The sequence below is a fragment of the Populus nigra genome, chromosome 2 (assembly GCF_951802175.1).
Source record: "Populus nigra chromosome 2, ddPopNigr1.1, whole genome shotgun sequence".
Classification (NCBI taxonomy): domain Eukaryota; kingdom Viridiplantae; phylum Streptophyta; class Magnoliopsida; order Malpighiales; family Salicaceae; genus Populus; species Populus nigra.
In genome coordinates, this window is record NC_084853.1 from 25,035 (window position 1) to 97,123 (window position 72,089).

The following is a 72,089-nucleotide window of genomic DNA, read 5'->3' on the forward strand; positions in this document are numbered from 1 at the left end:
ACCTATAAAAAAAACTTGTAATTCAACATTATAAATAAACACAAAAAAAAGAGAATATATAAGAGAACGTAGAGAGAAACATTTAATAAAAGTATGCCTTCCTATCAATTTTTTTCTTCTTGATTTTTTGACTTTGCATTACTGTTTTTGATCTTCTATAACACTCATCCTTCTTCCAACAAGAGGTATCGGAGCTTAGGTTTGATTATTTGATATGACTAATCCAAACTTTCCACTTTAATGTCCTAGGTTGACAAAGGATAAATATAAAACTTAATGTATTTGAGTAAAGGTTTGGTGAAGTTCCCAAGATGTATGGAAGATGGTTTAAAAAGGCTTTGAGAAACTTATAGATGGAGCAACATTGATTTCAACCCAAATGAAGGCCATGTAAAAGGCACAAAGAAAGGATCAACAAGCACTAACAATCATCCACCAATATCTGGATGATACCATTTTTAAGATAGTGGCCAATGCAACCACTGCCAAGCAACTATGAGAAGTTTTGCAAGAATCAAATCAAGAAGCTAACAATGTGAGAAAGGTATAATGTTTATAAAAGCTATGTGGTCACTTTGAAAAGTTTTACATGCTTAAATCAGAGAATATGTCAAAATATTTTGCAAGGGTATTGGCCATATATGATCAAATGAAAAGATATGGGGAGAAGATGAAAGATACATATATGGTAGAAAAGATCTTATGCTCACTGCAAAAGAAGTTCCATTATGTGGTGGTTGCGATAGAAGAGTTGCAAAATATAGATGCTCTTTAATCCAAGGTCTCATGGAAAAATTACAAGCCGAGTCAATAAGATTCAAGAGGATATGAATGCACAAACACTTTTTACAAATCAAGATGGTTCTGGATATTCTTAAAGGAGTAGAGGACATAGACTAAATAAAGAAAGAGGAGGTCGTGATAGCCTCAATAGGTCAATCGATCGACCGCATAAAGTAAACTAGTCGCCTGGTTACAATGACAGTTGCAATCTGAAATCCAGGTCTGACAAATCCAAAATTAAATACTATAATTGTCAATAGGTAGGTCATTATGCTAGGGATTGTTGGAGTCCAACCAAAAAGGTTGAAGAGAATACAAATCTAGTGATATAAGAGGAGAAGGAAGCCACCTTATTACTAGTGCATGATAAGAGAATGCAAGATAAAGAGAACATGTGGTATCTAGACAATGAAGCAAGCAACCACATGTGTGAAGACAAAGACAAATTCATGGAGTTTGATGAAGCAATTAGAGGTAATGCCACATTTACGGATCATTCAAAAGTTGTCATCAAAGGAAAATGTACGATTTTGATTAAATTAAAAGATAGAAGTCATCAATTTATTGGTGATGTCTATGATATACCAACGAAGAAAAGCAACATATTAAGCTTAGGATAACTATTGAAGAAAGGATATGAGATTAAAATAAAAAATCATATTGTGACATTACTTAACATTAAAGGAGTTATAATTGCGAAGGTAGTCATGACAAAGAATAAAATGTTCTTGCTAAACATAGAGACAAATGTGCCTAAATGCCTAAATGCATGTGTGAAGGATGAGACTTGGCTTTGACATATGAGACTTGGGCATGTAAATTTTGATAGCTTGAAGATAATGGCACAAAAGAAGATGTTGAATGGTTTACCATCCATTATACATCCAAATCAGTTGTGTGAAGGATGTTTAGCAGACAAGCAATTTTGTAAGAGCTTTTTGAAAGAGTCTACATCAAGAGCAAGTTAACCCCTACAAGAAATACATGTTAATATTTGTGGTCCTATCAAACCATGTTTGTTTGGTAAAAAATTGTAATTTGTACTTTTATTCATGATTATAGTAGAAAAACTTGGGTATACTTATTAACAAAAAAGTCTAATGTGTTTAGTTGTTTTAAGAAGTTTAAGGCATTAGTTGGAAAAAAAAGTTATTCTATAAAATCATTTAGGGCGAATAAGGGGGTGAATTTTATTCTAATGATTTTAATGAGTTTTGTGAAGATAATGAGACTTCTAATGGTGCCTAGATCCCTAAAACAAAATAGTATGGTGAAGAGAAAAAATAGAAGCAAGAAGATGCCTAAAGAGTTTTGAGTCAAAGTTGTAGATTGTGCTATCTACTTGTCAAATAGGTGTCCTACTAAAGGTTTGAATGACATGACTCCATAAGAAGCATGGAGTGGAAGAAAGTCAAATGTCTCTCACTTGAAAAGTTTAAGGATCATTGGCTATGTGCATGTAGATTATCAAATAAGGACCAAGTTAGATGATAAGAGCAAACAGATGATCTTTATGGGCTATGATCAAAAGTCCAAAAGATACAATATAAAACCTGACAAAAATTTAGTCCTTGGCCAACCAATTTTAGGTAGAATTGAGAGATATAAAACAATCAACCTTAGAGAAAAAATATGAAAGAGGAAGGCTGACCTATCCTAGGGGAGAATGGGAATAGAAACCAGCCTAAAAGAACCCTAAAAAAGAGATAGGAATAACCTTGTCTAACACCCAACCTCATTTAAAAGGGAGTATAAATACAAGGAGGAGAGAGGGAATGTGACCCTTCCTCTTCCCAAAGACCGGTTACAACAGTTGCATGTGTCCAGCTGCATGCTCTTGCTCCTCTCCCTCTTCTCCAAAGAAAACCAAACCTAATATAGCTGCATGTTGCCTTCATTGATTATGTGAGTAAAAGGAGAGCTAGAGAGTAAGGTTAATGGCTAAAACCATGGAAGAGAGGGGGTGTAACTGGTCGGTTGAACAACATAAGAAAAGAAGAAGATACCATCGAAATCTGCACTAGGAGCCTATTAAAAATATGAGGTGAGAAAGGGGGGAAACCTAGATTTGGGAGAGAAATGTTCTTGCACCTTAGCTCAAGAACTTGTAACCAAGGAGAAATAAAAGAGACCAGGATAGAACATTAAGGAAGAAAAGACTCATTTATAGATCATTTTTCAAAAAAAAACATGGTTGAAATTGAATGTGGAAACATGTGGAAAGGCCGGCCAAGATGAAGGAATGATTAAATTCTGTATGAGATGAAGTAATGCATGAATGATGACGATTTTGTTGGATTCCTAGGCACAAATTGAAGCTAAAACATAATTTAAATTAATGGCTATGTCTAAATTCTCATAAATAATTGATGTAACTGTATGATATATGAAATAAAATGATGAAAATGATTGGTTGATGATCTTGTAAGACGTTTAGGAATATATTTGAACCAAAAATAGAATTATACAAGTGACAATGATGAAAGTTTTGCATACTTGGTTGATGAAGTGATATGGAAATGTGTTGGAATGATGTGAGTGCAAATTTATGTTGTTATTAAACTTTGAGAAACAAGTTGCAGCATGAACAAGAATTTCACTAGATAATATTTATGTTTTGTTGAGATGGTGAATGGACATGAATGGATGCGAATCAAGAGAATAGATATGTGTTTATGAATTATGGTTGTGAGTGTACTTATGATAAAACATGAGGAATTACATGTACTAATTTGGGAATAATAGGTAGCAATGTTTTCGGTCAAGGGGGAGGAAGTAAACCATATGTGCTGACAATTTCAGCATCAGCTATGAAACTGTGTTGCGTTGATGATTTTTTCATCAGGAGCGACTTAGTTTTCGTCAACGATTTCTGAGTTAACTGTAAATCATATGCGCTGACGATTTCAACGTCAACTGTGAAATTGTGTTGCATTGATGATTTCTAAGTCGGCAGCGACTCAGTTTTCATCAACGATTTCTAAAGTTTGTAGTAGCCTATATGCACTGGCAATTGCTTCTGAATTATGTGTTAACAGCAAACTAGTTTTTGCTGCCAAATTTTGTGTCACCAGCGAACCGGTTTTCGCTGCCAAATTGTGTGTCGGTAGCGAACCACCTTTCGCTGCCGATGTTCTGCAATATACCTCTATAAAAAAATTGACTTAAATGCTTGTAATGATTTTATGGTATGATTGTGTAATATGTGAAACACTTGAATATGAACGTGTGTATTCTTGAAATATATATGGTGATGAGTTATGTGATTATCGAATACAAATATGCTAATTTGTGATCAGTAATATGTTAGGTGGTGCAACTAGGATTTGATTTCCAACCAGGCAAGGACACCCCACGAGAACAACAGGTAGGTGGTCTTCACCTTCCTCTTACATAATGTTAATCTATAAAAAAAATTTATTATGAATGACATAATATTGCGTTAGTATGAAAACCAAGTCGTCAAGGAATTACTTGTCTTGTGATTGATGATTTGCTTCGGCTAATGGCATCCTAAATGGATAGCCGGGATGAATACTTGAATAGATTTGGCTAATGTCGTCCTAAGTGGATGATCGAGATGAATAAATGATCAGCTTTGGCTAATGGCATCCAAAACAGATGATTGGGTTGTGATTGATGATTAGCTTTGGCTAATAGTGTCCTAAGTGGATGACCGAGATGAACAGATGATTAGTTTTGGCTAATGACATCCGAAGTGGATGGCCGGGTTGTAATTGATAATTAGCTTCAACTAAAGTTGTCCTAAGAGGATGTCCGGAGTTGAAAGTTATAAGTTAGTTCCAAGAATTGATGCGTTTAAATGTACTACATTTTGTATGTACCAGGTATATGAAAGAACTATGATTATGATGCTTTAAATTGAAAGTAAGGATAATGTTTTCCTTTAATTACTTATTTGCTTATCATTAATTATTTATAATTCTTGTAAATATTTGTACTGCAACAGGGACGTCACAACAATGAGGTGCCTAGAAACCCACTTCACGGGACTTTACTTTTGCAAAGAACATGTAGTCGTATTTTAGATTATGATGTATTTTGTATAAACATGTAATAATTGTATAACTATTATTCGATACTTGCATTTAAACTCGTAATTACTATTTTTAGTATAGGAATGCAAACTTGTAACTATGTACATATATTATAATATAAACTTGTAATTATGCAAATGTGATGTTATGTACCTGTGAGAACTACTTTTTATGAAATATTGTTCAATGTTATTGCATATAGATTGTGCCTCGATAATGAGTGGAAATTGGTTTATTAATTTCCGGAATGATATGGTGATGAACAAAAAAAATTATTATTGTTTTAGCTTTGAAAAAACTTGGTTGTTACATACAAGCTTTACAACCCTAATGAAAAAAAGATGGTGAGTAGTAGAGATGTTGAGTTCGATAAAAAAGAAGCATAGGATTGGAAGGTAGATGATGGTGAGAAACATAACTTCCTACCAATTATTGATGAAGAGGATGAAAGATATGAAGATCATCAAGATGTTATAGTTACACCTCTACAAACACCAAGATCTTAAATTTCTTCTTTTTCTTCTTCTTATTCTTCTAATGGAAGCTCATGTAGTGGGACTCCACCATGTCCACTAAGAAAAATGAAAAGCCTTGATGACTTGTATGAGGTAACTAATTCTATTGATGATAATGTAACACTATATTGTCATCTTGCTACATGTGATCCTATAATGTTTGAAGAAGTAATAAAGGATGCAAAATGAAGAACTATTATGGATGAGGAGATTGTATCAATTGAGAAGAATGACACATGGAGATTGGTTCCTAAACCAAATGAAAAGAAGCCAATAGGTTTCAAGTAGATCTATATAGAGAAGAAAAATGTCAAATGAGAGGTGGAGAGATACAAGACAAAGTTAGTGGAAAAAGGATATAGCCAAAAGTATGAGATTAACTATGATGAGGTTTTTACTAACATTGCTAGATTAGAGACCATATAATTAATTATTTCCACCACTACCTAACATAGATGGAGAATCTATCAAATGGATGTCAAATCAGCCTTTATTAATAGTTTACTTGAAGAGGAGGTATACATTGAGCAACCTATGAGATATAAGATAAAGGGACATAAAGACTAAATATTAAAGTTGAACAAAAAACCTTGTATGGATTGAAGCAATCCCTAAGAGCTTGGTATATTCTCATTGATGACTATTTCTTAAAAAATAGATTTGTTAAATGCCCTATAAATATGATATGTATATAAAGATCAAAGAAAGTTGTGATGCTCTTATTATATGTTTGTATGTGGATGATTTGATCTTTATAGGAAATAATTCAAAGATGTTTGAAGACTTCAAGTAAGCAATGATCAAGGAGTTTGAGATGATGAATATTTATGTTATGCTCTACTACTTAGGGAGTGAGATCAAACAAGAAGAAGATGGAATCTTTGTGAGTCAAGAGAAGTTTGCAAGGGATGTTCTCATGAAGTTCAAAATGGAGGATTATACAAAGAGTAAAGACTCCAGTTGAGTGTGGAGTAAAGATGTCAAAGAATGATGAAGGAGAGAAGATAAACTCTATAACATTCAAGAACTTAGTTGGGAGTTTGAGATATTTGGCATGCATTCGTGTGGATATTCTTTTTGGAGTAGGACTTATGAGTAGATTTATGAAGACACCAGTTATAACACACTTCAAAGCATTAAAGCGAATTCTTCAATATATCAAAGGTACTGTTGATTTTGGCTTTTTCTATGGTTATTCTTATAGCTTTGAACTTGTGAATTATAGTGATAGTGATTGAACTAAAGATATGGATGATAGAAAGAGCACTAAATAATTGTTTTTCTATATGGAAGACACGACATTAATATGGAGTTTAAAAAAGCAGTCCATAGTCACTTTGTCAACATGAGAAGCTAAATATGTAGTTACTACATTATGTGTTTGTCATTCGGCTAATGAGATTATTTAATGAATTATGAATGTCACAAAAGAAGCCTATTGAAATATATGTGGACAACTCATCAACCATTGCATTAACAAGGAATCCAATATTTCATGATAGAAGTAAGCATATTGACACAGAATTTTATTAATTACGTGATTGCATTGCAAACTAGAAAGTTGAAGTCAAGTATGTAAAGATACAAGATCAAGTTGTGGATATATTCACAAAGTTATTCAAATATGATGTTTTTATCAAGATGAGTTTAAGTTCAAAACCCATTTTACTTAGTCCTCTTCTCTCTAAGAAATGATAATCAATTTTGATCAATACACAAATTCCCTTCATAATCAATTGATTACCTATCATAATATTATAATTAATCTTGATAGTTTTGATTTTAAAGAGCTCCATAAATTATCCAAAACTATCAGGTTTATGTAGAATCGATTCTAAAAAAATAAAACTAAAGAAACTGATCAGACTTAATTCATGGGTTAGACAAGATAGTCTTTTATGGACTAGACCCGAGACTAAAATTAAGTTAGTAAAAAATAATTTTTTATAGTTCAAAAAATTATTTTACTTAAACCTAGACATCATTTATGAATTTTACCCAAGCCTAAAATTAAGTTAGCAAAAAAAATCTTTTATAGCCCAAAGAGTTATTTTACTTAGACTTCAACTCAAGTCTGGTTGTGCATGTGTGGATTTAAGTTCAAAGCCATAAATAATTAATTTTGGTTAATCTTCTTGCTTAGGTCATCTACTCTCTAAGAACTGATAAGAACTATTTATGATTAATCTTTGATTACCTATTATAATGCCATAATTAATCTTGATAGTTTTGGTCTTAAAGAACTGCAGAAACTATAAAAAATTATCCAAGTTTATGAAGAATCAGTTCTAGAAAAATAAAACTGAAGAAACTGATTAGACTTAATCCAGGAGCTGAATAAGATAATCCTTTATGAACTAGACCCAAACTGAAAATTAAGTTGGTAAAAAATAATCTTTTGTAGTTCAAAAAATTATTTTAGCCAAATCCAGACCCTCATTTATAGACTAGTCGCAAGCCCAAAATTAAGTTATCAAAAAATTATTTTACCTAGACCTAACCCAAGCTAGGTCGTGTGCGTGCATGAGTTTAAGCCCAAAGACATAAATGATCAATTCTTATTAATTGTTTTTGCTTAGGTCCTCTCTTTTCTAAAAACTAATAAGAATTAACATCATAATAAATTTCATCCATAATCAGCTTTTTTAGAAAGCTTTAAGTTTTTTCAAAAACATTTAAATAAAGAGTTCTTTGAAATCAATTCTTTATTCACTCATAATTTACTTTAATCATGTTAGTATTTAATGTTAAAAAGCTATCTTACATGTTTAATTTCAATAAAATTGTAACCCAAAAAGTGAGTGTACTTCATTTTTAATTTGATATCAAATATACTCATTAATTATATTTTAAATAAATTCCCAACAGGATTAATAAGATGGAAAACTTACTCATTTATTATACATGTTAATTTTTTGTTTTATTATAAAATAATATACTTAATCAACTTTTATATCAATTTAAACGGTGTAATTAAAGTAATATTAACTTATGGTTGGAAGAGCAATGCTTCTAGTGCATTCAAAGCACCATGATTCAAGTGATTTTAACAGGAACATAATGTTGGTCGGGCAGGGATCTTCAAGTTTGCCTACTAATACCATTTTATGATGGGTTTCACAACCTATGGAATTTTGCTAGAATTAGCTTAACCCGTTAAGGTTTTACTAGTTTGATCAACACAACTACAGAGAATAAACTAGAACTCCTACTTAAACATAAATTATTAAAAAATAAAAATAAAAATTTTCTCCCTCTCTCTTTGTAAAAAAAAATGATAATAAATAAAAACAATAAAAACCTCCATTCTCTCATAGGACCGACCATAGTTATAAAACTCATGAATTGAATTGAGTCATATATTGATCCGGGTTGGAAAAAAAACATAAATGACTTCATTAAAAACTCAGATTGACCCCTATTAACTCGATAAAAACTTGCCCTCAACCTATTAGTTTTTTTATATATATAAAAAGTTGTGTATTGTTTTCCTATTTTCTCCACATTAAAGGATTGTGAATCTTTATTGTGTTTTAGTATTTTATGCTTCTTTTTGTTCCTCTAGTTTTGTTCTAAAATGTGCCTTTTACTGTAATATGTTGTTTTTTTTATCAATATTTTTTTTAAAGTTCGTTGTTGCCTCTCGATGTTTTAGATGATTTTACTATATGTTTTGTTGTTCATTGCTTTTCTAGGTTGTTTTTATTTGGTGAGAGTTTGTTTGTTGTTGGTGAATGCATATTAAGTTCCTTGGTTGGACCTGATATTTAGAGGGTGTTTGAGAGTGTGTCAATGATTATTTTTTAAAAGTGTTTTTTGCTCGAAAATGCATTAAAATAATATTTTTATTTTAAAAAAATTATTTTTAATATCAGCATATCAAAATAATTTGAAAACATAAAAAACAATATTTTTAAAAAGTATTTTTAAAACATAAAAATAAAGAAGTTGTTATTATTAAATTCACTTGCTTGGTTTTGGCTTTGTTAAAATTTATGTTGACACACAACTTGCCTCTGCGCTATTTTTTTTTTCTAATTATGTTGCTTGATTTCAACTGTTTTGCGGTGGAACTTCTTGTTTATCACATCACTCTTCTTTCATTATCTGTTGATACCTTTTTCCTTATATATATATCATGAAAAAATCCTTCTTCCATAGTTAAAATATTTGGGAAATTATTTTTGAAAATATATTTGGATTTGGTTTTTGAAAAATTGGTTTGTTATAAAGAAAGGAGGGGTTTTGAAGCAGAAATGTCTCCTTGGGGTTTTGAAATGAATTTGGAAATACTACCTATTTGAGATATGGAGTCACTGGAGGTCTATTGGGACACTTTTTGTAACGCCAGGAGTAATTCTGGTGATTTGGATATAGTGTCAACCCAATGTTGAACTGCGTCTGTTTGTACCTGTGGTGGTTTTGTAGTTTCTTCTTCTTCAATAACTGCCTCATACCAAGATTTGATAGGTTTGACAGCTAAGATGGCTGAAGACATGAGTTTTGTAGAAGGCTTGGGGCTCTCTAGTTTTGTAAGCTGGGCTTGAGGGGCTTTCCCCTTGTCTTTGGATTTTGCTTTAGAAGACATCAGGACCTGTTTTAAAAGAATTATCAGGTTAAGAAATCAGGGATGGAATTTGAATCTCTTTTAATGTAGACAATATCGAAATAAAAAATGCTTAAAATAGCTTGCTATCTGGCAAAAATTTGTTTTGAAGTAAGATTTTGGACATTTTTTTGTAAAACTTCTTTTGCAGATTTGCAATCAAAACATATATATATATATAAGAAAAAAAATTCATGTGTTCTCTTCAAGAGAGTGCATTGTCGATGCTAAGCATTTGTTATGTTCTATTCTTTTATTTTTGTCATTCCGCTTATATTAGGTCATAGATCACCCTTAAAAGTTGCTTTCTTTTGTGACTCCTTCCTCTATGCCACAGGGGTGGCCTCGTTAAGGGACAATATTCCCAGCACTTGTGCTTAGAGAGGCATGACTTTCTACTTTGGATTTTACTTAAGCTGAAGTCTTGCAATGTTTCATATTTTTATTTGATTTTTTACAATAGGCTTGCTACTTGTTCTTGTTTGGGGGTCATGGTTTGCTGTTGTGTTGTTGTTCCATTCATTAGTGCTTTATTTTAGCTTTTTCAGTTTTTTTTTTCTGATTTCTATTGAATCTTCAATTGAAGTTTTCCCCCTGCCTTATCTTGCCTTTTTACTAACTTTCTTTTCTGATTGTGATTTCTAGTATCTTTTTTTTCTCGTGTCATTGTGCTATTTCCAGTTCATGATTGGCTGCTTTATTTTTTTTTTTCACTTTTCTCTATTTAGCTCAGCCATGGCTAATACAAGTAAGGAATGTCAACCTCATGATCATGTGGTCATGCAACCCACAATTAAAATTAAGATCTGATTCTAGAAAGCTGAAAGAGATCTGATAGGAGTGACACAATGAAAACCTGTCCCAAGGCACGAGCACTATTGGAATAAAATCGAATAACATCACGAAGCCAGTTAATCTTTAATAAGTCAGATTCAATTCGTTCAAGAAACTCTCTCACACGTTAAAATTAAATAGTTCAGAAGTATTATTCATCAATGGCTGTCGAAATGTAGGCTTACATGTGCTGAAAAATTAACTCTAATGGATATACCATTATGGATTGATTGAATTGATCCACATACAAAAACTAATCCAAAACCTTTACTAGTAAGCTCAAACTTTGATCCAAATAAGCTTTAAGTTGTAGCTAACAAAATAAAAATAAAGCTTATAAGTCTTAAGTTTTTATCTGTCGTGAGATGAGAATAAGAAAAGAAAACATTGTAGGTATGATACAAGACTTATTTATAGCCTATAATGTTGCTCACTAATCCTAGGAACTAAAGAAGAAGTTTTTGCCCCTTTGATTTCCAAGTTAGAAAAGGATTCTGATCTCAACCTTATATTTATCATTCTTTTGGAAGCATAAGGAAGCTACTTTAAATGCTCTTCTTTGCCACTTCTTGGTATCCTTCCAATATATGAAACACAAATTGTGTCAGCCATGTGTTTTCTAAATCAGTTTGGATTCATTTGTTTCATATGCTGTGTTTTCTCCTCACCTAACAAGTAAATAAAATAAAAATACTAAATCCTAATATTTAAAGGAAATAATCAATCTTCCCATATATAATAGGAAATCCAATACTAGTTAGAACTCCACAAAACGCATGAAACAGCATATAACAAGACTGACCTAAACTGGTACAAAATTACCAGCCTTATTGTTGAAACTTCATGGGATAAGGGTGGATTAGGCCCCAATTACACATGGATTAAATCTACTAAGTTCTCCCTCATGATATTCCAAATGATCCCCAAGTTCAGTCTTGACTGAAACTTACACAACCAGTCCATTCAATGCTTCTTTCAATATCTTCGTTTTGGACCTTGTGATGTGTCTATTTGAAACGTGTAATGGTTCCTTGGTAATTTTCGACTTATCCACTTCAAGAACATTCCCCTTTAGTGCTTTTAAAGTAGGCCTACTATTGTTTTAGTTTGTTTTTCATTTTTTTCCCATTGCTAGAAGTAACTGCTTCTTTTTCACTGATGTTGGTTTCTTCTTCTTACATTCGTTTGGTAGATGCAATCTAGAATTTCATTATTTTATCTATCTTTCTTGTGGTTTGACTACTGTGTTTGTGTTGGTTTTAACTTCCTCCATGCATGATTTTTCATTTTCCATTCCCTTTTTTTTTGTCATGATTGTTTCTTGCCCATATGGAATTGCTTTTTGTTTGATTGAACTTTCTTTTTTGTTAGTTGTGAATATAATTGCTTTTGTACTACCTTGCCACATTTCATTTCCTTCGCTTGCAAATGCATCCATTTTTATTTTTTCATTATATATATTGGTATTTCTACATGGTTCATTAATGCTTCTATATTTTTTTTGTATGCATCAATTCTTTTTTTTTTCATAACATCTTAGCTAAAGGTTTGTTGCTCCTTTTCTAGTTGAATTTCATGTTAAACTAGTTAGCTAGCCTTGCTTTGTTTTTTATGCTTTTGTTAATTATCTACTAGTAAATTAACATGCCTATTTTTCTTACAATCCCAATGGAATTACATTGCTTTTATAAGGTTGGTTTTTGCTTATCAACGACCCTTTCTATCTCCAACTTTCATCTCTACGTATTAAAAGCCTGTTTGAGATTGTAGTAGTGGTTGCAGTTTAAAATACTTTTCACTTAGAAATGCATTAAAAGGATATTTTTTTATTTTTTAAAAATTATTTTTGAAATCAACACATTAAAACGATTTTAAAACATTAAAAAACACTAATTTTTAGCAAAATAAAATAAAATTTAAAGGAACGCGAGCATTCCCAAACAGTCTCTAAGTTGATAGTTTGTATGATTTTCTTGCCTTTTGTTATGATATGGTCTTTGTTTGATTGCTTGCGTTTATCTATGCTGGTGAAGTCCCTTTTTTTATTAATTTATGACCAAATCTTTCTTGATGTTCTTTATCTTCCTTTTTCTTTTTCTTTTTTAAAAATTATGCTTCTCGAGTTTATGTATCATTGCAGTTGTTTCTGCCTTAAATGAGCTTCTCTTGCGCTTGGCGCTGCTTCTCACAAGTAATTCTGAATGACCTTCCTCTTCTTTTCCACTTCTGCTTGTGATTTTTATTTTTTTTGAAAGTTCTAGCCTACCATGGGATTAATCCATTTTTTTGTCCTTTATTGCCAATTATTTTCAAGGATTGCTCATTTCCTCTTTTTCCTTTTTCGTCTACCTTGCTTATTTTAAGGTTTAGAGCTTTAATGCAACCACCCTTCTAATTTGGGAGGAAGGATTTTATGCTCTGTCTTTGCTTTTTTGTGTTTCTATAAATCTACGCGATCTTTCCTTCACTAAATTATTGAGTTCCAAACTAGGTGTTTCATTAACTTATATCTTATTCTTGGAGTGGGAATTTTTTAATAGGTTTGGTTTTTTATAAAAATAAAACAACCAAACTAGAAATTTTTTTATAAATATTCAAAACCAAGCTGTACCAAAAACCAGTCCAAACCAACTGATTTTGATTGGGTTCAGTTTAGTTTTTTAAAGAGAAAACCTACAAAACTTGTGGGATTTTTTTGGTTTTTTTAGGCTTTTTATAGCCAAATTAAGTTGTACTATTTGTACAATCCAAAAAATAGTGAATTAGAAACTTTGATGAATCAATTTTTAAAATTTAAACCACATTCATCTTAAATTAGGTTTCATTTAGGGAGATCGACAATGATTGATATATGAGAATTTGAGGTGTTGTGTTCAACTGAGAAGGTGGAAAAGAATAGCCAGAGGTTGTGTTTGTTGGGTTTTGTGAAGAGAGATTGACAAAGAGTAGGAGATTGGAAGAGATAAAGATCAAGGAGATCAATAAAGACAACTCCTTAACAGTTTCTGCAAACTCCTATCTAAAAGGTTATTTTTTTAGCAATCAAGATATAAGTATTATTTTACTATGCAAATAAGAAAAACGAAAAAAACCCCTAACAAAATACCCTTTTTTCTATTTCAAGGGCAGAAGAGTATTTTTGTTGTGCATTTTCAAAATTGATCAATAAAATTGACCATATTCAATCTACAAATAATATTTGAATCCCTTTAAAAAGATGATTTTACCCTCAATATCAAAGCAATTGTTAAAAACAATAAAATAGTCATTATAGTACTTATATCCACAATAATTCTACTTCAAAAACAACTGAGATCTTTTAATTTTTTTAATTAACTCTTTTTTTTTTGTTTATTATTATTATTATTTGTTTTGTTAGGTTGTCAGGATCCGTAGATGCCTAGCCTTTCCCAACATTTCATTTTTTTTTTAACGCTACCTATCTATGGAAGCTTATGCATATATATGATGTACCTTAGTCTATGATACATCAAAATAGTACATCAGTTCCCACCCTATTTGTTGGACTTCTTATTGTGACAATATGCTTTTTTTTCATACCCTAATTTTAGGAGATTCTGTGTTTCAATGAGTTTGAAATGTTTTAGGGCAAAATAGAAGCTGAAATTAGATTTGGAAAACCAAAAAAAGCAACTATAGTGACCTCTCTAATTACGAGAAGTTGCAGAGACAAATATCATGTTGTTCTTTTCCAGCCCCCTATATATCCTGCCCATGCATGCAGGCTTGATTCTCCACCTCCATCGGCATAGGCGTCATTTTTTTTATTTTAATTTTTTAGTAATTCAGTTTTAAAATCTTTTATTCATTTAATTTTCTGTTAAGATTATACAAAAATAATCATTTTTTTTGGATTTCCCATAAAAATTACAATAAAGAGATATTTATGATATATTTTCTTGTTTTGGACTAAATATATATGTGAAATTATATTAATCTTTTTATTTACAATATAGTTTATTTGAGAGATTATTATAAGTTTTAAATGAGGATAGCATGATTTTAAATATATATCATCAATATAATTTCACTATAGTGGAACAATGTATATTACAATGTTTTGCTACAGTGAAATCTACTATTATTTGCATAAAATTCTAATTTAGCATTTGAAATTTTCATTTTTTATATAATTGATGCCTATAGTTTTAGGTGATTACATTTCAATCCCAAACTTTAATTTTTTTTCTCACATTTTAGTCTTTAGGATAGCATTTAGTTAGTGTCTCGAGATAGAAGAGATGAAGACAATTGGTACAGAGGAGACAAGAGAAAACAAGAGATGGTGATAAAATAAATCTATTTTAGAGAGAATAATTGTCTTTATATCTTATTCGGTTAATTATGAACAAGATAAAATAAAATATTAAAAAAATTTATTTTATCTTTAATATATTTTACTATCAAACTTGATATATTTAAAAAAATAATTAGATAATATTTTTTATTTTAATTTATATTGAGTGTTGAAATTAATTCTCTTCTAGTATAATTTGAAAACAACTGGAAAGTTAGTAGAATTAATATCTTCTTTCATATCCTTCGTTTCTATGTTGGAACTAATTGAAAATTGATTTAACTTTTTAGGATCAAATGACTAAAGTGTGCTATCATTAAGGTAGCATTTGATTATTCTCTTGAAATAGAAAAGATAAAAACAGTAAAGATAGAAACAAGTTTAGTTGAAGAGACAAAGATAAAAACATAAAAAACATGTCATTGAGATAATTTTGGAGTGAATTTTTATACTTTCAAAATATAAAACAAACAAAGGACATATCTCTAGAGGTAATATTTTTTTTTTTTTATTCCTAAAATATCCCTAGAACAAATTCTTAATTTTAAAATTGTCAAATTAATGCATATAAAGATAAAAGTAGTTATTATCATAGTTTTAAAACCCGACCTAGAGCAAGGCCAGGATCATGGAGTGGAAGGGTCAACCCTTGACCCAAGTTAACCCAAATTAAAAATGATTAAAATGATGTCATTTTGATAAAAAAAAATGAATGGGTTTTTGACCCGTGTTTTATCTCTAGTTGACTAGATTACGGGTTGACCCAAGTTTTTGATAAAGTCAAGTCAGGTCAATTCATCCTCTATTTTCTCTTAAACCTAGACCAGGTCAGGCCCTCTCAATTAATCATGTCTCGAGTCAATCTGTTAGGTCAGTAAGAATTTTATAATTAGAATTATTATAATATTATTAATTTCAACACTCGATATAAACTAAAGTGTGTGTGTCTTTAATATGTAAGTTTGATAATAATATATATTAAAAGCAAAATGAACTTTTATATTTTATTTTGTATTGTCTATTATTAATCAAATAGGATACAAAAACACGTATTTTGTTTTGTATATCAGTACTAAACATAATTTTATCTACTATCAATCACCGTCTCTACTGTCCTAAATCAATAATTAAATATTACATAATAAAACTTGCTAGTGTTTGTTTAACTTAGCACTAAGGTAGTGTACGGTTATTCTTATAGAACATAAAAGATATAGACAGTAAGGACAAAGAAGATAAGATAGAAAAGAAGATAAATAAAATCGTGTTTTGTAATGGTGTATAAGACGAAGTGATTGTTTTTTTATCCTGTTTGGTTATAGTGGACAAAACATAATAAAATATGAAAAAAAAATTATTTTACCTTTAATATGTATTATTGTCAAACTTACATATTAAAAAAAATTAAAATGCTATTTTAAAAAATAATTCCTTTTGAATTAACAATTAAAATGCTATTTAAAAAAAATCATCATATTATGTCATATTTTGTAAATAAAATTAAAACTTTTATGGTTATAGTTACAATAACTTTGTTAAAAATTATAGATGAGCATAATATGCAATAAATTGTAAGAAACAAATCGTACATAAATATTAATTGAGAGTAAAATACATATTTTTGTATTGTTAATTTTTATATAGTTTTCACAAATTAATTATTCTTTTATTTTAAATAAATTCACATAAAAAATATGAAAACATGATTATTTTCTCTTCTTTTTTTTTTTGAAACTTGATTTTTAGATTATGATAAGTTTTTTTTTAAAAAAAACGCACTACTAATTAAAAAATATTTTTTTTGTAAAAAAAACATTAATAAGGAAAAGGAGGTTTTGCCTAAAGAGATAAACTTTATCCTTCCTCAGTTTAAATTATTGAGATTCTTATGAATATTTATTTTAATTATCTTGGTTTTTTGTTATTAAAATACAATATTGTTAATAAAAAAGACATTTTTAATCAAAACTAAAAAATACATAAATAAAGAATGAGAACTTTGACTTAAGAAATACATTTTTTCCTTTAAAGTTTAAATTTTAAAACTCTTGCGGATATTTATTTTAATTTCCTTGAAATTAAATAAAAATTAATTTTGAAATTCTTCTCAGGCATCATGTGAGTGTAAAATCTAGTTTAATCTAAAGGAAAAAAGTTCATTGGAAATAATATGTTTCAAGTTTTTGGGAAAATATATTTTAAAAATAATTAATTTGATCTTACTAAGAAGCAAGATGATATTATTTTGTTACATATGGTTGAAATTAAAGAATGAGTAAGGAGTTTGCGTAATGGTGAAAACTTGGGAGACAAGATGCAGGAACATCTAGTCGAGGAAGCAAGATCAGATGGTGATGAAGGAATCAAATCAAACATGGTTGTGGTGATGATTTTTATCAGCATAATCGAAGGAAGGAAGAATTAGACACGTGGAAGTGTTGAAATTTATTTTAAATAAACAAATTATACGTAAATAATAAATTAATCTTAAATAACCTTTATTTTTTCCACTTAAATAACTCTTGATTTTTCTATATTTAATTCTTAATTTACAGTAGTTAGTCAATGATTAATAATGATAAAAATTAATTTTTATTAGTTCTTTAACGTTTTAACTTCCAAAATTCACTTTAAACAAAGGTAAATAAAGAATAGTCGTATTTTTTAGATTTATCCACTTTTTCATCTTATTTTTAGTGTTTTCTTTTAATTTTTATGATTTGATTTTCCTTAATTCTAGAGTTTAGATTAATCTTGTTAAGAGATATTTGAATTATATAATTTTTTGTTTAGATATCTTATATAGAAAAAGCAAAGTAGTGGTGTTGGGATCTTGAGAGATATATTGCAAACTTTCTAGTTATACAACTAAAAGATAATAAAATCTTAAGAATAAATAATTTATCATTGACAAGAACAGAAATCGTATTATTTTAAAGTGCTTTAATAAATAAATATTTTTTTTATTTTAATTTAAGTATATATATTTTTATTATTAGTATGCATATTAGAACCTTAAATTAATATATTTTATAAATTTGGATACACATGTTAGTATGCATGCATGCTGATATTATATTTGTTTTGAAAATATATTTGTTATAAATTATTATTTTGCATATTTATAGATTAAACTTGTATGATATTTTTATCTTTCTTGAAAATTTTCTTAGAATTACTTGAAAAATAGTTATTTTGTAATAATCTTAGCTTAAATTCACTTCATCGATATATCTTTTGAATATCTTTTAATTGATTTGAAAAAAAAAAGTAAATATACAGAAAAAAACTATCTTGATTAAAGATATTTAAAAAGTAATATTGGCCTTAAAATAATTCATTTAATAACTACTATTATCCTAAATGGAAATATTTTCTTAATCCATTTTTTAATTAAAATTTAAATTTAAAAACTCTTTTATGACCTATTTTTCCTATGCATAATAAGCAAGTTAGTTGGGGATTTCCTTTATTAAAGTAGTGTCTTCATCATTGAGTTTCAACATGTTTATTATAAAAAACAATTGAATTTTTTTTACTCTAAATTAATTATTTTTAATATTTTTAAATCATTTAATATATCAAAGTCAAAAATAAATTTTAAAAATCCAACAGCACCGCTCCTTTGCTACTTTGTGCACATTAACTTTCTATATATTTCAATTTTCTCTTCATACTTAAATTGCAAAGACCAGGGACCCAAGAAAAAATTGACTGATTTAATAATCTTTTCGATGGAAAAAAAAAAAAAACATGGTTGAAGAGCAATGCTGCTAAAAGTACGTATACTTGGTTTTTTTTTTTTATATATATATATATATACAACAATGTTCAAGATACATCACTTACATTTATAGCTAGCTCTCTTTATCTCTATCCCTCGTATTTTTCTGCAAGTTCGAAAAGGAAAAGGAAGAAGAACAAAAAAGATTAAGGATTCTTTTTACGAATTGATTTGAACGCTATAAAACAATGGCTGATGACATTATCAGTAATCATCACTGGTTCGAAAACCAGTAACCAGTGACCCAGCAAAGAAAAAGACTGGGACTTGGAACGGACCGACCCTCTACTCTTAATGAAAAACTTGGGATGCATAATACTCGCTCTCATTAAACACAGGTCTTAAGTCTTCCTTGCACATGAACTCCAAAGGGAAAGAAACAAGATGTCCTCGCGTCGACTGTAATCTCTCCAGTGGATCGGTGTTTTTTATGTCTCCATTTTGGTAAGATTCAAGCTTTTGGGGGGCTATCCCTAAATCGATGGTGGTGTGACCAAGCCTATCCTTCCGGGACACCATACTTTGTCTGAGCGCAGCTCTGCGGGTGGTCGGGGACAGAAAGCAATCAGTTAGCGCGCGTGCACGCACCCAATTAGAGAGCATGGTGGGGGAGATGATAAGTGAAGTATCATACCTGGTATGTATAAGATCATTAGGCACGCAAGAGAAGACATCCTGGTAGATCATGGTATTTGTCTGTCAAATGAGAATCATCAATAAATCGTTAGTTTGCGTGCCAAATTGGAGGCAAATGCAAAAGCACCAAGCGGACAACCTCATGCAAAAAGCAATTCTTATAGCTGATACGATACAGAGAATCATTTCTACCCCCCTTATATCTGGTTGAAAACAAAAACACTTGAAGAATTTCTTTTGCCCCTGGAGTCTTGATACATCTACTCAAGTTTACAACAGAGATGGGATATATAATACTGTAGTTCACTTTTTGCTAGTTTTTAGAAGAAAAAAACACATCTAAAGAAAGTAGATGAGTCGAATCGACAAAACTATATGAACTAGATCATCCAATCCAATTATCATGAATTAAAAAACCTTTCAAGCAAAAGTGAAAGGAGGAGAAAACGCAAAATCTACACTCGAAGAAACTAATACATCTTTTAATGGTTTCACTAGAGAGGAGACAGTACAAAATTGGGTCCTGTTGCTATTGATGGATGGCCAATACTTGAATATAAATGAAAAGATTAAGTTCCAGTAAAATTACAAGAAAAAAACTTTGTTAATCAAGTAATTTATATGGATGCATGTGATAATGATTTCATTTTTTAAAACAAATTACTCGAGTAAGGAAAAATTGGTCATATATTTACTCATTGATAAATTGGAAAAAAGCATCGCAGATGAAGGAGAGCATGATTATTTCAAGTACATGACTTGACTTGATATTTTAAATATTTTGTTAATGTGTTTTACAAGTTATATGAATAAGAAACCTATATTTGTTGATATTGTGAAAGGAGTGCAAATGTTAGGTTATCAATGAAAGAAGTCAATTTTTTTTTTTTTATCAAATGATTTAAAAACTAGATGAAACTAAAGAAGTAGATATTCGTAAGGAATTATTATGGACAATTGCTGAAAGTTCAATTAGGATCATAAGATATTATCATAGACAGCGCAGAAAATTTTAATACACTTGGAAAAATATTTCAATCTATGATACTTAATTATATTGTGTTAGGTTTGAATATTATCAAAAATCTATCACATAAAAGCTGGTTATTTTTGCTTATATTGATAATTCAAAAAATATTTTAAGACCGACATGTATTCTAGCATCAAATCCAGGGATTAAAATGAAATTATCCGATAAAGACAAAATAAGCTAAAAGACAAAAGAAGATAACAATCTAAGCGTTACAATTCAGCGTGTTGTAAAAGGGTGTTATACAAATGTGGCACTATGTCGTGTGGTCTAAGGAGTTTTCTTCTATTAGGTTTTGTTTAAGAACTTGGAAACTACATAAGACAATGACTAGCAACTTACACCCTATTTTAATGCAAGCTTTTGAACCCATGAACTCAGCCCTCAATACATAGGGAAGACCTCCAGATTCAGCATAAACACACAACATTATCTTATCTGACACTATATATATATATATATATACATGGGATATTTGAACAAACAGGCAGCAGTTCCCAAATGTTCTTCGCATTGAATCTAAATTTTGAAAAAGAAAAGGTACTGAATTAAATAGTCTGCTAAAATAAAACCATTTTTGTTCTCACCTTTGCAGTTGACATCCATATGTCTTTGTAAGTTGAATCAATTACTGGGTCAATTACTTTATTGATCTGAGATTAAAAGAAAAAAGAATGTACAGAGTCAGCTGGAAAGCAGTTAGCAATAATCTATCAGTGCTGTGATTTCCTCCACTGTGGAGCAGTCAATATTTCTACAATCACAAACACTAACCGCTTTGGAATGAAGACCAAGGTGTTCAGACCACAATGAAAGGCGAAGACTAAGAGTAAATTTTCCAGCTTTCCGAGGCTTCCCTCCCATTAACGAGTCCACTAACTCTTTGTCTTCAATAAGTACCCCAATCTAAAAATATTGTCACAAAGAAACAATGTAATAATATTCCTTCATCGTTAAAAGTTTTACTGCCCATATGCTATAATATCAATTCTCATTCTCTTTCACTCCTGCTCACTTACTCATCATAGATCCAATTTTATCTTTGTTCTTTTCCAGTGACAAACTTTATCAAGGGCACTCTGTTTAAAGTTTGAACCGGGACAGATGATCATTTCTTAATTGTATCGGGTATGTTTTAACTTTGAGAATCAAAATTTCTCAAAACAGTAAAGCTTGTAGAAAAACATGGAAAAAAGTGATACCTCAGAATCTCGTGACCCAAGCAGACTCCTGTCATTGATATTGGCTGATCCAATCAAGGTTGTACGGTCATCTATTATCATGATTTTACTATGGACATACACCTGTAGGTACAGTAAGGATCAATAAGCATTGTGTCAAATGTAAAGAAGCGTGTACATTAATAGATGAAGTGAATAAATCACCAAATATTATACATTGAGGTGAGGTGCTAACAGAATTTTGTCAATGACCGTGGAGCAAAATAAAGATGAAGTTAATGAACTGTACAATATCTATGCATCAAAGAGAAAACCTGACTAGTGGCCACAGGACCACCATCAAAAAGTCGACCATAAGATCTAAGGCCATAGAAAGAAATGTAATCATGTGTCTTGGGACCAAGATGATCATAAAGATTATGCAATATTGAATTCTGTCCTCTGCAAATAGTTCGATATTGCCAATGCATTATGGCTCTGACAGATGCTGCACCACCATCATCTACACCACCCTGTGAGACTAAAACTTGAGCCAACAAAAGAAAAAGAAAAAGAAAAGGAACATTCAGATTTCAAATTTCAGGGAATGAGCCAAGAATTAGAACCTGGAAACCTGGAAGCAGTGGTATGACAATTATGACCCTGAAACATTTCTTATCATTAAATGCTCGCATAATACGCCGATACAAAGCTTCTAACACACGATTCCGTATAATATCATCTCCTGAAAGACCTGATATAAGAAATTGATTCTGGGAAACCCAGCAATGAAGCAAAAGTCAGGCAAAATGAATAACTTCAGACTTTAAAAAGCTGCCTTAACATTAAAATATGAAACTTTCATGGTGATTAGAAAGACAGCAAAAATAAAGAATAATTACAGTTAATAAAATTAATTCTTTTAGTCTGCTCATTCACATAACCATCTGTTAACCAAATTATTAAAAGCTTATGGTAAAATCTTTCTTGATGCTTTTGCCAGCATTAAAGAAAACTCTTTAGAATCATTAGAAAGTGACATCCATTAATATTTCCCCGCTGTTTCCTCATAGATGAAAAGCTATTCTTCTGTATAAAGTTTATTATTCTTTCTCTCTAAGCAGCAATCAATTCACAGCTTCCAACAATGTATAACACTTCCCCTCTAAAACTGACTAAATCCACTTCCTGTGGCCTAAACCCATTCATCCTAGGCCACAGTTCTACAGTCTTGATTTTTCCTTTCCTTAGCCTACCCAGGGCCCAGGCTCATATACATGTCTTTCAAGATGCAATCTTAGAAAATGTAAATGAGCAAGTCCATAATGTAATATCAGAGTGTCTAAATGAACTCATGACTCTGGATAACAGATGAAACTGGAATCAATTGCCTTCGCCTGATATTGAGGAGATGGTGAAGGGTACCGAGTGCAGTTGGGTAGTTTAGAGATGGGATTGCCCCTGTGCGAATACCAACCCTCTATATTACGAGATAAAGCTTGAAAACTTATATTTTGTGTTAGATACAAGTTTCTCCTTGCCATTCTACCCTTTGCTCTTATCTAAAAACCATTTATATAAATACTTAGCACTTGAAATCTTTTGTCACTGCACCATTAGCATCAAGTACAGCCCCTTTTTATTTTGTGCTTTAAACCAAACTCGTGGCACTCTTCCTTTCCAGTGATGCAAGATCCCACTCTCGGTGACTGAACCTATATAATGAGATGGTAATTTTGCAAGCAGCTGTTCAAGATGACTTGAAAAACTCAATTCTAGTCGATATGATTGTGAGAAGAATGAACAGCACACAATCTTTTCAATTGAGTGGCTCAAAATATAATTCCACCAAGGAATCTATTCAAATTGAGCTGGATGTCCTTGTCCTTGAGTTCTTCGATAGGCAGCTGGTTCCATTCACAGAAAGAAACAATAAATAATGCATAATAGTTTATACCTCGATGTAGACAAAGTGCTCTGCTTTCTCAATAAGAGAACAATAAGCACAGTGAATACTCTCTTCAATTTGGCTTGTTCCAGCAGACCACTGACTCACACTCCTTATGACCTGGAAAATGAGAGAAATCATTGATGCCAGAGGATACAGATAAGTTTTATGGATTATATATAAACATAAAAAGTGCTAAATAATAATGGTAAAGTTAATGGGAAAAAAAACAATTGTATTGTCTTGTAGAATGTGAAATTAAAACAGAAACACATATGCTCTTCCAATTATACACATTAATCACCAGCAACAAAAACACCAAATAAATTGTTCTCTTCCAATTGTACAACATTCATCATTGGTCATGTACCAATAGAATTCCTGGGTGAGATTCAAAAGCATATAGTAACAGATATTAGACCTTCACTTTTTTCTTTCCAAATGCAGAACTCAAGGCTGGCACCGGTTTTAGATTTTCACATTTCTTCTCTTTTTTTTTTCAATAAATGGACAGACCTTTCAGTTCCTCTAAATTTGATTTACATCTAGTAGATTAAAATAAAAATTAGATGCTTCTATGGCTAGCCATAAGGCGTGCAATACTTAATCTACACATATCATGAACAGTAAGAAATTTGGGGCAAAGTATGTTAAATAAGATCCCATGATGGCATTGAGGACTGAGATTATCAGATGACTCAAGGTAGGTCTCTTATGCTTTCTTGGTCATGTTAAATAAGAATTGCATAAAACATCATGAGTTGTAACCCACCTGACAATGACAAGAAACACGAGGACCAACTTGGCCACTTTCATCCGCAGAACCAACCTGATCAACCCTTTCTTGTGTTTCCCACCACTCCAAGTCCGAAGCTTTGGTGCCAGGCTGCGCCAATAAATCTGGTGACATTTTCACATGAAGATCTGAGCCATTGTTATCTACGAAGCTTGTCATTGGCATATCTGGAACAACCAATTCAATTTTGGATTTCCAAAAAGCATGTGGAAGGCTTCTGCCAGGGGTAGAGTCCAACCCGTTTAATTTTGGACCTACACCAGAACCATCAGGCCCCTCAGCTTCCTGAGGCAAAAGAAGAGGGATGTCTTGTAAAGATGATCTAGATGAAAATGAATCTTGCCGTTTGATTCCTTTCACATCATCTTTGATACCCTTTCTTTCAACTTCCATCTCTCTGTTTTGCCCCATATAGTGTGGAATAACCATGTGCTGCTGAGGCATAAGTAGTGGAATAGCTTCCTCATATGGAGCTTTACTTCTCTGGAAAAGGAAAAAAGTATATTCATGTTAAAATTAAAAGTTTTCCCCAACCAGCAGCACAACCATACTAATTGGTGCTAAACTTTGACCTTGGCATAGTTCCAACGCTGTACAAAGTGCCTAGCTACATCACGGCAAGGTGGTCCCCAAAGAGCACAATGGACATCATGCCAAGGCATGCGAGGATATTTGCCACGATCCAGTTCATCTTTCATCATATCTTCCCATGAATTTGGTTCAGATTCCCTGGAAAATGAAGAGAAAATTCATTTCATAAATCCAGCAAATGCAAACCCTGCTTCTAATCCAGTAAATTAATATGCTGATTGCACACCACACTAATCAGTCATAATTTTCAGATGACTCATTGAACAGAAGTCTTTTTATGACTAAGAATGTGTTTGGTAATGAGTTTGGGCTGCGTTTGAAAATGATGTTCAAAAAACTTTGGGACTAAAACAACATCAAAATGTTTGCATGCTTTTGGATGGTTTTGATATGAAAATGTCAAAATCATTTAAAAGCATCCAAAAAAGCTTCAAATTGATGCCTTTTCAGCCCAGATGCACTTTTGCAAAAGCACATGCACCGCATTTTCAAACACAGTAAAGCATTGCACAAAAATGCTATTGGCAAATTGTTGTAAGATTTACTTCAAGTACAATAACATAAGCACTTCAATTGATTGTCTTTGATTGAGCATCTATTTGTGTTTATTACTTTGAACAATCTTGTAACTGCAATTAAGCATATAGTACGTTAATTAAACAGCAGAAACCAGTGACAACAGATATAAGATGGAATCAAAAGATAACCATAGTAACGAATCATTCTTATGTTTCATCATCTCTCAACAGATGTTCATTGAACATTCTAAGAAAAGGCATTTGAGTTTGTATTTGGTAATGCGATACAAGATGCTTTTCAATTGAAAATGCATCAAAATAATTTTTTTGGACTTTTTTTATTTTATTTTTGACATCAGCATATTAAAACAATCAAAAAGCATATAAAAAGCATTGATTTAATACTTTTTCGGACAAAAAGTAATTTGAAGAACACTTTGAAAAGCAAGTCCAACCACAAAAACAAACACTCCTTCATGAGTAGAGGAAAAACGAATTACCTTGGATTATAATAATCCTTTCCTGGCCATACTTGAGGAGGGCAGTCACCCACTCTGTGTTCACAAGTGTCATAACGACCAAAGCACAAGTCCAGTCCTCCAATAAAGCAAATCTGGTGATCAACAATGACAAGCTTTTCATGGTGGGACCTAAACATAATCAAAATATATATCAGAAACTGAAAAGCTCATTGTCATGAAGATAACTCAAATTTGGTTCTCACTGACACTCTTTGAGCCTGTCCAATAATGCATACCAAAGGTAAACACCTGTAGAAAAGTGGTCAGGGTAGCGCAGCACTCTCACATTCTCATGGATACTAAGAAGCTTTGTCTTGCTATAGACACTATTGATTTTCAGAGCAAGAGCCACCTCTTTATAGAGAAGAATATATATCTGCAGTGAAAAATTAAGATTAAATCAGTGGTCATCCATAACCAAAGCAAGTCAGAAGAATTCTTGCAAAGGAATCTTGATAAAATTCTATTTTATCTGTTGAGGGTTTTCCATAATTTTTAAAACTTTATCAGTACCCCAAAGTTTATATGTAATTTTACCATTTAACCAGGAAGCACATGTGCATGTGGAAAAGAAATGTAGTGGAATACAGTTCTCACAGAAGCTGTCTTTTTATTCTCCCTTCCCATAAATCCAGAGAACATCTGCGCCCATTAAAAAGATTCATGGCCTATCCTCCATTTTAATACCTTTAGTTATGCTTTAAAAAAATAAATGAAAAATGCTCCAAAAGTTTTGTGCATATTATAAATAAAACCAAATATCACCTGTTTGGGAGTGGTTGCGGTTGCTTTTCAAAGTGTTTTTCGTGCCGAAATGCATCAAAATGATGTTTTTTTATTTTTTTAAAATTATTTTTCTAGAACAGCGCATCAAAACGATCCAAAACATACTAGAAAAATTAATTTTTAGCAAAAAAAAAAATTGAATTTTGGGGGAACGCGGTTTGCACCACGTTCCCAAACGCTCTTGGACCATCACAAGTAACAAAGCGTCAAAGCAGAAAGAAGAACAATAAACAAGCAGTTTGCACCTGAACCCCTTGTTTAGCTTTGGCTTCCAGCAAAGAATCAAGTCTAGAGGAGGCATGAGCACAAAAAGGACGTCGTAGATAAAGCTCTGGGCACAGCCACCAGCCACAAATAAATATCTGCACAGAATTTCCAAATATAAATTATATGGCAGAATAAATACTAATGAGTAGTGCTGATCCTAAGTACTGGATCTGACCTCAGATTTAGCATCCTCAATTGATAAAGCAATGGCTTCAAAAGCTGCCCTACCATCTACAAACCACTGGGCCTGACTACCATCTTCAGACAAACCTCTAGGAGGAGCAAAAGAGGCAAAACGATGAGGATGACACCAACCCTCAGGAGGCCTAAGTCCAGCATCATTAATTGCAGCAACCCAATCTTTAACTCTAGCACCATTTTTAGATCTCAAGTCTATGCTTCTGTTTCCACATGCAACCTTTAAAGTTTCCAATCATCTGTTAGCGAGTGATATTATCTGATACAATTTCCTCATCTCTAAAAATCATTAATAAATTTAACTGTAATGAAGAGGAATATCCATCACAAATTTAAACAATTTCCTTAGACACCGCTACTTTGCTTCAAGAGGCACTAATAGCACAGTATTTTGTCTAATAGTACAGCCCACTGGAATTTTCTGCATGAAAAACAACAAAGTTTCCAAAAATTTCTTTGTTTCTTTCTTTTTTGAATAAAACTGCACTTCAATTTGTTTGGATGTATGTGCACTTTACACAAAACATGAATTATTAACCCTGATTTTCTACCATCCAGGTTAAACTTACTATTGCAGCTCTTTGTCTCCTTCCCATGCAAGGATTTTCTGTTCTATCAATCTCTTCCAAACGAGAGCTAACCAAAATGGAGACCAAGAAGTAGATCCAGGTATGAAAGGAAGTTGTAGTTTCCATGATATTAGGTGATATAGAAAGGACCTCTAACTTGGTATTGTCTTGAAGATTGTACCTGGAAGTTTTTCCTCATTTTCATTCAACTATGTTTGAGTTTTGTTTTGCTGTGTTTTTGGATTGTAGTAATTTTAATTTAAGTGGATGGACTAATTGCTTGGAAGAAGCTGGTTGTACTTCTTTAATGCTCTCCAAACACTCGATCATGGTCCAATCAGAATGCTCATTGTTTCACGGTGGTTTAGATTTTAGTTGTTGAGGTCCTGGCTTTACTGTGAGCTTCTTGTTCTTAAAGTCTTTTGTTCAGCTGTTTAGGTGGTGGTATTGTCTTGTGTAATCTCATATTTGATTTGGAGGTCATTTGGTTGTTTGAGGATCCTGTATCATAGGAAGACATAGTATTCTTAAGGCGAGCTCAGATATCTAAATGAAAACCAGTCAGCAAAAAAGAAAATGGAGGTCAGTTTTGTAATTAAATCAGCAAAAACTAATAAAATGTCATGCAGTTAGACAATATGATACACTGATAGCCCTTTCCCTTTGTTTCTTATTCTTTATTAGTGAGATTTGTGTAAGCACAAAAAACTACTTTTAGAAGGAAAAACAAACTAGAATATCTAATGTAATAACCAGATTCAAAATGAATTTTTCACTTGTTCTGAAGTCATTCTATAACTGGAAAAAGAAACGGTGAGTTTTACTTCAAAAGTTACAGAAGGCTTTAGAAAGTACGAGGAAAAAAATTAATTGATACTGACAAAACTGGAAGTCACTGATAAAAGTGAACTAAGCAATTTAGCCTGAATTATGATAGCTGGGATTCACTATTAATAAATTGAACATATAGTACCTAAGAAACTGTTGTATCTAGAGGCATCTAGCATGAATTGACCTATATTTCTTTGCTAAGTTGTTTACTAGACATTTCCTAAAAATACCACCCATGTAATCAGTCAGATTTTGACATGCAGGGAAGGATCACTCACTTTTGAAAATGTAATGGCTATCATCTAGGCTGCCTTACATTAAAACAGTATTGTACTACAATAACTTTTCGGCTTACAATGTCCTTGTGTGTGGTAACTGATCCTTAAACAAGTAAAGCAGCTAACGCCAAAGCCAGGATATGCCATCATCAGCAAAGCATAGGGGCAGATCGTGTACAAAATAATGTCATCAAAATTTTAAGATTACATGTTACAAAAGCAGGATAGAGAAACCACCACATAAGAAAGAATCTACACGCTGCTTACCTTAAAACCATGTCGTAAAGGATTCCGCTCCTTTATTTCCACTGCTAATGACACTCGGCCTTCACCACTTCCATCTGAAGCAGGTAATACATCAAAAACAATTATATCCAAAAGCTTGGTATCAAAAGGATCAGCCAGCAGCGCCAAGAATCCTGGTTTCAAAACAGCCCACACCTGCAGAAAATCAGAAAACATGGACAATGCTGTGTGACTCTTAATGTTATGGATAAAATTACAGCATTCTATTGTTGGTGTACCATCAAGAAGCCCCCAATTAGACCACAAAAGTTGTCATGCATCTCCAGGGAAAATTATTGTTGAACTTATCTTTTCCCTTGCCACTACTCGCAAATTCCCTCTTAGCTTTAAAATGATAAACAACATTTTTTCTATCTAAAATTTTGATCCAATTATCAAGTTTGAATAATTGCAGCAATATCCAATAAACTAGTTGTGATTTTGTAAGGAAATTGCAAATGCTGGATCTTTAAGGAATAAGATACATAAAGGGTAAAAATTGTGAGATGCAATGCTACAGCATAATTCTTTATCTTGCAAAATGAATTGCGGTTATCATGTCAAGGACTTTCAGATAACTTGGCAGAATTATGTGCAAGGACCAGGCATTTCACCAAGTCTTGTCCAGCAAAATGTATGGACATGATGATGATATTTTGTTTGGTTGCTTCTGCGTATACCTTAGGCAGCATATGTGGTGCCCCTTTCACATTTGAGCTCCACAATACAAGCCAATGCATAAAGAAAATCTGCTTTTATACCAGACTTCAAGTCTACCCAACAAAATTTGACTTTCTTTTCAAGAAGATTTCTAATTGGAATATAAAGACCAGAAGTATTTCCAAACCATCTAAATCAATAAAGGAGAAAATGAGGAGGTACCTGCACAAATGCACATGTTTGTGCAAACATTTATTTGTGAGGTCTTGTATGTGCGTTCTTAGAAGAAGATTCAGTGTTAAATACTCATAATATCATTCAACAATGTCAATAAAACTAAAAGTAACGATGAAGAACCCTACACAGAAACCTTCATTTTTTGCACAATTGTGCACACACAAAAATGAAAAATGTAACTTCAAATCAAAGCCAGATGCAGACCTAGTTTTGGGCAAGATTGCATTACCTTCTGCCAGTTGTCATTACAGCAACTAAACCAACTGCAAGCACAACATTTCCTGGAATCATCATCCTTCACTATTCGTGGTAGATGCTTCACCATAACATATTCTTCTTTCAGCTTAGGGCCATATTCTGGTGAAAATGACAGCTTAGAGACCTCCAAAAACTTGCAAACCTACAACAGCATGGTGAAATGCATGCCAATTAGCAACCAAGAAGCAGTAAAAATTAAAAGCAAGAAAATATTTTTAATTTCAAATCATCAAGTTTCAAAAACCAAGACTTTGGGATTATGGATTGAACTAGGTTCATACAGTTCATCGTCACACCACGCAAACAGAGAAAGTTTCTGACTTAAATAGATATCAATTGATTCAAGCATTCAAGGGAATGATGTTTCTAAAGGTTGCATAGATGAATGGCAGCCTGGCAGTTCAAGTGATGCCTTATGTTGAATGAACTGCCGGCATGCTTATGATGAGTTCAAAGACTCATAAAGTAGTCAAACCCCATCATAGATACACAAGAGCAGAAGACATGAAGCACTGATTAGGACATGCAATTGAGAAAGGAAGAGAAATTGATGCTTCCATGAGATGCCTGGTGCATTGTGGCTTGAACATCACATAACAAATTCAAAAGACAGTGTGGTACTTAATTGATCATTGTTAGATTCTAGAATATTAAATTAAAAAATTCCTAAAGCAACATGGAAGAAGAAAAAAGAAAGTTGGATTCGATTTTTCTTAAAAAAATATTCACATCTTATATATAGGAGGACAAGAGAAAAAAAAAAAAAACAAAAAAAAACAAAAAAAAAAAAGAGGGCATCTAGGAACTAAAACAAATAAGTTGAGCTGGCCCTCGCATTGGATTTCATAGAAAAAGCTAGTAGAGCTATCAGATCTATCTATCTAAAATTTACATTTTTCTAAAGTCGCTACCATATAAAAGTTAATCTATGATATGCATTTTGTTATCTTGAAATATGAGTTTTCACTTACCACAAACAAATGAGGAAAACGTATTCCGAAATAACAATAGCAACAAAATTCAACAAGCACCAGAAACTTGAAAAAGAAGAAGAAGAATACCTCTCGGGAGTTCACAATATCCATGTTCCCTAAAAAGTGGTTCAAATATTGTTGCATTGTAACCTTTGCACGGTCCGACATTGAATTCTGTCTTCCCAACGCTGGACGGATAACTGGTAAAGCAGCACTTGATGGAACATCTCTGAACAGAAAAACCACCTGTAAGAACTATGAGAATTATTGAAGACAAGGACATAATTCATGTTTAACAATTACACAAATGTGTAAGCTGTGACCTGTTTTTGGCACTCTCATCATGATGCAATGGAATGGTCTCATCGTCAGCATCATCATCATCATTAACCATTGGTGTATGATCTCCTATTCCTAGATTTTGAAGCCATTCTTTAACCTTTAATATAATTTTCCAATAAAAAGCACATCAAAACCACACACCTTCCCAGAAAAAAATCAAATTACCAACATAACAACCTCAAAGAATTCATTTACAAAAGTAACAAACACAACCAATGCCATCCACCACACACACAGACACACCTGCTCTTGCTTCTCAAGAATTTCCTCGAAAAACACCCGTTTCTTCAATGCAAAATGTAAATAAAACACTTGTGCCGCTTTCTTCAATAATCTCCACTTGAACTACATTCACCAAAATAAAATTGCACGTTAAAAATTTCAAATTTCTTTGCCCCTACTATTTCCAAAAAAAAAAAATTGTACAATACTGTTTCTTCAAGAAAACAAGAAAAGAAATTATAGTCAAAAGATTCTGTACAAATTAGAGGGTTCAATAATGTTTCAATACCTAATGTGTAGCTTCAAAAGTTTACTTTTTACTAGCTTTTTTTATGAATATTTAGAGCATCCAAACACGGCCTAAAGAATATTCAAATTCAAATTCAAATTGAATAGTCAAAATTCAAAACCTAAAGAATCAAATTTGCACACAAAATTTAGAAACCTATAAACAAAATCTAGTTCAAATTCGGTTAATTGATCGCGTATCGGTACCTGCTTATATTGAACTTCGATTGTATAAGATAATTGAACAGGACTAATATCGCTGGGGTCGGGTCGAGAGACGGATACAATAGTAGCTTGTGGTAATTCATCAAAAATCCGGCCGGATTCCGGTGTCGAACCTTGACGGAAAGAGAAGAAGGAAGATATGATTGAGGATGATGGTGGTTGTAACGGTGTTGATGGCTCTGATTGCATTTGTACGTAACGGGGACCGCCGCCGCCAACACTCCCCCCTCCCATTAATTGCGCTGACGATGCCATTGATGTTGATTATGATTTAAATTAATAATTTAGCTTTTGAGATCAGAATTTTCTGGTGGAGAGAAAGGGAAAAAGGGAAGGGAAGTCGTGGGAGAGTTGGTTTGGGGTTTAAATAAGTGAGCGCCGTCGACAACCAGCCAACGTGGTCAATTCTGGAAAGTATTGGAAAGGTCGCCTTTTAAAAAAACAATTGTGGGTTAACGGATTCTCCGAACCGAATAAGAAGGGACCGATCTTCTTGTACTATATAATTTATTTCTCTACCCCGTGTTCGGTCCATGCCCATAGCTTAAAAATTAAAAAATTCTTAATAAATGGTGCATGTGCTATAATTATATTTTTTAAACTCGAACTCCAGAAAAGCCACCGGTCAATACTCAAGTCAATTTATTTTTTTAATTTTATAAAAAAATCAACAATGTTATTGGTTAATTGTTTTTCTAAGTGGATTGATTTACAAGTCAATTATATTTTTATTCGAATCATATTATATCAATTTTATTTTTATTTATATTAAAATTTGATCCAATCTAGACTTTGAATTATTAATTTATGGATGTTAGGTTAGTTAAAGTTTTAAAAGTAACTTGAAATGAGAAGAAAAAATGTTGTATATACGAATTTTTGAAAAATCAATGATGTTTTGCTATTTTATTAATGATTTAAACAAAAAAACACACAATTATTGGAACTACTAAGATTAATTTGATTTGGTTATCAATTTAAAAACACTATATTTAAAACTCGTTTTATAATTTTATTTAAAAAAATATGACTTAACAATTTGATTTCCGACATATGTTTGGAAACTAAATAAGTGTATGTGTTGGTTTTGTATTTAAAGATAGCTCAATTTGCTATGTTATAATATGTCAGGTAAAAGAAAGTATTAAATTATAACTAAAATTGATATACTGTAGCGCGGAATATGTACATTGAATTATTATTATTATTAATGAAATAATTAATAAATTTAAAAGAAAATATTATTATTAGTATTGAAAACACATTATTATTTATATTATAAAATTTTATGATATTTTTTATAAAAATAAAAAGTGAGCCCGCGGCGCAATATTATTAAAAATAGTCAACAATTTTAAGTATTAATATAAAAAATATTATAATTTGAGTTGTAAATATTATTATTTTTCTTATAATACAAAGTATTCATATAAAACATATTATTATTTGTGTTCTAAATATATTTTTTATATATATAATTTAAAGTATAAATATCAAAGATATTATTATTTTTTTTATAATATTATTATTTTTATAAGAATTGAAATTTTTAATAGAAAAAAATATTATTATCTGCATTCTAAATATTCTTGGAATTTTTATGACTTTAGCAATTGTGTTCTCGATTCTTTGTTTGAAATATACTTTGTGAGGTTCATTTGGAGAATTTAAAATCTGGACATACTCTTCAATGGTAAGGGTCTTGTCAACGTTTTCAAAGGTGAAACATCTATAACCTGGATTTCAAAAATGCATTAAAGCCTTAACTGCTAAAATATGAATCAAGATCCTTATTAGATGGGAAATTCTCCCATACTTTCTTTAAAAAAAAGTTTCATCCTCTGTCTAGTGACTAGCTTTCATGAAAACAATATAGAAGTTTGCAAGGAATAGTTGGGATATAATGTGACCACCATTACCAAGTAAAAGCTCAGCTTATAAGGTAGGTTGTTACTCCCCACCTAACATAGAATTGAGTTTATTTGAAAATCAAGATGCATGAAGGCATTATTCCACACCCGATATTCTTATGCATAAGCAATATATATATAAATGCAGGGTAAAGCAATGAAAGAAAAATATGCTAAAATAAAATTAAATAGACCAATATAAATAGGAAAACAATCAAACAAGCAAAACTCAATCTAACCAAACAAGGCTTCCCCAATGGAGCCGTTATCCTGTCGTGATGTACATGACATCGTGTGGTAGAGCTACCTCTTGAAAATTAAAGGGGGCTTTAGGGTTTAATCATAAAGTTGTGATTATGGGGTTTAAGAGTCGCCACCTAGTATTATGGTCATTAGAAAACCCAATGGTCTACGAGAATCTAGGTAAGGGGATTAGTTATGTAAGGGGATGACGCATCAATCCCAATACACCTTACCTCAGGTAAGTTGCATTGCTTGTTGATTGTTTTTTTAGGTCATGTTTCTATCTGTTGGTCTCGTTTAAAGTTCAAGGCAGATCTCTCTTCGTGAGTAAGTCTCTCCCTTATTAGATTAAATTCTAACTATTCTAAGGTCCATATTCAACATCACATTTATTTCTTAGATATAGTTAATTCTTAACATTTTGAATAACACTATAAGACACTTTCTCAATATAAGCATGATCACTATATTTCTTAGATATAGGAAATATGCATTAAAAACCTTTAGGATTTGGTCATATGCACGAAAGTAAAACATTTTTTTTTTGTTTTTTGAAAATATATTTTATCTTTTAGTTTTTGGATTTTTTTTTTGTTTTGGAGAAAAAATCAGATATTTTTTATACCGAGTCTGTATCCTACAGTGTAAGTCTACAACTCAATATTAGACAAAATTATTAGAAAAATTGTGCGACGGACCCACAAATAATTTTAAAATGATCTTTGAAAAAATTATTTTTATATTTGGGCTAGACCCGTCTCAACCCAACCCAACCCAAATGGTTGGGTCGTTAATGGTCACGACATTGAGGCTAAAGCTGCTGGGATTCACGATAGAGGAGATGGTTGCAACGACGATAGAGAGAGAAAAAACAATGTTGAAAAAAGCTAAAAAAGAGGGTTTTTTGCTCATCTTACACTATTCTCTCTTTCTCATTAATGCCTAAAATCCACTTTTATTTATAGAGGGGAAGAGGGACATCTTGTCTTTGTTAGGGACCAATCTTAGCCCTTGATTCAATCGAGAAGGATCTCAACCGTTAGGTCAAAGTCATCATCATGAGCTGCTAAAATTCGGCTGCTAAAGGCTAATTCGGTTAGTCTCTTTAGGGCAACACCACAGGAGTTGTAGGGGCAATCAACTTGCAAGAATTATACTGAGGTGTAGTACAATGTCAGGTCATCATAGTAATGTATAGTTTGTCTGATTTTATGAAGAGATGAAGCATTGAATGCTCTGAAAAAATAGTCATCTGAGCAGCCTTTCAAGTACAAAATGTTAAAGATCTTGAACAATAGTTAGACGACAAGTCATTTGACATTTGTTTTTAAGTGCTGGTCAAAATGGTATTGTTTTGTACCAAAACAAACCGTTTTGGTCAAAATACACCATTACATTTAAGTGAAATGACACTGTTATGATTTTCTTAGGGTTTAATTAGGGATTTGACTAAATTTAATTTAGTCCTTTGGCTTTTGATTTTTTTTAATTGCATCCCTAATTGACATCGAATTTTTAATTTTATGCGATTTTACCCTTGCTAAACTCCAATATCAACCTTGAATTTTAGCGTTTTTTTTTATTTTGGTCATTGGTTTTGAATTTATACAAATTGACCCTCAATTAACCATTAAACTTTCAATTTATTTCAATTTCACCTCTGTTTTCAAACTAATTGAGTCTCCGAAGTTTAACGCCTTTTAAAAAAAGGTCCTTGGTTATGAATATCTTCAATTTAACCCTTAATTGACCATAAACTTTGTTTTTCTTGCAATTTTGTCCTTGATTTCAATTAATTGACTTCGTAAAAATTAAGTTTGATCCTCTAAAATTTTAATTTTCTCAATTAAGCCCAAATTGGGCTCCCAAACTTAATTTTTCACTAATTAAGTCTATAATCATTTAATTTGACCTTGTATATGAATTGCCTCTTTAGTTCTAGGTACAATAGGGCATGATTAGTCTTAAAATTCCATCCAAAATTTCAACTTAATTCTTCTAAATATCTGAAACTTTCTTCAGCTTGTTTTTGTCAAGTTGTCAGTCTTCTTGTTATTATTATTTTTGTTTTATATTTTTATTTTGAAAGGAAAAAGGTAAATTTCAGGGGAAGAACCAAAAAATAGGTTATATATACAAATTAGAAACCAAGGGTTAAATTGAAAACACATAAAACTTTAACAAAAGGAAAAATGATAAAAATATAGCAATTAAAACTAAAAGGATTGAATTTGAAATACCAATAATACTAAGGACTATAATGTATTTATTAGGGTATGAGAGAGAAATGAAAAAAAAAGGATCAATATCCAAAATAATCTAAAATAAATCATGATAATAAGGTGTTAGATTAATAAATTAACAAGATGATTTGAAGATAATTAGCCGGGTTAATAACAATGATTTTAATTCATGTCCTTCATTTTTAGTTGTATCCCAATTTCTAAACTAAAAACATAATATCTATGGTTTGAAAACACGAGAGCAACCATAATCGTCTTCGAAGCCGTTTGTGAATGTATTTGAAATGATGTTTTTTTAGAAATTTTAATTTTTTTTATATAAAATTAATTTTTTAAATTTTTTTATGTACTAATATTAAAAAAATGTTTTTAAAATAAAATAACACAATTCTAAATCACACACTTCCTAAACAGGACATCAGTTCGTTTCAATATTTCTTACGTTGTTACTTGTGAGTCCAAAAAGAACAGCCAGCACGCCACGCCACGCGTTAATTCTTTGTCCGTTTCAGTCTCAATTTCAACATTCCTTCCCATTTATCTTCCCGGAAAATCAAATTCCCAAACCCTAACTAATTGGGAAAAAAAATAAATTCACGATGAACATCTCGCTAATCGCCGATACAGCTACCATAGCTGCACAACAAACCCTATGTTCTGGAAACTCGCTGCTCCTCCATCGCCAAAACCGCATCAACCTCGCAGATCAATCCTCCCAAATCTGCACCGTCATCGTCGATGTCTTGGCTTCGCCGCCTGTCAAATCCAAGACCTCCCGTCGCACCATCCTCCGGAAACGGCGGCGGACCAGGAGTAGATCGAAAACTTATGGAGATGCCGGTGATTGGGGAGAGGAGTATGGTTTTTTTGGCGGTGGAGGCGGCTGGGGCGGTTTTGGTGGCGGCGGCAGGGGGTGGAATTTCGATAAATTCGGAGGGCATGATTGGGATGAATCTTCGGGGTGGTTTTCCTCGCGGTCTTCGGATTTTGCTTACGGGTTTGTTTATGAGGTGATTTATTGGATTGCCTTGTCGAATTGTGTGCATTTTGCGTTTAAGAAGGTTGTTAGGCTCGTGGCTGATGGCATTGGTGATACCGAGAGAGGGAAAGTGGTGCCTTTGAGATTGGGTACCATTTGCTAATTCGGTAACTGGAAGGGTATTATAGAACATCTTTTCTACAATGCAATGTACATATTGTATATAATTCTTCTCATTTTTTTAAATGAATAGTTTGTGATTTGGTTCTATGCGTATGACTTGCCTTTTGATTATTAGATGACTGCATGATCTGTTTGAGGAATGTTTTCTTTGTTGAATGGATCATTGGTTAGTGATTAGAGAAAATTGAAAGTTTTTTATTGTGTCAGTTAGAAGTGGATAGTAGAGGAAATGTTTATATTTTTCCTATGTTCAGATTAATGTTGGAGATGATGGAGTCTCATATTTTATGTTTATTTGTTGGTTGCATCATTTTTGGTTAATGGTGTTTTTATCTCATCTGCAATTACGGGTGACTTGTGCCTGGATGTCATTGAAATTTTGAGGGAAGAGTAGGAAGTCTGTTTCTTTTTTTAACTAGCTGTTTGATGTTGGCTGTGGTGAAAGGTAGAAACCGAAGTTCATTTGTTGTAATTCCTTCCTTTATATGGGCAGGAATTATGCTTGATATTGGTTAAGAATTTGCCAATACAAGTCTTACTATTGGATACAAATGTTGTCAACAAGGGCTATTATCTGGAGTGGGTGGATAGTCAAGTAGTATCTGGCACTTGATCTATTATCTGTCATGAAGAGTTAGACAGTGGTTACTCAAAGGTGAACTGAAAACTTATGTGCTATTGATGCAAATTAAAACTTACATAAAATTTTCAACTCCTAACTCTAATTTTGTAGGCTACAGAATTAGCATTTCCATTAGAATCTTCCTTTTTGATGCTGATTGTATGGAGTTTCTTTAGAGGTTCTTGCTTCAGATAGTCATACTCTACACAAGACTAGTGGAAAAAAAAAATAGAGGTAGCATAGGTATTTGTTATAATGTTGCGTTCTATGACATAAGGTAAACTGCCCTCGTGTTCAAATTGATAAACTCTGCTCAAATAATTACATGCTTGAGTACAAAGGGTGAGGGCACAATTGTGAGAGGGGAAGTAGGGTGGTTTTCATTTTCACTGGATTATCTGAATGGTGTCATGAATCTAACAGGCTTGGAAGAATGGTAATACAGCAGTTGAACAAGAGTTGAAAAACCACCCTGGCCTCTTAACTGTCTAACAATGCTATGTTGCAGCTATGACCGCCCGATGCCTGTAGACCACGGCATTTGATTGCTCTTTAATTGCTTATGTTACTTTTGCGCCATAGCATCTCTATAGTTGAAGATGATGTATCAGACGCCTTGCTGCCTAGAGGTTCTTTAATTTCTTATGTAAAGGTAGTGACATGATTTTGATTTCCTTGTCTTCAGTTTTGAATTTGCAATAGAGGTACCTACCTTTATTGAGATCTTGTTTCCACAAGTGACAATCTATCTGATGATGTTTTTGAAAAATATTGAAGGGCTTGAAGCTCTGGTGCTGATGATGTTTTGGATTGAGGCCTTTTGATAATAAGATATCAATCAGCTTCCATGTTGGAAATTGGAGTGTTTTAAATCTTGTGAGAGAAAGATTTCCAAGATTGTGGGGCAATAAGAAAAAGTTTTTCATGCTAGACGATTGCAGTGAATGGTATGCATCTGACCAGTTAGAACCATTCTAAGACACTCAAAAGGCTGTTTCAGTAATGTTCTATTCTCCAAACTCCATTCTTTGGATTACATATCATCGCACATTTTCTTTCATGAGCTGATGGGTTTCTGCAGTTTTTTTCTCAAATGTTCTCTTTTTTCTGGCGTGTTTTCTCTTTGTTTTTTTACAATTGTGAACTGTTAATCGCATTTTCAGGTTTCATTAAAGTGTTGCACGCTTGCTCCTTGTGTGGCGTTGCACACATATGCAGGTGCAGATGCATTTACTAATTGGCTTTCATGTGCCCTGCGCGATAAGACCAAATAGTCTGATTAGATTTTGTTGTGGTAGATGCAGACAGTACAGTTTCACAAGTTTATATATTCTGCATAGGAACTGAACATAAATGTGGTATGATTGACCTGTTTGGAGCTGGGAAATACTTGGTTACGCTTACAATCCTGAATAATAACTTTAGAATTCCAGGTCTCAATTCTGCATAGTTTTGATGGAAGGAGTACGCATCAAATTCGTGGCAGTGATCTACGAGATGGGTTTTTGCAGTGGGAGCTCGCTGGATGCTGCCATGGAGAAATATCAAGGATTATCTCATAGCAAATAAGCAATACTATCAATTGATTTCTAGAATGATAATAACTTTATATTGATATGGGAGTTTTAATTAGGGACAACAATGATTGAGTTGGAGTTGGATTTTGCTCCGTCCAAAAACAGTTTAAAGGATTATCTCATTACAAATAAGCAATACGAATTTCCATAATGATAATAACTTATATGTGGGATTTTAAAGATTTCAAGAATGATAATTACTTTATATTGATATCGGGTATTTAATTCGGGATGGAAATAATCGGGCAGGAGGTGGATTTTGCTCCATTCGTCACTAGTGTTGAATTTTACATCATTTTCTATTAATTTCTCTACGTTTATTTTTTTCTAGCATTTTGGAGGGAAATTTACAAAAAAAGAAAAAGAAAAAGAGAAGAGTTTTAGGCTTAATTTATACCATTGAACCCAAGATAAAATAGCTTCAAAACCCAAATATTGTCTCTTAATGGGTGAATGAAAATCCAAATGCAAACCCTAAGGAATTAGTTGCCATGTCACCTATTTATTTTATTTGTTAATCAAGTTATTTAAGCTACATGAAATTATTTTATTGGTTTAATAATATCATTTAATCAGAAGATTGAGTTATGAAAATAGATGAATACGAGTATTAGTTTAATTCAACTTGAACTTGGATTTTTGGAAAATAAACATGAAAACCATTATAAATAGAGAAGCTAGTGAAGAAACAAAATAAAAAACGCATATAAAAATCAAAAGAGAGGCAGCATAGGCAAAAGCTTTATAGAGGAGGTTCAACCACCATAACCAAGTTTCATCCAATTCTTTTCTCTTTTGCTTTTTTGTTAATTTTCTCTATAAATTTGATGTTTAATCAATTAAGCATGTGTAACTTATTATTTCTTTGGTTAGGGTTGGTTTCAAAACTTTGATTTCAAAACTTTGGACATGTTTATTTTCAATCAATAAATTATATAATTTTCTTTTATCTTTCCATTGAATTTGTTTATATTCTACTCATTTCATAATAAAAAATTACTATCTTGTTCATTTAGATGCACAACAATGCCAATATGATAGTGATTTAATTGATATTTTAAAATTTTGATTTGTTTTGCCAATAATTCTAAAACTAAGCTGAAAATTGTGATATTAGATTATGGTAGGTATTCAATTGATTGCATGTGTAATAAAACTTAAGACTAATAAACCAAGCTTGTGTGTTTGTTTCTTGATTCAACCTACATCTTTCTCGATTTACTTTTATTAAGTTGAATTTAGAGAGCTTATTCTAGGTTGTTTAATAAGAAAAGATCAAGTAGAAAGATTATTTACTTGATAACAAAGCAAGAAAAGATCGAGATAATCAAATTTATGATTGTTGAATTCAAAAGAAAGTGAAAGAATAATTCTGATTATTGGTTGTATTTTATGTTTAGAAGTGTAGAGTAATTCCTTAACCATGTTTTTCATTAAGTTTTAAACTTTATTAGAAACTTATTCCTGAAATTTTTAGTTTTCTAGATATTTTTTAATATATACCAAATCAACTCCAAATCACCCTAAATTTTATGTGCAATTACATTAAGGTGTCTTTAGTGTATCTGCAATTTTTAGTTGATTTATTAAGTCTAAATAGGTGTTTGAGCTTTATTTAACTTACTAATTATATTAGGGTTTTTTTTTTAATGTATCTTGAGACAATAACTTGGTAATTAGAAACAATCTTATGTTAGAATGACCCTTGTTTGCTACCATACTCAATAACTATATTATTTAGCACAAGGATTTAATTTATGTAATTTTTTTAGAGTATAGGTTTTGGCGTCGTGTTGTTGAGGATTGTTTTTCCTAAATAATTTGTTATTTATCTAGTCTTCTATTTTAAATTTGCCATAATTAGATTTTAGTTTTATTTTGTTCTAGTATTCTATGAATGTCCGAATCTACTAAAGAAGAGATAGATCATTGAATTAAAAGAGTCTTGAGATTTACATCATATACTCAAAGATCATGCGAGCAATTTGATTATTTTCCACTACATCATTGTATTCTCGAGCATTGCATATTGTCCTCTAACCTAGTCCACCAACAATGCAAGAAGAGAAAGAGATGGAAACAAATAACCAAACTCGCAAGGAGATGGCAACAACAACTCTCGACCACTAACCTCTTTGTGTTATATATCTTTAAATTGAAGTTGCTTTTGAACATGAATCATAAATGATTCACCTTTTACCAACTTTTCTGGGTTTTGTAGGTGAAGATCCAAACAAGCATCATAAGAAGTTCCATGTAGTATGCTTAAACATAAAACCAATTAAAACTCTAGAAAGAAAGTAAAGTTGAGAGCTTATTCATTCTTTTAAGGAATAACATGAAGAGTGGTTGTATTATCTACCATCTAACATATTACCACGTGAGATGAGATGATTTTTTTTTCTTGAGAAATAGTTCCCTATATCCAAGGGCATAAACATTAGGAAAGAAATATGTGGCATTCATCAACATAATGGAGAGAGTTTATATGAGTATTGAGAGTAATTTTAAAAACTATATGCATTTTGCCTTCATCATTAAATTAGTGACCAAATCGTAATCCAATATTTTTATGAAGGACTTTTACAAATGGAAAAGAGCATGATAGATGCTGCAATTAGAAAGGATTTAGTGAACAAAACACCTATAAAAGAAAATACTTTGGTTTTTAATATGACGACTGATTTATAATAGCTTAACGACAAATAAAAATTAGCACCAAGAAACATGAATGAAGTGGGTGTGACATCTATTAATTGAGTAGCAACTTGCTAATCTTACTTCTCAAGTTCAATAAATGGTCATAATTACTATTAAATAATCAAGGATGTGTGGAGTTTGATCTTTAGTAAGCCATTTAAATGATATATGTCCATCTTTGCAAGAGGATAATTTGGACCAAGCCAATGCTTTAAAAAGGTTTCAAGGGTAATGAGTATTACAAAAATAAAAAAATGATCCTTTCTCTAACATTTACAATGTTGGATGAAGAGATCATTTTAATTTTAACTATTAAAAAAACCATCAACAAGTTACACCTAATGTTAATTTCAATCATCTAACGAGTTTCAATCAACCATGGCCATAATCCATCCCTCAAGCTCGAAGTATGTATCTAAAAGATATAGTCAAGTCTTTGGCTACCACTTCCTTATAATTTCATCAAAAAGTAAGAACAACTATAAAGAATTTGAAAAACCAAACGAGCAATTGTCAAGTATCATGGGAAATGATAGTGTTATGACCTTAAGTAGTGGGAAACAACTTAAGGACCTATTGAAAGCACCATAGAGGGTGATGGACGAGGGAATTAAGAATAAAACAAAATGACTAGAAGGCTTATCTTTTCAGGAGAATGAAGGTCATCCATCATAGAAAATACTCCAGCCATTAAGGGTGTTAATACTTAAAGGAACTTTGAAGGTTCCTATTTGTACTAATGTTTATTTTCCACATTGTCCAAACAAGTTTTCAAAGTCTAAGAAAGAGGAATATGAAAAAGAGATTTTCAAAAAAAATTACTAAGTTAAAGTCAATATACCATTAAGCAAGTATCGTGTTATGCAAAGTTCTTTAAAAAGTTGTGCACCACTTAACACAAGCTAAAGGGTGATGAGATTATTAGCATGAGGGATAATGTATCCTCTATTTTGCAAAGAAAGATTCTTTCAAAATGTAAAGGTTTAAAATGTTTTACTATATAATGCTCAATTGGTAACACCAACTTTGAAAAAGCTATGCTAGATTTAGGAGTGTCTCTTAATATCATGCCTTGATATATTTATGCTTATTTAAATCTAGGTTCATTTAAAGAAACTATTGTATATGCTTCTTGAAATCTAGGTTCATTTAAAGAAACTATTGTATTTATTCAACTCATTGATCAGTTTAATACATATCCAAATGGAGTTTTGGAAGATTTTTAAGTGCAAGTAAATATGTTAGTTTTTCTTACTAATTTATATATTCTTGATATGAAGAATGACCCATCCTTTAGGTTAACACCATTACTTCTAGGAAAGCCATTTATAAGAGCTGCCAAAACCCAAATAAATGTTCATGATGGAACCCTAACAATGGAGTTTGATGGTGAAGTTATGCACTTCAATATCTTTAAGGTATTAAGGTATTTAAGTGATTTACATTCTTGTTTTTTGTTGACATACTTGATTCTTTATTGTAACAACTCTTTGAGTTAACTAGTAAGGATGCTTTGGAAACTATTATTAATAAGAGCCTTGAGTTAGAAGATCCAAAAAAGCAAGGGACATGCAATTATGTGACAATATAGATGATGTCATGGAATTTGTAAAGTCTTTTCCAAAAGCTTTAAAGAGGTACAATGCTTATTTTATTCGTTGCCTTTATCTAATAAGAAACTTTTATCTTCTGTGATAGAAGCCCTCACCTTGGAACTTAAGCCTCTTTTTGAGTGATGCAGCCAAGCTTGTGAATACTAAAGGTCTCAAGCATTTAGATGAGGATCTACGACAATTATATAAGGATCCTTCATAGACAAACTATATGAATGACCTAACAAATGGTTTTATAGACCAGTTAGACAAGTTTAAGCTTAAGAGAAGGTTTAGTTATTCCAAACTAGAGTAATGACTTAAAAAGGCCATAATAAGAGATTCATTATTGCATTGGGCTCAAAATTTTCCAGTTGATTCTACAAGCAGTTTTCTTATAAAAAATGGCTTTGCATTGATTGGACTGTTGGATCTCATAAGATTAGGTCTAAAAGATGTTATTTGGGTTAATTTTGTTATTTTCCTTGATTTTTTATTTTATTTTGGATTTTATGTTAATTTCCTTTATGCTTTTGGATTTTGATTTATTTTATAGTAAAGGTAGAGTTTCTGATCTATTTAAAGGCCTTGTAAATCTTAAGGAGGAAGACATTATTAAAGTAAAACTATGAATTTAGGGTTCACATTTACAATCCTTTTCGCTCTCTTATAAAAATTCCATCTTTTTTATGTTTATTTGTTATCGTTCTAGCTTTTGCCTGCATCATTGAGCAACTTAAATATATGTACTTAGGTGAGGGAGACATTTATTCATGATTAATGCAAAAAACCCCACAACTTTTTAAAATAAGAAACTAAAATGGCTATGGATTAGACAATAACTAACATAAAAGAGATTAGTCTTTTATGTGTATGCACTTAGAATGAACGAAAGTCAACTAGATAAGCTCAATGTCGATTACAACCTCCTATAATAAAGGTTACGAAGAAAGAAATTTTGAAATTTCTAGATGTAAGTGTGATATACCTTATTTTGGACAACAAATGGGTTTACATGTGCAAGTTATTCCAAATAGATTCAACATTACAATGGTGAGAAATAATGAAAATGAACGAGTACCAACTTGTATCCAAACTAGTTATCGGTGTGCATTTATTATAAAAAACTTAACTCTACAACTCGTAAAAATTATTTTTCTTTACCATTTATTGATTAAATGTTAGAAAAGTTGGTAGGTCATACCTACTATTGTTTTAATTCAATCATGATTGTATTGAAAAACTAAGAGACAACCACATGCATTTGGCCTTTGCAATGCCTCAATGACTTTTCAATGATGTATGATGAATATATTTTCAAATTATATAGAAAACATTATAGTGGTTTTCATGAATGATTTTAGTGTATACAATGATTCTTTTGATAAATATTTAGATAACCTTACCTTTGTTATTAAATGCTTTATGAAAACTAATCTTATGTTTAAGTAGGAGAAATGTCATTTCATGTTTGATTAGGGTATATTTTTATTCCATATCATATTCACTAGGGAAACACAAAGAGACAATTCTATGATAGATCTTGTACGTTCTTTTTCACTGCCCACAAATATGAGAGAGGTTCATTTACTTCTTTGACGTGTAAGTTTTTATCAAAGATTTTTTTTTTAAGATTTTGCAAAGATTGTAAGACCTTTATACCAATTATTGTAAAAGAAGGTATCTTAAAGAACTATTAACCTTAACTCCAATTATCCCACCACCTAATTAGAGTCTTTCATTTGAGTTAATGTGCAATATGAGTTATTATGTCGATGGAGTAATTTTAGGGTAGAGAGTTGGCAAGCTTCCTCATTATCATTCATCAAGAACCTTGAATGATGCACAACATAACAAATGATGCACAACATAACAACTCCACAATTGCAAAAGACTGCTAGCAATTCTTTTTGCTTTTTTAAAAATTCATTCTTATCTAATTAGCATTAAAGTAACTATATTTTCATATCATGCAACTATTAGATATTTACTAACTAAGAAAGATGTTAAATTGAGATTTATTCAATGAATACTTCTCTTATAAGAATTCAATTTAGACATCAAAAACAAGAAAAGAAGTGATAATAAAGTTAACAACCACCTTAATTGCCTTATTTATGATGAAAAAGCTCTTCCATTAGATGAACAAGGAACTATTTTCCTTAGAGCTATTGGCCCCTCGGTATATTATGAACTATCTAGTCAATTAAAAGATGTTGGATGATCCAACTCATGCTTAAAATAATATACTAAAAAAGATTGCAAAGCAATAAGTGTGGAATGATCCTTATTTGTGGAAGTATTGTGTTAATAAAATGATAAGAAGATATGTATCTAATTATGAATTCTTATCTATACTAACGTTTTATCTTTTTTATGCATGTGATGGATATTTTGGAGCAAAATAATGGTTCTTAAGGTACTTAAGAGTGGATTTTATTGTTCTACCTTATTTAAAGATACATTCTTTTTTCTACAAGTCATGCGACCATTATCAATAAATAGGTAACTTATATGCACGAAATCAAATGCCTTATATAACTATGCTAATTGTTAAAATCTTTGTCGTATAGAGCATTGATTATATAGCTCTTTTCTTTCTATATAAGATAACCTCTGCATATTTCTTGTTGTTGATTATATGTCAAGATGGATGAAATCAAAAGCCATCTAAATTAATGATTTTAAAGTGATTATAGATTTTGTGAAGACTCATATTTTTTTGAGTTTTAAAACACCAAGAGCTATAAAAAGTTATAAAGGGAGCCATTTTTGCAATTGATCATTTGAAGCATTGCTTAGGAAATACAACATTAAATATGAGGTTACCACACCATATCACCCACAAATTAATGAGAAATTTAAAGTGTCAAATTGAGAGTTCAAGTCTATTTTAGAGAAAAAAAAATGAATCCTAATTGGAAAGATTAAAGTTTACGCCTTAATGATGTAACTTGGGCATATAGGACAATATTTGAAATACCAATTGAGATGTCATCATTTTAACTTGTGTATGGTAGGTAAGTCATGTCACCTTTTGGTTGAATTAGAACACTAGGCATTTTGGACTGTGAAACAATGTAATATAGACATGGATGAAGCAATAGAACAAAGAAAACTTTAACTAAATGAGCTTGAGGAAATTAAAAATAAAACTTATGAGTGTACAAGGACTAATAATGTAATATCTCAGTTTTTCATAGCCATAATTAATGATAATTTTTTTTAGCTATTACATTCTTGATACTTCTGACAATAGTATTCTAGAAATTAGTAGATAAGTCACATTCATTAGTATGGTACAATACACGTATGATTGTGTAAATCAACATCTCCATGAAAGTGCTAAATGTACATACCCATAACATCATATTTACATATCCATAAGTTTGCATAATATCATATTTACATATTACTACCATTAAGAGTTTATACAAAAGCATCGGACAACAATTACACACTTAATACATTCATTCATATAAAATACATAATAACTTAAACATGCGAATATACAGTTCTTTTCAAAATATATGGACCCGTGGAACGAGTCTCCTATGCACTTTAATTGTGTGATGTTCCTGTTACAAAAGCAATAGGGATATTGTAACAACCCGACTTTTTCATTGCCAAAAATCTTTGGAATTTTTGTGTGTAAGTCATTAGGTTCTCGATGCTTTTCACAATATCGTTTTGTGAATTTATAAATGCATTCAATTCATTAGCAAGGCATAACTCACATAGGGTAATGTAAATCAACATCCTATAAAAAGTGACAATACACATCCCTGCAATGGTATCTAAGGTTTATCGTAACATAATTCATCTCTTATTGTAGTGCAATACTTATATGATTTCACAATACAACATTCTTATATGAAAGAATATCACATTCATAAATTCATCATATCATGTTTACAAGATTGTACTTTCGCATTTGTATTCCATTATAATTTTCAATACAAGTCTTTACAAAAATGCTGAATGACAAATATTCAACTAGTTTGTTCGTTCTTATCAAATACATAACACCTAAAAAGATATGATTAGTACTTAAAAATATATTTTTATCAAGGTTTTATATCATTATATTGCACTTAAAGTATCATTAAATTCTCTAACTTAAGCATGTTTTATAATAACAAGTCTGATAATATAAGATATCTTTAATTTATAATAAATACTCATTTTAAATGCAGGAATATCTCACAATTTAAAGGATTGATTGATGTGCTTAATTATTGAAATTGAGAAGATAAAGAGAGGGCTAAGCTTAAAGAAGAGATGCTGGTTCAATTCAAACTGTAACATCATTCGGTTATTGGATCATAATTAGAGTTGTAGAACATGGATTTAGGTTTGGCTTATATGGATGGAAAGCTAAGACATAGGTGTAAAATTTTCATGAAGAGTCCAAGATTCAAAACGGTCGTTGTCAAGTTCAAATTATAGCAACAAAAAAGAAGTCAGAATCTGTCTTGCAACCCAGACACTGTTCAATGTTCAGCCCATATCTCGAGTTCTAGAAGGCCAAATGAGCTCATTCTTGTTTTGTTGGAAAGCTGAGAAAAATGTCCAGAACTTTCATGAAGACTATCTATTCAAATTATGATGTTAGCGATGATATTTTATTCAGACAAGAAGATAATGGTTGTCACCAAGTCAAGAGGTGGTCACCCACTCAATAATTAGTCATCAAATCAATAGTTTTGAATTTTAGCCTATAAAAAGAGGCATTTGCCATAAATTTATTGTAAACCCTCGGTTATAATTTTTCTGGGTATTTAAAAGATGAGAAATTTAACCAATAGTAAAATGGGTTAAATTAAATTAAAGAAACCTAATCAAGATAAAAATAGTGAAATTAATGAAATGAAAAGTGAATATAGTACTAAATCATTGAAAAGAAAAACATTTGTGAGGACAAAATGAATACGTAAGATCAAGAGAGGTCAATATTCAAATAACAGAAGGTTGGGAGTTTATGTATAAATGATAAAAAGGGGTGGGGATAAATGTGCAATTAACAAGATGTTAGAACTATAAATATCATTCTATTTTCTCTCTTGGAGTGACTGGCAAGAGTAGGAGAGAGTTTAGAGAGAGGCTGGAGAGAAGATATATTGATGGTAAATCAACCGACAGCTATAACTCCACCTTCCACCGTTGGATCAGCACGATATTCGGGTATGTTGTTCTCATCCATGTCGTATACATTGTCACCGTAGGGATCTTCTATATCAGTCCCCGTTTGAGAGATATCGAGGGAGGAAAATATTTGGGAAATACACTTCTGGACAGTCTTCTTTGTTGTCTGTTTTCTCCTTCGGCCACCGTTGGATTAGGCTATAACTTGAATATGTTGTTCTTCCTGATTTTGACTAGATTCTGAATGGTGGAGATCTGAAACAAACATTTGGTATAGAAGTTGTATATCTCGCACAGTAGGTCTGCAAGTTTGAGGTCAGTTCGGTTAAACCTATATTTCTGGAAATTTCACCATTTGATGAAGTTAATATTTGGATATGTTATATTCATAATAATGCATTATAACTTGACAGTATAGATTGTTTGGAATATTATTCGTTTGTTATTTATGGTTTATAGGAACTGTGTCAAGGACTGTGTTTAGAAGAATATTGTTCGGAAAGTTTGTAAAATCGACAAGAATGTTTTATTTTGACGTTAAGAGGGAAGATTGAAATAAATAAGATAAATTGGCTCTTATAAAGATATTCTTTTTTTTTACAGTCTTAAACGATATGTGTTATGACCAGGGGTTGAGATGATAGAGAAAGAGTTAAATTGTGGATGTTGTGTGTAAATGGAAAGGTTGATGAATCTGGACAGATTCGTCTCCTAACATTTGGAGAGAATTCGAGTAGAAGGATGAGAGAATTAAGATCAAGTTTCTCATAGTAATTGTAGTTTTGGATGTTAGCTAACTAAGAAATTGGTCTTGCTCAATATGGAGCTGTAGAACCCCAGCTATGGGTCATCAACTGAGATTGGGTCTTGACAGACCCTATAGGGTAGTGTTTGTTGATGAGCAATTTTGACTATCTCAAAAGCAGAACTGGGTTCTCCTTCCTTCAAAGAACTTGTAGCCTCGTGTATTAGCTTTCCAACGAGACTAATCTTGCTTGAAACAGAGTTCTATAAGTCTAGATATAGTTAAAAATCTGATGAATGTTCAGACAGTAACAGTTCAATGTCTAGATAGTAACAGTTGGACAATAACAGTTCAAATGTCTAGACAGTAACAGTTCAAATGTCTAGACAGTAACAGTTCAAAGTGTAGACAGTAACAGTTCAAATGTCTAGACAGTAACAGTTCAAATGTCTAGACAGTAATAGTTCAAAGTGTAGACAGTAACAGTTCAAATGTCTAGACAGTAACAGTTCAAATGTCTAAACAGTAGCGGTTGGAAAAGTCAAACAGTAACGGTTGGAAAAGTCAGACAGTAACGGTTCAAAGTCAAACAGTAACAGTTCAAAGTCAAACAGTAACAGCTCAAAGTTAGACAATAACAGTTGGAAATTGGACAGTAACAGCTCAAAGTTAGACAGTGACAGTTGGAAAGTGGACAACAACAGTTCAAAGTTAGACAGTAACAGTAGACTTTCACGTGAATACTATATAAAGGAATTGAGTCATACGAACACTTGCACATTGAGATACTAACTCTGAAAATATACATGATATATGTATGTATGTTATTATGAGGAAATGAACATGCATAAGAAAGTAACATATGAGTAATGGATGAATATGGATTCTCTATAATATCGGCTTAAAGGAATGATAACTATGGTTGGATAAAGGATGACAACATTAATGGGTGTAATGAGAAAAATGTAAGATATAAAGAAAGAAATGATTGAAAGAAAGATTTATTAGCTATTGATATGATTATTATAAAACATATCCTTGAATGAGAAGAATTTATGAGATGAGTCTGTGACTGTAGGAGGGACCACCGTGTGGTGCAACAGCAGCAACAGGGGAGCACAAGTAGAGCTTCTACTGCAGGTAGGTGACTTTCACCTTCCTTTTAAATAATGTTGAATAATGAAAATACTTTATCATGAATATTACTGTATTGTGTTAATTCAGATACCAGACTATCAAATGCTTAAATGTTAACAAATGAACAATTAGCTTTAGTTAAAGGCATCTGAAGAGATGACCTTGAACATTGAAATACCTTATCATGAACGTTGTTGTATTGTGTTAATTCAGATATCAGATTGCCAAATGCTTAAATGTTGATAAATGGTTGATTAGCTTCGGCTAATGGCATCCGAAGGGATGACCGGGATAAACGATTGATTAGCTTCGGCTAATGGCATCCGAATGGATGACCGGGACAAACGAATGATTAGCTTCGGCTAATGGCATCCGAAGGGATGACCGGGACAAAGATTGATTAGCTTCGGCGACAAACGATTGATTAGCTTCGGCGACAAAAGATTGATTAGCTTCGGCTAATGGCATCCGAATGGATGACCGGGACAAACAAATGATTAGCTTCGGCTAATGGCATCCGAAGGAATGACCGGGATAAATGATTGATTAGCTTCGACTAATGGCATCCGAATGGATGACCGGGACAAATGAATGATTAACTTTGGTTAATGGCATCTGAAGGGATGACCGGGACAAACGATTGATTAGCTTCGGCTAATAGCATCCGAATGGATGACCAGAATAAATGAATGATTAGCTTCGGCTAATCGCATCCAAAGGGATGACCAGGACAAACGATTGATTAGTTTTGGCTGATGGAATTCGAAGGGGATGGCCGGGGTGAGTGAATAGTTAACCTCGATAAATGATGTCTTAAAAGAATGGCCGGATTTAAGATTATAGTTGATTGCAAGAATTGGTGTATATATATACTGCAAGTTATGTATACGAAGAACATGAAGGAACTATAAATGTCACGCTTCAAACATGAGATAATATTAATGCTTCGTTAAACTGCCATACCATTTTCTTCTTGTTGTTGTTGTTATTATTATTATTATTAAGTAATTGCATTCTTGTAAATGTTTTGTACTGCAGTAGGGATGTCATACCAACAAGGTGCCTAGGAAACCCGATACATGGGAACCTACTTTTGCAAGGAATCATGTAGTTGCATTCTAAATCATGATGTATTTTATATGAATCAATGTACTGAATGTATAACTATTATTAGATCCTTTTAGATTAAATTTGTGATGACTATTTGTAGGATAGAATACAAACTCATGACTATGCATGTATATTTTAAATGCGAACTTCTAATCATGCAAACATAATATTATAAGTTTATGTAAGATTCACTTTTAAATGAAATGTTGATTGTTGTTGATGTATGGATTATATATTGATGATGTGAAGGGAACATGTTCGCCGATTACCGACACGATGTGTGTCAAGTACAAAAAAAAATAAAAATTTACTGTTGTTTTGGGCTTGTAAAAGTCGTGCTGTTACATTTATACATCTTGGTGTTCAAATCAAGATCACTCTCTCTTTGTATTTTATAATATTCAAGTTTTATTTTATGTTATATTAATCTCTTATTTATGCTTTTCATTTCCTTTACTATATGTAGTTAACTTATATCATTTTTATGTTCTTATATTTTTTATTTATGTTTTTTTTATTCATGATGTTTAGCTAAGTTAATTTTGTCATGGTGAAAGGGTACACTAATGGTGTAAGAATAAGTATAAACTCAACATGGACTTTAATGTTTGATACTATCATGTTTTGTATTTGTTATCTTACTCACTCTTAATACCTTCCTTGTTAAATGGTTAATCTAGATTTGTGTTGTACAACCCTTGGTACAACAAATATGTGACACTTTCATAGCTTACTGTATGGTATAGCGACACTTGTGCTATGGAAGGAACTTGATTTGTTGTTAACATAAGTTATCACCATTAATACCTGACCACATTTACAAGTATTGACATTACTTAAATAAGATCATTAATATAATCATGTTAATAATTTATAATCCGACTGGAACCTCTTTTGTGTGTGGTTTCTAGTTGAGTAATAAAAGGAGTTTATAGTATACTTATTTGAAATACCATTAGTGGATTCTCTAACCTTGACAATTGTTTTATCCTTGTTTAATCCTTAAATCAATATCACATCTTAAAAGTTCTCTTCAACTCCTTTTCATTTGTTGTTTATAATTTTATATAGTTCACCTCCTTGTGGTTCAACTCTGGTTTTGCCGGGTTATTTATTACTTCGACACTCCTGTACTTGCGATAAAATATCAATCTTTTGATTGTGTCAAGTTTTTGACGCCGTTGCCGGGGAGGAATGGACTGATGAAGTTATCATTTGAAAACATGACACTGGAAATGAATATTTTCAACATTTGCAAGCAACCTGATGATGATAATGATTTCTAGGAAGTAGATCTTATTGAAGAATTAGTTTATGATTAATTTGAAACTACTTTGAGTACAGCTGACTTCAATGAATCTGAAGATTTGCAAATGATTTATTCTCAGGAAGAAATCAAAGACAAGAAAGGTACCAAAAATGTTATCATGGATCAATTGACAATGATTACTTTCCTATTGAATCCTTAATTTCTCTTAGCTTAATGCATTGGTTTGCTAATCATATCAATTTTCTTTCTTCAAGAGATTTGCCAACTCATTGGAGTACCCAAGATAAAAGAAAGTTTTTGAACGAAGTGAAGAACTTTTATTGGGATAACCCTTACTTATTCAAATATTGTCTTGATCAATATTTCGAAAATGCATTCCTGATAATGAGGTAAGTAATGTTATTAAATTTTGTCATTTTAAGGCACGTGGGGGTCATTTCTCATCAAAGAAGACGACTGTAAAAATCTTACAATGTGGATTTTATTGGCCCACCATGTTCAAAGACACACATGTGTTCTGCAAAGCTTGTGAATGTCAAAACTCAGGATTTATTTCAAAACATAAAGAGTCTTTAGATAATTTTCTATTGACTTTTGGGACATATCTTAGTGGCAATGTGCATTTCATGACTTATGACCCCATTTTCATAAAGAATGTCATAACTCAATTTTGGCCCTTTGGTTTTTAATTTAATTTTTACAGGGTTTAAAATGAAAAATTAAAAGATCAGAGATTTATTTCGATGAAAAGTGTGATTTGTCAAACTTCCGTGAAAATTAAGGACTACAATGTGCTTTTGTCATTCTATCTTTATCTTCAAGATAATCCCTATCTTCAAGATAATCTTTATCTTCGAGATAATCCTTGTCTTTAAGATAATGATAGTTATCCACTTTCAAATTTGATTCTTAATCAAATTCAAACTTCAAAGAAGAGAATGAGTTTGATTGAAACTTGGTTTCTCATACGCGAAAGGACTCTGACACTATAAATACAGATCTCAGGGTATGAAAAAAAGAGGAGGAAGATGATTAGAGAGGAACCCTAAACGACACAAAAAAACCCAGGAGAAGACCATTATCAGAAACCTATAAAAAAAGAAAACAGACATTTACAAAAAAAAAGGGGGCGCGGCCGAGTCCTAGGCTAGCCGCCGCTGCCCCCTCCCCCCAGCTTTTTCCTCTCTTCTTTCCTGGCCTCAATCTCTTCCCCATCAAACTGATTTTTCATTCTTCAGTCTCAACCCCCGGAATCTGCAAACTCCTCACAAAAAAAGAAGAAGCAAATAAAGGCCAGAGATCATCTTCCTCCCGGTCACCTTCTAGGCTGTGGTCCCAATCACCATTAATCTCCGCCACATCTGCCTCTAAACCAGAACCATGAACTACATTGGCATGCGATCCTCCTTGCTCCGAAAATCTGCTGAGTTTCAAGGGACCATGGCTTTTGCTTGGAAAAGCACAAGCTTTGATCGGATGCAGGGGCACGAAAACTTTTACAGCGGACGAAACCAGTATCGTCAAGATTAGTAGCAATTCAGCCACTTCCATGCACCGTGAGCATGCATCAGCAACCAGCAACGCGCTTCTCTTCCAGCTCCAGCAGCAGTACAACGCCCTCTCAGGCATCAGCTGCTTTGTCTCCACTTACACTAGCTCCTCCATTCCCTGAACAACAGATAAAAAAAGAAAACACAAGCGAACTGAGAACAAGCAAACACAGGGAGAGAGACAGGAAGAACAAGAGAAGCAATCAAAGCAAAGAAAAGCAAAACCAGAGGAGGAGCGCACGAAGAATAAAAACAGAGAAGGAGAGAAGGTAGCTTTGGCAATTCAGCACACCTTCGCCACCGTCTTCGACTTCGCCTCCTGCACAGGTAAGTTCATTTCCCTTTGCTTTGCAATTATAATTGCATGGGTACTGTACATGGGCCAATTTAATTCACTCCTTTTGCATACACGTGTGAAGCTTAGTTCTAGGAAAAAAATAAAAAAAAATAAAAAATTATAATTTATTGGTTTATTCACTGACGTCAGAATCATGAATAAAAATACCGGTTTAAATTTATATTATTTTTATTCGTTATTAGAAAAAAAATAAAAATAAAAATGTGTATGCATGAATAAAAATAATGGAAATTTATTGGTTTATTCACTGACGCCAGAGTCAGGAATAAAAATACCGGTTTAAATTTATATTATTTTTATTCGTTATATTTATTTTATTTAGCTAGAAAAATAAAAACTATGTGCATGCTTAAAAATAAATTTATTTTTATTTATTTATTCACTGCTAGAGTAGGGAATAAAACATATTGATCTAATTTATTTTATAACTACATAATATTTACCAACGCCAGAGTTGGAGATATTCGTAGTTGAATATTCATTGATGTTAGAGTCAGGAATATTATAAGCAAATTATCATAGCGTAAACTAATAAACATTTAGTAATTTAAGACAAAACCAGCAATGCAGTCTGTCTCAGGCAGAATGTTTAAGGGGTGATAATTTCTTCTCTTTTACATAACCAGTCCCATACCATAGAATCTCTGTTGACCAGTTAGGGTTCCTAGTGACCATAATACTAGGTGGCGACTCCTTAAACAAGACCATTCACCATGAAAGAACAGGATGCCAGAAATCCGTTCTTTCCAAAGATTTAATAATTTTTAAGGCCACTGCGATGTCAGGTGCGACAAAGAACATGCTCGGTATAGTCTTGGGAATCTGACTATAAAAGACCATGTTTGCCAGTTTTTAAGAAAACTGAATGAGAAGCTTATCCTTGACCCATAGAGGGTGTTTTAGCCATTCTAGGACAGAAAATAAAGGGAAGATGTGAGCCACAATCACAACTACTTGTACATACACATGAGAGAGAGAGAGAGAGAGAGAGAGAGAGAGAGACTCCAGCTGACCTATATATAGGTAGTATGATTGTTTTTTCTAATTTTTCATCTATAAAATCTTCTCTTCCTTCCCTTCATTTCTACTTAACCCATACATTCAACAGATATAGAAGTGTGTAAAAATAACAAGTTCCTCAAGTCATCAAATAAGAAATATTTGTCTTTAGTGGATACAGTCCTGGGAAAGAAAAGAAGTTTTTAGAATCAACAAATCATTTTGGTCGGGTACTAGCTAAGAGAAAGATTCATTTAGTGTATGGGGAAGACAACCTTGGGTTAATGAGGAGTGTGTCAACAACTACATTTTTAGGAGGTAGTCAAGTTTTGGGGGTCATCCCCAAAGCTTTAGCCAAAGGGGACATCATTGGAAAAACAATTGGAAAGGAACTATAGGTCTCCACAATGTCTAAACACCTGAATATAATGTTTAAACATGCCGATGCCTTCATTGCCTTACTAGGTGGTCTGGGCACATTGGAAGAGATCTTTTATATTTCCTCTTGGACTCAACTTCACATTCACTATAAACTTATAGGTTTGTTAAATGTTAATGGTTTTATGATAATTTGTTGTCTTTTCTTGATCATGTTGTGGAACAGAAATTTCTAACATCTCCGGCACAACAAATCATAATATCTGCTGCTACTGATAAACAATTGATTGATTACCTACAATCTTTCATCCCTGTAATTGATCCCTCCATGAGTCATATAAACTGGTTAACCACGGACAACCGTAAAAAACATAGATTGAATTTAAGCCTTTGTTTATGAAACCTTATGTCTTTTGATTTTATTAATAGCATATTATTTTGTTTTGTTATTTCTTATATTTGTTTAAGTGAGTTTCAGGTTTTATCTGTGTTCGCTGTTTCAGGTGATGTCTTCTATACTCTATCTTTTTACCTTAGGACATTGAGGGTTGGGGGGAAAGGGTAGTAGTTGACATTTAAAAAAAAAAACTAATTGTTTTTGCTATTATTAAAACTATTTGACAGAATTGTTATTAGGATGACAAAGTATGGAGAAATTCTATTGACTCTTGAGATGCATCTTAGTAAATATTCTTATCAATGTCTATCATAACACTTCTTGAAATATTCAGGTTTACAAACTCTCACATTGTTATCACTTGATTCTGCTCATATACTCATTGAACAAGTATTCTTAAACCTTCATTTTCACACACACACACTTTAACATATGATTGTGGGTTGCATATTGGATTATTATATTATTTATGTTCTTTTGTTAAAGATAACAACTAAAAGAAAGGGATAATATATAATTTGCAAAAAAAAAACAAAAACAAAAACAAATTGATAATATTGATGATAATAAAAACGCAGATAAGTTTGGTTTCATAGCGTCCCTAACCTAAGCAATTAAGCCCGAAGGGGTGTTTTAACACCTAATTCCCTAAAGTCAATTAACTTGAGAGCTATTGGCCTAATGCTTGTTACATGAGTTAAGGAGAAAAGCTTAAAGAAATCAAACATTGCACTATCTACGTATCAATATCTGCAACCCTAGTTACTAAGTTCGTAGGGGTGTCTCAACACCTAATGCCCTAAAACCAACTAGTCTGAGAGTTGTAAGAATAAGTATATAAGATATCTTTAATTTATGGTAAATACTCATTTTAAATGCAAGCATATCTCACAATTTAAAGGATTGATTGATGTGTTTAATTATTGAAATTGAGAAGACAAAGAGAGGGCTAAACTTAAAGAAGAGATGCTGGTTCAATTCAAACTGTAACATCATTCGGTTATTGGATCATAACTGAAGCTATAGAACATGGATTTAAGTCTGGCTTATATGGATAGAAAGCTAAGACATAGGTCTAAAACTTTCATGAAGAGTCTAAGATTCAAAACGATCGTTGTTAAGTTCAAATTGTAGCAACAAAAGAGAAGTCAGAATCTGTCTTGCAACCAGACACTGTTCAATGTTCAACCCATATCTCGAGTTTTAGAAGTCCAAATAAGCTCATTCTTGTTTTGTTGGAAAGCTGAGACAAATTCTCAGAACTTTCATGAAGACTATTTGTTCAAATTATGACGTCAGTAATGATATTTTGTTCAGACAAGAAGATAATGGTTGTCACCAAGTGAAGAGGTGGCTATCCACTCAATAATTAGTCATCAAATCAATAGTTCTGAATTTTAGCCTATAAAAGGAGGCATTTGCCATACATTTAGACATCTTGATGTTCAGATCAAGAACACTCTCTTTCTTTGTATTTTGTAATGTTCAAGTTTTATTTTATGTTATATTAATCTCTTGTTTATGCTTTTTATTTCCTTTACTATACTTAGTTAACTTATATCATTTTTATATTCTTATATTATTTATTTATGTTTTTCTTCTTCATAATGTTTAGCTAAATTAATTTTATCAAGGTGAAAAGGGTACACTAATGATGTAAGAATAAGTAACTCAACATGGACTTTAATGTTTGATACTAACATGTTTTGTATTTATTATCTTACTCACTTTTAATACCTTACTTGTTAAATGATTAATCTAGATTTGTGTTGTACAACCCTTGATACAACAAATACTTGGCACTTTCATAGCCTACTGTATGGTATAACAAACACTTGTGCTATGAAAGGAATTTGATTTATTGTTAACATAAGTTATCACTATGAATACCTGACCACATTTACAAGTATTGGCATTACTCAAATAAGATCATTAATATAATCATGTTAATAATTTATAATCCGATTGGAACCTCTTTTGTGTGTGATTTCCAGTTGAATAATAAAAGGAGTTTATAGTATACTTATTTGAAATACCATTAGTGGATCCTCTAACATTGACAATTGTTTTATCCTTGTTTAGTCATTACATCAATATCACATCTTAAAAGTTCTCTTCAACTCCTTTTCATTTATTGTTTATAATTTTATATAGTTCACTTCCCTGTGGTTCGACCCCGGTCTTGCCAGGTTATTTATTACTTCGACACTCCTGCACTTGAGATAAGACATCAATCTTTTGATTGTGTCAAGATACTATTATATATCACATTTCAAAATATGTGAACCTGTGGAACGAGCTTTCCTACGCATCTTGATCGTGTGATGTCCTTAATAAAAAAACAACATGAATAGAAGAATTGTAAATAATCTAAACATGATAATAAACATTAGAAGAATGTTATCGTTATTTTTTGTTATCAACTGAAAATGAGGACATTCTTTCATTTACTTCTCATATGCATTGTACAATCCTAAAAATATACTATTATATACCACCTTTTTAAAATATGTAAACTCGTGGAATAGGCTTCCCTATGCATCTTAATTGTGTAATGTCCCTTTTAAAAAAATAACATGGATATAAGAATTGTAAATAATCTAAACATGATAATAAACAACTATAAGAATATTATCATCAATTTTCGTTATAAACTGAAAATGAGTACATTCTTTCATTGACAACCCAATCATCTATCTCGGATGCCATTAGCTGAAGCTAATCATCAATCATAACTCGGTCATTCATCTCGAATGCCATTAGCTACAACCTGACCATCCTTCTAGGATGCCATTAGCTGAAGTTAATCATCAATTCATCTCGGCCATCCCCTTAGGATGCCATTAGCCAAAGCTAATCATCAATCACAACCCAGTAATCCATCTTGGATGCCATTAATTAAACCTAATCATCAATTCATCCCAGCCATCCTTTTAGGATGCTATTAGCCGAAACTAATCATCAAACATAACCCGATCATCTATCTTGGATGCCATTAGCCGAACCTAATCATCAATCACAACCCAGTCATCCATCTCGGATGCCATTAGCCAAAACTAATCATCAATTCATCGCGGCCATCCCCTTAGGATGCCATTAGTCAAAACTAATCATCAAACATAACCCGGTCATCCATCATGGATGCCATTAGCTGAAGCTAATCAAAATCACAACCCAGTCATCCATTAGATGAAGCTAATCATTGATTCATCTCAATCATCTCCTTAGGATGCCATTAGCTTAAAGTTAATCAACAACTTAAATTAACACTTCATAATCAGTTTAACATTTATCAACAACTCAATTAACATTTCATAGTCGGTTTAACATTCGTTAAGAACTCAATTTCATCAACAACTCAATCAACATTTCATAGTCGATTTAACATTCATCAACAACTCAATTTCATCAACAACTCAATCAATATTTTATAGTTGGTTTAACATTCATCAACAACTCAATCAACATTTCATAATCGGTTTTAACATTCGTTAACAACTCAATCAACATTTCATAGTCAGTTTAACATTGGTCAACAACTCAATAATATATCATCCTCAAACAAGTCATTTCAGAACATTAACATTATACAAGAAAAAGGTGGAAACCACCTACCTGCTCCTCCTATGGGGTGTGCTTGCCCGGTTGAAAGTTCGATCCCAGTCGCACCATATCAATGGTCACAAATCAGCACATTTGCATTCTGAAATCACATGACTCATCACCATACATATTTCAAAAATCCACATGTTCACATTCAAGTGTTCCACATATTACACAATCATACAATGAATTCGTTACGACATTTAAGTCAATTATGATATGGAAGTCTGTCACAGAACATCGACAATGAAAACTGGTTCACTAGTGACACAAATCGATAGTGAAAACTGATTCGCTAGTGGCATATAAATCAGGATGACATAGAAATTGGTGGCGAAAACTGATTTGCTGGTGACACAGAAATCGGCAGCGAAAACTAGTTCGCTGATAACACATAAATCCGTAACAAAAATTGGTTCGCTGATGACACATAAATTGGTAGTGAAAACTGATTTACTGGTGACATAAAATTCAGCAAAGAAAACCATTTCGCTGGTGATATAGAAATCGACAACTTAGCTGGTGACACAAAAATCGATAGCAAAAACTGGTTCGCTAGTGTCACAAAAATCAGCAGCAAAAACTAATTCACTAGTGACACATAATTCAGCAGCGAAAACTATTTCGCTGGTGACACAGAAATTAGTTACTTCGTTGGTGACAAAGAATTCAACAGTGAAAACCGATTCGTTGGGGACCTAGAATTTGGCAATGAAAACTAATTCGCTGCTGACATAAGAAATCATCAGCGTACTTAATCTACTAGTTAGAAATCGTTGACAAAAACTAAGTTGCTGTAGACCCATAATTCATCAACGCAATCCAGTTCTACGACTGACTCTGAATTTTCAGCGTGCATAAGCCTTTACTAATTTAGAAATTGTTGACGAAAACTGAGTAGTTATTGACTCAGAATTTATCAACGCAACCCAGTTCTACGGCTGACGCTGAAATCGTCAGCGCACACGTCCTACTATCAACATAGAAATCATTGAAAAAAACTAAGTCGTTGTCGATTAAAAAATCATCAACGTAACCCAATTCTATAACTGTCACTGAAATTGTTAGTACACACATCCTACTATCAACGCATAAATCATTTATGCAATCTATGTTGCTGTCAAACCATAATTCATTGACAACGACAGTCAAGTCATTCCTGTCTTAATCTCTCCATCATTTAAGCGTAAGGTTTACGCTAGGCTTTCCTTTTATCTTATAACACTCCCAAACCGAATTGAACATAGACCATAACTAACCACATTCAATCTATCACAAGTATAATCACAACAACATGCCACAATTCATATCTTTATTCACTTGATCCATATTCATGTAAATTTATCAATCTCATAAAAAATCAAAGCATGAACACCAATATAATTTCAGTTCCAGCACAAGGATGTTTCTAGAGTCCAACAAGTTCACAATCCAAGGATTTTCATCATTTCATTTCATATCTCATACAAATTCATCAATCATTTATGAGAGTTAAGACATAAACATCAATTTAAATTTTGTTTTAGCTTTTGCATGTCCTTTAAGGCCTAACAACATACAATTCTGCACTCATACTCGTTTCATCACCTTTTCACATAGTTTCTTCAATCATATATGTAAAAGTCAAGGCATTAACATAGTCAAACAATTCTATTTTATGGTTCCAGCATGTTTTTTAGGAGTTTAACAAGTCATTCTTCATGAGTTCATTTTTGCATAATATCTTCAATCACACATGTATAAATTAGGTCATTAACATACACCTGGATTCTATTTTGGGTTCAAGTTCTAAGAGTTCATCAAGAATATAATCATGCATTTCATCATACAAATTCAAAATCTACCGAGCCCCTCATCTGGCTGGCCCTCCCTATGAGTTTATGCATTCAACATCAACCATATGTATTTAGATTTCTTTTGTAAAAACCTGCACTCATGTCTTTTTGTTCTTTATCTTACTTTAATCTTTTCATATTATTGTTGAATCTAGAGTTAGAGGTGTAGGAGCCCTAGCTAATCCCTTGAGGTTTTTTTTCCCTATCCAAAGTTCCAAGAAACAAGTAATGAGGTGATGTTCTTTCTTTACCTTATGATTTTAGGTAGTCTTAGGAAGGTTTCTTATGTAGTTCTTCTTCTTCTTTTTTTCTCTACCTTTGGTTTTCTTCCTTTTTTCTCCAGCTTCATTAGCCAGCCTCCTACACTCTTCCTCCTTCCATGGTTTTGGCCAACTATGTTTTCCTCTCACTCTCCTTTCTTTCTAACACGCATAAGGAAGGCACATGCAGTTGGGGTTTGGTTCAACTTTCTTTGGAAAAAAGGAAAAGGAGTAAGAGTATGCAACTGCATACATGCAGCTATTGCAGTCGTTTTTGGGAAGAGGAAGGGTCACCTTTCCTCTCTCTTTTGCATTTATAACCCCTCCTTAAATGAGGTGGGGGTGTTTGGGTGTTGGATAAGGGTGTTCTTATCTCTCTTTTGGGTTATCTTGGGTTGGTTTCTATTCCAATTCTCCCCTAGGATAGACTAGCCCTTTTCCTCCAGGATTTTCTCCATGGCTGGCCGGTTTATACCCTTCAATTCTTCCTAATATTGGTTGGCCCAAAGACTAATTTTTTTGTCAGGTTTTACAAAACACATGGATTCATCAGTACGCACAGCTGTCGTTGACTCAGAAATTGTTAACGAAAATTGAGTCGTTGTCGACTCAGAAATCGTTAACGAAAGCTGCCTCCACAACTAACACATGGATTTTTCAGTGCTCATAGTCTTTGTTGACTAAGAAATCATCAACGAAAACTGAGTCGTTGTCAACTTTGAAATTGCCAACAAAAACTGTGTCGCTGCCAATTCAGAAATCGACAACGAAAACTATGTCACTGTTGATTTAGAAATCGACAGCGACAGTGGAGTCGTTTCTAGCTTTACTTTTTTTTTTGTAAGGTGTTTACAAATACAAGAATTATAAATAAACTAAACATGATAATAACCAACTAGACAAATGTTACTGTTACTTTTCGTTATCAACTTAAGTGAGTACATTCTTTCATTTACTTCTTATGTGCATAGTACAATCCTTATTATTTCGTTGATTGTATTATCCTTACTTGTATGCCCTAACCTCCCCATAGGAGTTGTAGGGTTAGAGTTAAAACATGGCCGAAGTTAATTACTTCATTTTAACCCAGTCATCCACCTTGGATACTTTTAGCTATAGCTAATCGTAATATCCAACTTGATCATCTATCTCGATGCCATTAGTCAAAGCTAATCACCATAATCAACCCGACCATCCATCTAGGATGCCATTAGCCAAATCTAATCATCATGTTCAACTCGGCCATCCATCTAGGATGCTATTAGTCAAAGCTAATCATTAACACAACCCGGACATCCTTCTAGGATGTCATTAGCCAAAGCTAATCATCATGTTTAACTCGGCCATCCATCTAGAATGCCATTAGCCGAAGCTAATCATTAACACAGCCCGGACATCCTTCTAGGATGCCATTAGCCGAAGCTAATCATCAACACAACCTGGTCATCCACATTGGATGTCATTAGCCGAAGCTAATCATAATATTCATTCAACATTCCATAATAGTCTAGTATTCACTACAACACAATAATATATATTTCATAATGAATTCACTTAGGAGAATTTACGTTATACTAGAAGAAGGTGAAAACCACTTACCTATTCCTCTCGTGAAGTGTTCTAATCTGGTCGAAGGTCCAATCCCGGTCGCACCACCTAACACATCAATGATAATAAATCAGCACATTTGCATTCAATAATCACATAACTCATCCCCATACATATTTCAAGAATACACATGTTCACATTCAAGTCTTCCACATATTATCCAATCATATAATGAAAATCATCATATTAAGACATTTCTTTTTATTTTAGACGTGGCCACTCACGGAAATCCTAGTGTTTAATTCCAGAGTTTCATAGTGAATTAGATCAGATCGACAGTGAACTCATCACAAGCATTAAATCATTTATGATATGGAATTCTATCACATAAAGTCATCAGTGAAAGATCGACAGTGAACTCATCACAAGCATTAAATCATTTATGATATGGAATTCTATCACATAAAGTCATCAGTGAAAACTAGTTCCCTGGTGACACAAACATCATTAGCGAAAACTGATTTGCTGGTGACATAGAAATAATCAGTGAAGACTAGTTTCATGGCTGACGTCCAGAATTGTCAAGGAATACATTCCCTTTAGTCTTGGAAATCATCATAAAAAACTAAGTTGCTACTGACTTATAAATTACCAATGAAAACTGGTTTCATGGCTGATGCTTGGATTCGTCAGCGCACACATTCACCTTTGACTCAGAAATCTTCAACGAAAACTAAGTCGTTATCGACTCAGAAATCATCAACGTAATCTAGTTCTACTGCTGGCGCATGAAATCATTAGTGAATATAATTTACTATCGACTCAGAAATCATTGATGAAAACTGAGTCGTTGCCGACCCAGAAATCATCAATGAAATCTATGTCATTGTTGATCAAAAAATTAGCAGCAACAATTGAGTCATTTCTGGTTTTACTTTTTAGTATATTCTTTTAAGCATGAGTTGAATCATCCAACACCTTTTAAGCGACTAAATAGTTCACAATATGCTAAGGGGCCAATATCTCCAAGGAAAATAATTCCTTATCTATAAAGTTTTCATCTAATGGAAGAGCTTTTGAGTCATTTCTGGTTTTACTTTTTTCCTAGGTTGTGTATAAGGTCCGCGCTAAGCTTTCCCTCCTATAACACACCCAAACCAAATTGAACATATACCATAACTACCCATATTAAATTTATCACAAGTTATCAAGCAATACACAAACAAGTCTCAACATATACATTCTCCAAATACTCTCTTAGTTAACACTTCAAGATCGACATCTAGAATTGGCTTAACCATACATTTTATATTTTCAATTATATCATGGCAATAAGTCAACACAACTAATAATGATTTCATAATAACAATTCATCAAAATTATTCTTGTTTTAACACTAGGAACTCTTGTTCTTTCACCTTGCGATGGTACTTGAAATAGAATTGTTTCTCAAACTCCGCCTTAAAGTCATTCTAAGTCAGTGTTTCAGTTACATGCCTCAGTTGAATGGTTTCCCACCATGTAATGGCTTGATCAAATAGTAACTAGGTGGCACAATTTATCCGCAAGCCCACAGGTATGTTAATCTGGATCATAGCCTTCTCTACTTTCTCGATTTACCTCCCTGCTATCTCAACATCTTGTTCCCCCATATATGGTTCACAACCCATTTTCCTCATACTTTTGACCAATCACACAAGTAACACCATGTTGTCCATGGTCGTGACAATCCTTAGGGTGCTTATAGAACCTGTGTGGTTGGAATTACTTGAGTTGTAGAGCCAACCATGCCTTCCATCATTGCTTTAACTATTTGGATTAGGAGTCCTGGATCTGCATAAGGCAGGGGTACCCCCGTTGGAACGGTCGAGGAGTGTGCTTATGTTCTTCCTTGTTGTCCCACCCTTATTGAGGGTACCTCTTCCGTTCGATTTGGTACCCACTCTTCTTTAGCTTCCACTGTTCTTTCTTGTAAGGGCTCAAATGATCTTATTGGAGCATGAGAAGCGATATCATCTAATGGGTCATCATCCTGCCAATCTTGGGCATTTTAGCCTCTACCCCTTTTTTCTATGGAAGGTGGCTTGGTCCGCGTCCCTGTCGAGTGTGCACCATCCTGAAATAGATCACAACAACATTATTATCATCGATCTTCAAGATCCAAACCAGGTGCTCTGATACCAACCGTAATATCCTAGTTTTTCATAGCCATAATTGATGATAATTTTTTTAGCCATTACATTCTCGATGCTTCTCACAATAGTATTCCAAAAATTAGTAGATATGTCCCATTCATTAGTATGGTACAATACACATATGATTGTTTAAATCAACATCTCTATGAAAGTGCTAAATATACATACCGACAACATCATATTTACATATCCATAAGTTTGTATTATATTATATTTAGATATTACTACCATTATAAGTTTATACAAAAGTGTCAGACAACAATTACACACTTAATACATTCGTTCATACAAAATACATAATAACTTAAACATGTGAATACATAGTTCTTTTCAAAATATATGGACCTATGGAACGGGTCTCTTGCACACCTTGATTGTGTGATGTTCCTATTACAAAAGCAAAAGGGTCACAAGAATTATAAATAATCTAAACATGATAATAAATAGCTAGACAAATGTTATCGTTGCTTTTTGTTATCAACTTAAGTGACTACATTCCTTCATTTACTTCTCATATGCATAGTACAATCCTTATTATTTCATCGATTGTATTATCCTTACTCATACGCCTCAACCTCTCCATAAGAGTTGTGAGGCTGAAGTTAAAACATTGATTGAGGTTAATTACTTCATTTTAATCTGGTCATTTACCTTGGATGCTTTTAGTTGTATTTAATCGTAATATTCAACTCGGTCATTCATCTTGAATGTCATTAGTTGAAGGTAATCACTATAATCAACCCAGTCATCCATCTAGGATGTCATTAGCCAAAGCTAATCATTATGTTCAACCCAACCATCCTTCTAGTTGAAACTAATTATCATCTTCAACCCAACCATTCATCTAGGATGTCATTAGCCAAACCTAATCATCAACACAACCCGGACATCCTTCTAGGGTGCCATTAGCCGAAACTAATCATCAACACAACCCGGTCATCCACCTTGGATGCCATTAGTCGAAGCTAATCATAATATCCATTCAACATTCCATAATAGTCTAGTATTCACTATAACATAATAATAGATCTTTCGTAATGAATTCACTTCAAAGAATTTATGTTATGCTAGAAGAGGGTGGAAACCACCTACCTGTTCCTCTTGTGAGGTGTCCTCGTTTGGTAGAAAGTTTGATCCCGGTTGCACTACCTAATACATCAATGATCATAAATCAATATATTTGTATTCGATAATCATATAACTCATTACCATACATATTTCAAGAATACACATGTTCACATCCAAGTGTTCCATACATCATACAATCATATAATAAACATCATCATATCAAGTCAATTCCTTTTATTTTAGGCATGGCTACTCACGAACGTCCTAGTGTTTAATTCCAGAGTTTCATAGTGAATTAGATCAGACCAACTCGTTATATGCATTAAATTATTTCTGATATGGAATTTTTTCGCAGAAATCATCAGCAAAAACTAGTTACACAGTTGACGCTTGAAATCATCAGCAAAAAATAAGTCCTTGTTGACTCGAAAATTATTAACGAAAGTTGCTTCCATAGCTGATGCTTGGATTTGTCAGCGCGCATGCTTACCATTGACTTAGAAATCATCAATAAAAACAAAGTAGCTGCTGGCTAAGAAATCATCAACGCAATCCAGTTCTATTACTGGCGGATGAAATCATCAGTGAATATAATTTATTGTCGACTTAGAAATTGTTAACGAAAACTAAGTCGTTGCCGACCCAAAAATCATTAACAAAATCTAGGTCGCTGTCGATCCAAAAATCGATAGTGATAATTGAGTAATTTCTGGTTTTATTTTTTTTCTAGGTTATGTATAAGGTCCGTATTAAGCTTTTCCCCCTTATAACACACCCAAATCAAATTCAACATAGACCATAACCAACCATATTCAATTTATCACAAGTTATCAAGTGAAATGAAACCATGTCTCAACATATACATTCTCCAGATACTTTCCTAGTTAACACTTCAAGATCGACATTTAGAATTGCCACTACCATATATTTTATGTTTTCAATTATATCATAGCAATACATCAACACAACCAATAGTAATTTCTTAATACAAAAGAGTTCATTTCCGGCCAAGGACTTATTTCCTTAAGGTGTTCATTATGGCAAATCCTTTCATAGTTCTCTCATTTCCTATAGTTGGGACACTGCTGCCCATTTCCCCTAGTTGCACATGTAATTCATCATATTTATCACAAGCATATATATATATATATATATATATATATATATATATATATATATCCACTTGGTTCACAATTATGCATGCTCATTCATTATACAAACAGAAATCAAGGCATTATCATGGCATAGTTTTCATTTCAGCTTCATCATGCCTCTTAAGGCTTAACAACACCACAATCCTGCACATGCAATCATTTCCTCATATTTTCACCTAATTTCTTCAATCATATATGTAGAAATCAAGACTAACATAAGCATGAATTATATTTTGGTTCAAGTATGATCTAAGACTTTTACAAGGTGACAATCTAAGCATTTCATCACATTAATTTGCATTTTATCTAGCCTTCAATCTAGCCAGCCCTCCCTCTAGGTTTGTGCATTCAAAATTGTTCATTTCTTTTGTTAAAGGTTGTGGAGTTAAGTCCCTTATATAGCCCCATTCTTATCCATCTTTCAATCTAGTTTTCTTTAGTCATAGGTGTAAGAACCCTTAGCCATTTCCTTAGGGTTTTCTTCTTCCTTCTGTTCTCGTGGTCTCAAGAACATGTGTGATGTTGTTCATACCTTATGATTTCAAGTAGCTTTAGGGAAGGTTTCATCATTTTTTCTTCCTCTCTTCTCTGGGTTCCCTCCTCTTCTTATCTATTTCTAGCCGACCCTAGACTCCTTCTTTTTCCATGTTTTCAGCTATTCATCCTTTTCTATAACTCTCTTTTCTCTCATACGCTCAAGGAGGTGACATGTAGTTAGTTTGGTTCAGCTTTCCTTTAAGAAGTAGTGTGTGTGTTGCAATAATGACTGCTGTCAGTTCTGGGGAGAGATCTAGACTCCTTTTTTTTTCTATATTTTCGGTCACTTCTCTTTTCCTCTAATTCTCTTCTCACTCAGTACCCGAGGAAATTGGCATGCAATTGGTCGATTTTAGTTTTTCTTTAGGAGAGAGAGGATGTTTCAGCAAAGCTGTAACTGGTTTTTAGGGGAGAGGAAGAGTCACCTCGTTTTCTCCCCCTTATATTTATATCACTCATAAATATGATGGGTGTTTGGGAGGCTGGTTATCCATGTTCTTATCCTTCTTTTGGTTTATCTTAGAGCTAGTTACTACCCCAATTCTCCTTTAGAATAGACTGATCACCCCCCCAAATTTTTCTTTAAAGTTGGCCGGTCTATATCCCTCAATTTCTTCCTAGCATAGGTCGACCCAAAACTAAATTTATTTTTTTATTGGTTTTACAAATAAGGAGAAAACTAATGCATTTCATTATAAGATGATTTTAAGAAATAATTTTGTTGTTAGATAAAAACTTTTTCAATGTCATTCACGCCTTAAGTTATTTCCAAGTAAGTTATATTCTTCTTGGGTTAGACCTTTTGTTGTTATTAATGTTTTTCATCATGATGCAATAAAAATTTAAAGTTTAAAGACAAGTAAGGATTTCAAAGTGAATAGACATAGAATAAAGCCTTATTATGAATTTTTTATAATGTAAAATATGAAAGAGGTACCTTTTCACAAATTGACATATCTTGATGTTTAAGCGTGAGTAAATGTCAGGTCGAGGACACTATACAAAGCATCAATTGGAAGGCATCCTAACATAAAGGAATTCTCAATTGGAGAGTTCGGCATAATCAATTTTTTTCTCTTACTTTCACTTCTCGCCATAATCAATTTTCTCTCTCTTACTTTTACTCCTTTTCTCTTTCTTTGTTTCATTATTTGTTAAGAGTTTATCTTTTTTTTTTCATCTCTTTTATTCTATACATAGTCTTCTCATTTTATATATTAGTTTTATATTAAGGACAATGTAGGGATTACATGTGTGAGGAGAGGGGGATGATTTTAAATTTAAGGCCTTATTTTATTTATTTTATTTTTTAAAAAGTCTTATGATGCTTTCCAACAACTATGATGAGAATTAAGCTGTAATATTATAGTTTTGATCAAGTATTGAATATTTTTTTTTTATAATCTTGATGTTATTATTTGGTTGACGTGTCTATATGATAATTGCTCAATTCTCTATGCATAATGGCTATGTTATTTGGTAAATAAACATGAATATTAGAATGAATAAAATTCTTATATCTTTATTTTGGTTAGTACTTGAGTTCCACAAGTAGGGTTAACTGTTAAAACTTTTCTAGAGGTCTCTTGAAGTGAACAATGATCGAGCACTACTTGAAAGATGATTTAGGCATTAAGATTTACCATTATTTCAAAATAAGTCAACTCCTTTATAGATGTTCTCATAAGAACATTCCCTCTAGTATGCCATTTTAGACCTTTATTATTAAGCTTTTTCTTTGTTAACCATATCTTTTTACTTTTTAATCCATAATATAGTTATATCCTCACCCTTGTTGTAAAGATGAATTGGATTAAAGAGACTTGTTCCATGCACAAGTAGTATCTAACAAAGACTTGGGATTTTATTTTTTATCAAATACAAGAGTGGAAGTAAGGAAAAAAAAAGGAGAAAGAAAAGAAAAGAAAGAAAGAAAGAAAGAAAAGAAATATGACTTTTGAGTTTCAATTTTTCTTTTTAGATGTTGGTTGGTTAGAATAAAGTAAAGATCTAACATTATGATACTTGACCTATGTTTTTAATTGGTTTATTTGGGTTTTTAGAAGTATTCCTTTAAGATTTCAATGTTGTCTCTTATTTCATGAGTCTTTAGAATCTTTGTTATATCTTTCCTTTTTTTTAGCACTATCTTCTTGCCCTAATACAACCTAAATCGAAGACCTTTTGATTTTGGTTGGTGCCTTCAGGGTAATGGAAACTTGTTCAAAAGGGA

General features: G+C 32.4%; 2 protein-coding genes across 8 annotated transcripts; one reads left to right on the forward strand and one right to left on the reverse strand.

Annotated features, from left to right (window-relative positions):
- Positions 1-19,037: 19,037 nt before the first annotated feature.
- On the reverse strand, positions 19,038-32,991 carry LOC133682537 (phospholipase D zeta 1-like). 3 transcript variants are annotated; one of them, XM_062105911.1, is made up of 20 exons: positions 32,501-32,989; positions 32,027-32,128; positions 31,765-31,880; positions 31,529-31,670; positions 30,439-30,609; positions 29,295-29,468; positions 27,327-27,569; positions 27,130-27,246; positions 26,335-26,474; positions 26,078-26,227; positions 25,041-25,197; positions 24,445-24,951; positions 23,682-23,792; positions 22,351-22,497; positions 22,060-22,257; positions 21,767-21,868; positions 21,339-21,470; positions 21,152-21,217; positions 19,533-19,594; positions 19,038-19,436 (listed from the first exon to the last, which is right to left on the reverse strand). In XM_062105911.1, the coding sequence occupies exons 1-20, from the start codon at positions 32,771-32,773 to the stop codon at positions 19,190-19,192; spliced, it is 3,357 nt and encodes a 1,118-aa protein (XP_061961895.1). In that variant the 5' UTR covers positions 32,774-32,989; the 3' UTR covers positions 19,038-19,189. The 3 variants fall into 3 exon arrangements, with proteins under 3 accessions (XP_061961895.1, XP_061961896.1, XP_061961894.1); XM_062105912.1 differs by having other exon boundaries at positions 31,765-31,855; positions 32,501-32,524; XM_062105910.1 differs by having other exon boundaries at positions 19,038-19,594; positions 32,501-32,991.
- A 4,340-nt stretch (positions 32,992-37,331) lies between these two features.
- On the forward strand, positions 37,332-40,426 carry LOC133682087 (uncharacterized). Of its 5 annotated transcripts, none has more exons than XR_009836604.1 (5): positions 37,332-38,072; positions 38,570-38,731; positions 39,122-39,350; positions 39,476-39,697; positions 39,862-40,426. XR_009836604.1 is itself a non-coding variant. In XM_062105345.1 (2 exons), the coding sequence occupies exon 1, from the start codon at positions 37,514-37,516 to the stop codon at positions 38,054-38,056; it is 543 nt and encodes a 180-aa protein (XP_061961329.1). In that variant the 5' UTR covers positions 37,332-37,513; the 3' UTR covers positions 38,057-38,072; positions 38,570-39,110. The 5 variants fall into 5 exon arrangements, 1 of the variants encoding a protein (XP_061961329.1); XR_009836605.1 differs by having other exon boundaries at positions 39,476-39,645; XR_009836603.1 differs by having other exon boundaries at positions 39,476-40,426.
- Positions 40,427-72,089: the final 31,663 nt, after the last annotated feature.

Excerpts from the sequence above, each read along its gene's own strand:
- LOC133682087 (XM_062105345.1), top strand. The coding sequence starts at position 37,514 with ATGAACATCTCGCTAATCGCCGATACAGCTACCATAGCTGCACAACAA.
- LOC133682537 (XM_062105910.1), bottom strand. The coding sequence starts at position 32,773 with ATGGCATCGTCAGCGCAATTAATGGGAGGGGGGAGTGTTGGCGGCGGC. Across the intron at positions 26,475-27,129 it reads AAGCTAAACAAGGGGTTCAG|ATATATATTCTTCTCTATAA; the intron begins GTGCAAACTGCT and ends TTTTCACTGCAG. Across the intron at positions 25,198-26,077 it reads AAGGATTATTATAATCCAAG|GGAATCTGAACCAAATTCAT; the intron begins GTAATTCGTTTT and ends TTCATTTTCCAG.